Source organism: Salmo trutta, chromosome 17 (genome assembly GCF_901001165.1).
Source record: "Salmo trutta chromosome 17, fSalTru1.1, whole genome shotgun sequence".
Lineage (NCBI taxonomy): Eukaryota > Metazoa > Chordata > Actinopteri > Salmoniformes > Salmonidae > Salmo > Salmo trutta.
The window spans coordinates 10,267,330-10,339,418 of record NC_042973.1 but is presented as its reverse complement, the minus strand read 5'-3'; the positions used below and the strand labels follow the sequence as shown (position 1 = coordinate 10,339,418).

Below are 72,089 nucleotides of genomic sequence, written 5' to 3'. Positions count from 1 at the left end.
AGATGAACGTGGTACCTTCAGGCATTTGGAAAATGCTACCAAGAATGAACCAGACTTATGGAGGTCTACAATCTTTTTTCTGAGGTCTTGGCTGATTTCTTTTGATTTTCCCATGACGTCAAGCAAAGATTCACTGAGTTTGAAGGTAGGCCTTGAAATACATCCACAGGTACACCTCCAATTGACTCAAATTATGTCAATTTGCCTATCAGAAGCTTCTAAAGCCATGACATCATTTTCTGGAATTTTCCAAGCTGTTTAAAGGCACAGTCAACTTAGTGTATGTAAACTTCTGACCCACTGGACTTGTGATACAGTGAATTATAAGTGAAATAATCTCTGTAAACAATTCTGGGAAAAATTGCACAAAGTAGATGCACAAAGTAGATGTCCTAACCAACTTGCCAAAACTATAGTTTTGTTAACAAGAAATTTGTGGAGTGGTTGAAAAAGTAGTTTTAATGACTCCAACCTAAGGGTATGTATATTTCCAACTTCAACTGTACATGTTGGTTTCCATGTTACACCTGCAATGTTAAACATCACAACAGGCTTGAAGTAACCTACTTGAACTTGAATATGGAACCCAGAAATTCAAGTACTGGAATAGATTTACCTTGAAAATTATACTTTCTCAATTCGGTGCTTAAAAAGTCCTTGTAATTATTGTAGCCAATTTATGTTATCCTATGTAACGGTTGTCGTCGGATTTAGACCAAATGCAGCGGGGAAATGTGCACTCATCTTCTTTATTATAATCGGACAAGAAGGAGAACCAAAATAAACACGTACACAAAGAAAACACAACGACTATTCACAGGCTGGTAAGGCACAAGACTATACACAGAACAATCTCCCACAAAGCACTCAAACACATACCTATATATAGGACTCTCAATCAGAGGCAACTAGAAAACACCTGCCTCCAATTGAGAGTCCAACCCCAATTAACAAAACATAGAAATACAAAAGACTAGACAGAACATAGAAATACACTAACATATAACAGTATCCAAACCCCCCCCCCCCCCCCCCCCGGAATACATAAATCAAATACCTTACTAAACAAACCACCACCCCGAACCACATAAATCAAATACCCTCTGCCACGTCCTGACCAAACTACAATAACAAATAACCCCTATTACTGGTCAGGACGTGACAGTACCCCCCCCCCCCCCCCCAAAAAAAAACAAAATTACACCAAAACAAACATAAATCCCTTAAACTAAAGGGAGGGAAGGGAGGGTGGCTGCCGTCAACGACGGCACCTGTGCAACACCCCCCCTCCCCTACCCACCTATACTGGAGGTGGCTCAGGTTCTGGTCTACTGCCCTCCAGACTATAGGCAGACTCGCTTGGTTCCGGGCCGTAGGCAGACTCACTCGGTTCCGGTTCGCAGGCAGACTCACTCGGTTCCGGATCGCAGGCAGACTCACTCGGTTCCGGATCGCAGGCAGACTCACTCGGTTCCGGACTGTAGACCCATTCACCCCTCTCCGAACTGTGGGCCGTCTCACTCGGTTCTGCACAGTGGGCCATCTCCCTTGGTTCCGAACTGTAGGCCGTCTCACTCGGTTCCGGGCTTAACACTCTTACCGGATACTCATGACGGTGTACTGTTGTTGGATACTCTGGACGGGGCACTGTTGCCGAATACTTTGGACAGGGCACTGTTTCCGGACTCTCTGGACGGGGCACTGTTTCCGGACACTCTGGACAGGGTACTGTTTCCGGACACTCTGGACAGGGCACTGTTTCCGGGCACTCGAGGCTGGGCTGACGCACTGGAAGCCTGATGCGTGGGACTGGTAGTGGAGGTACCAGCCTGGGGACACGCATCTCAGGGCTAGTGCGGGAAGCAGGATCCGGCCGAGTGGAACTGGTATTACGCACTGGAAGCCTGATGTGTGGTGCTGGTACTGGATGTGCCAGTTTGGGAACACGCACCTCATGGCTAGTGCGGGGAGCAGGAACGGGCTGAGTTGGACTGGGCTGACGTATTGGAGGCCTGGTGCGTGGTACTGGTACTGGATATACCGGGCCGTGGAGAAGCACTGGTGGTCTCAATCGCACCTCCTGCACAACCCGTCCTGGCTGGATGGAACTAGTAGCCCTGTACGAGCAGAGTGCTGGTACAGGGCGAACTGGGCTGTGCAGGGGCCTGATGGTTGCTGTGCGTAGAGTGGGCGTAGGGTAGCCTGGACCTAGGAGGCGCACCGGTGACCAGATGCGCTGCGCAGGCATCCTCCTACCAGGCTGGATGCCCACTCTAGCACGGCATCTGCTAGAGGCTGGGATCACTCGCACCGGACTGTGCGTGCGTATGGGCGAGATCGTGCGCACTTCCGCATACCTCGGCGCGCTCCACTCCAAACGCTTCCCATAAAAAGCACGTGGAGCTGGCTTAGCCAAACTACCCGTGTGCCCCCCCCAAAAAAATTATTGGGGGTGCCTCTCTGGCTTAAACGCCAGTTGTGTTCCCCTGTAGCGTTCCCAGTCTTCGCTCCACTTTCTCCATGGACCTTCTCCGGCCATAATCTCCTCCCACGTCCAGTTTTCCCGATAGTCCATATTATTCTCCCGTTGCTCCTTACCCCGCTGCTTGGTCCTTGGTTGGTGGGAGATTCTGTAACGGTTGTCGTCGGATTTAGACCAAAATGCAGCGGGGAAATGTGCACTCATCTTCTTTATTATAATCGGACAAGAAGGAGAACCAAAATAAACACGTACACAAAGAAAACACAACGACTATTCACAGGCTGGTAAGGCACAAGACTATACACAGAACAATCTCCCACAAAGCACTCAACAAACACATACCTATATATAGGACTCTCAATCAGAGGCAACTAGAAAACACCTGCCTCCAATTGAGAGTCCAACCCCAATTAACAAAACATAGAAATACAAAAGACTAGACAGAACATAGAAATACACTAACATATAACAGTGGTGTTGCATCTCTGGTCTAAAAAAATGTATCCCATTTCCCCAGGGCAGTGATTGGGGACATTGCCCTGTGTTCTATTGGACAAACTCAGGTATGTTTATCCTATTTCATTTGCTTCCTTTTATGAAACGTTTTTCAACAGAATCGGCAGAATGAATAGTACCTGTGGCACTCCAGGAACAGGGTTGCTTACACCTGCATTATAGTGAGTCCACCAGATCAGAGGCAGTAGGGAAGACCAGGGACGTTCTCTGTTTAGTGAGTCCACCAGATCAGAGGCAGTAGGGATGACCAGGGACATTCTCTGTTTATTGAGTCCACCAGATCAGAGGCAGTAGGGATGACCAGGGACGTTCTCTGTTTAGTGAGTCCACCAGATCAGAGGCAGTAGGGATGACCAGGGACGTTCTCTGTTTAGTGAGTCCACCAGATCAGAGGCAGTAGGGATGACCAGGGACGTTCTCTGTTTAGTGAGACCCAATATTCGTTTATCCTATATTATTTTGCAAAGCACTAGCCAGGTGATGGCAGTATTTACACACTTATCAAGCTCAGTCTCTTGTCTACAATACAAAACAGCACTTATGATTAATGGCAGTCTGTACAAAATGTGCACAAAATTATTTAACACATTTGAAATTGGTATGAAAGAAGAGGTTAGGAAATATACCTTAATTTGGAGGTAAAGGTAGTGTATATCTACAGATCCCTTATGAAAAAAAACATGAATTTCACGTGATCACATGTGAAGTGTTCCAAAAACACGTTTTCACATGATTTCACATGTGAAATTTCATGTGAAATCATGTGATTTCCCACATGTGAAATCATGTGGGTTTTCTGTAAGGGATGGCACACAGTATTGCTTACCTAAATAGTCTGTAGTTTAACATTATCTGCCTGTTTCAACAAGCCCTGCTCCACCAGCTCCTTATACAGAGATTCAATATTCCTATAGGATGTAAATATTTAAATATTTAAGAATGGTTGTGTTGTTTCATTCAAATTCTAAAGCCCCTGTCATGTACATTCCATGGGTAAAAGTGAATGGTACATAGCTAAAAGGGAGTAGGGGTGAACAGGATGTTTTGAAAGAGTATGCTCCCAATATGCTCCACACCATCCCCAGGCTATGCCAGTGATGTATAATCTGGACAAAGCAGTCTCATTCACCTAGCGAGTGTGATAAGCCTATGATGGCAACTGCCCCCAGGTCACTGTCCTTGGCCCTCTTTTTCCTCTCCTCATCCCGCTGGATCTCCCTCATGAACTTGGCCCTCCAACACCTGGATGATCTTTATGGCTTGCTCCCGGTTCAGGGCCCACACTCCTACAGGCTGGGGGCCCAATACAACATGGGGTACAAAAGGTGGTCCTGTGTGGCTCAGTAGGTAAGCATGGATCTAGCACTGCCAGAGTCATGGGTTCGATTCCTGCTGGGGTCACAAACTTTAATGTATGCACTCCCTGTACTGTGAGTCGCTTTAGATAAAAGCTATGTACTGTAGGAGACTAATCATGTTCTAGTCTTCTTATCAACTATCATTGAACAAAAAGCCAAACATTTGGGGGCATAAACTCACAGGTGTGAACATCTTAACCATTAGGCGACCTTAACCGTTAGGGGTTAAGGTCACTGCAATATATTCCTATGTTTACAGATTACTTTCCATTGTCATGTAATTTACACCCGTGACCTAACTGTGACTTAAAGAGCCTATACATTTATCAATGCAAATAATAATATCAATGCACCTAATGCAATGCACCTAGTGCAATTCATATTGCACTAGGTGCAGTCTCTGTGTTATGTCTGTGCCATATTTGATTAAAACGCTATCTATCATTCTATTATCACTTTACACTGTAAATAATAGGTTGCAGTGCTTGCATGACAGAATAGCATTTTAGGGCGATTTTGCAACCACAGGCTTTTTTGTGTCCCAGGAGTAGATTTTTAACAAATAATTCTAATTTAGATTTTTATGTTGAGGCGAAAATAAACCTTTTCTTTTTTTTCATTTTTCAAGTAAGTTTTTTTGTTCATTTTCTAAAGCATTTTATTTCTGATTTCACTGTTTTGCATTGGCAAAGCAGTTGTCCCACACCCTGACTTTTGATCTTCTGCAATATATTTCCACAAGAAACATTTTGATAATTTGAAAATAGTTAATAGACCTGGTTAGAAAAAAAGGGCAAAAAATGGAAGCCATATACCTCTTTACTCTGCATGAGCACTAAATAGATTTTTATGAAATACAGTTGTCCCACAGGTTTGCATCATTACCATCACACTGAATAAAATGATCACTTATAGTATTTTTTCAACAATTTACACATTAAGTCACACAAAACTGGAAATTGACAGTGGAGAACAAGGATATGACATAGAGATCTCTTTTTCAAATGTGCCCTGTATAATACAACACAAATATACACATTACACACAAAATATATATATATACAGTACCAGTCAAAGGTTTGGACACACCTACTCATTCAAGGGTTTTTCTTAATTTTTACTATATTCTAAATTGTAGAATAATAGTGAAGACATCAAAACTATGAAATAACACATATGGAATCATGTCATAACCAAAAGAAGTACACTGCTCAAAAAAATAAAGGGAACACTTAAACAACACAATGTAACTCCAAGTCAATCACACTTCTGTGAAATCAAACTGTCCACTTAGGAAGCAACACTGATTGACAATAAATTTCACATGCTGTTGTGCAAATGGAATAGACAACAGGTGGAAATTATAGGCAATAAGCAAGACACCCCAAATAAAGGAGTGGTTCAGCAGGTGGTGACCACAGACCAGTTCTCAGTTCCTATGCTTCCTGGCTGATGTTTTGGTCACTTTTGAATGCTCGCAGTGTTTTCACTCTAGTGGTAGCATGAGACGGAGTCTACAACCCACACAAGTGGCTCAGGTAGTGCAGCTCATCCAGGATAGCACATCAATGCGAGCTGTGGGAAGAAGGTTTGCTGTGTCTGTCAGCGTGGTGTCCAGAGCATGGAGGCGTTACCAGGAGACAGGCCAGTACATCAGGAGATGTGGAGGAGGCCGTAGGAGGGCAACAACCCAGCAGCAGGACCGCTACCTCCGCCTTTGTGCAAGGAGGAGCAGGAGGAGCACTGCCAGAGCCCTGCAAAATGACCTCCAGCAGGCCACAAATGTGCATGTGTCTGCTGAAACGGTCAGAAACAGACTCCATGAGGGTGGTATGAGGGCCCGACGTCCACAGGTGGGGGTTGTGCTTACAGCCCAACACCGTGCAGGACGTTTGGCATTTGCCAGAGAACACCAAGATTGGCAAATTCGCCACTGGCGCTCTGTGCTCTTCACAGATGAAAGCAGGTTCACACTGAGCACGTGACAGACGTGACAGAGTCTGGAGACGCCGTGGAGAACGTTCTGCTGCCTGCAACATCCTCCAGCATGACCGGTTTGGCGGTGGGTCAGTCATGGTGTGGGGTGGCATTTCTTTGGGGGGCCGCACAGCCCTCCATGTGCTCGCCAGAGGTAGCCTGACTGCCATTAGGTACCGAGATGAGATCCTCAGACCCCTTGTGAGACCATATGCTGGTGCGGTTGGCCCTGGGTTCCTCCTAATGCAAGACAATGCTAGACCTCATGTGGCTGGAGTGTGTCAGCAGTTCCTGCAAGAGGAAGGCATTGATGCTATGGACTGGCCCGCCCGTTCCCCAGACCTGAATCCAATTGAGCACATCTGGGACATCATGTCTCGCTCCATCCACCAATGCCACGTTGCACCACAGACTGTCCAGGAGTTGGCGGATGCTTTAGTCCAGGTCTGGGAGGAGATCCCTCAGGAGACCATCCGCCACCTCATCAGGAGCATGCCCAGGCTTTGTAGGGAGGTCATACAGGCACGTGGAGGCCACACACACTACTGAGCCTCATTTTGACTTGTTTTAAGGACATTACATCAAAGTTGGATCAGCCTGTAGTGTGGTTTTCCACTTTAATTTTGAGTGTGACTCCAAATCCAGACCTCCATGGGTTGATAAATTGTATTTCCATTGATTATTTTTGTGTGATTTTGTTGTCAGCACATTCAACTATGTAAAGAAAAAAGTATTTAATAAGATTATTTCTTTCATTCAGATCTAGGATGTGTTGTTTAAGTGTTCCCTTTATTTTTTTGAGCAGTGTATTAATCAAATCAAAATATATTTTATATTTGAGATTCTTCAAAGTAGCCACCCTTTGTCTTGATGACAGCTTTGCACACTCTTGGCATTCTCTCAACCACCTTCACCTACTGTTTTCCAACAGTATTGATGAAGTTCCCACATGTTGACAGCATTTCCTTCACTCTGAGGTCCAACTCATCCCAAACCATCTTAGTTGGGTTGAGGTCGGGTGATTGTGGAGGCCAGGTCATCTGATGCAGCACTCCATCACTCTCCTTCTTGGTCAAATAACCTTTATACAGCCTGGAGGTGTGTTGGGTCATTGCCCTGTTGAAAAACAAATGATAGTCCCACTAAGCTCAAACCAGATGGGATAGCGTATCGCTGCAGAATGCTGTGGTAGCCATGCTGATTAAGTGTGCCTTGGATTCAAAATAAATCACAGACAGTGCCACTAGCAAAGCACCCCCACACCATCACACCTCCTCCTCCATGCTTCACGGTGGGAACCACACATGCGGAGATCATCCATTCACCTACTCTGCGTCTCACATAGACATGGCGGTTGGAACCAAAAATCTGAAATTTGGACTCATCAGACCAAAGAACAGATTTCCACTGGTCGAATGTCCATTTCTCGTGTTTCTTGGCGCAAGCAAGTCTCTTCTTCTTACTGATGTCCTTTAGTAGTGGTTTCTTTGCAGCAATTCGACAATGAAGGCCTGATACATGCAGTCTCCTCTGAACAGCTGATGTTGAGATGTGTATGTTACTTGAACTCTGTGAAGCATTTATCTGGGCTGCAATTTCTGAGGCTGGTAACTCTAATGAACTTATCCTCCGCAGCAGAGGGAACTCTGTGTCTTCCTTTCCTGTGGCGTTCATCATCCAAGCCACTTTCAACATAGCGCTTGATGGTTTTTGCGACTGCACTTGAAGAAACTTTAAAAGTTCTTTACATTTTCCGGATTTACTGACCTTCATGTCTTAAAGTAATGATGTACTATCATCTTTGCTTATTTTAGCTGTTCTTGCCATAATATGGACTTGGTCTTTTACCAAATAGGACTATCTTCTGTACACCACCCCTACCTTTTGCAATTATGTTAGCACAGCTGAAAACTGTTGTTCTGATTAAAGAAGCAATAAAACTGTCCTTCTTTAAACTAGTTGAGTATCTGGAGCATCAGCATTTGTGGGTTCGATTACAGGCTCAAAATGGCTAGAAACAAAGAACTTTGTTCTGAAACAGTTACTTTGCTTATGTTGCTTCCGGAGGCAGTTTGGAATTCGGTAGTGAGTGTTGTAACCAAGGACAAACTCTTAAACTCCACTTCACAATAACAACACTAGCAGCTAACCAGGTCAGCTTCATCGGGGAGGAAATTTGACAAACAGACTTGAAATTAAATGTTTTCCTCATCAATCTACACACAATAACCCATAATGACAAATCGAAAACAGGTTTGTACAATTTTTTTGCAAATGCATTAAAAATTTAAAAAACTGAAATATCTTATTTAGATAAGTATGTAGACCCTTTGCTATAATATTTGAAAGTGAGTTCAGGTGCATCCTGTTTCCATTGATTATCCTTGAGATGTTTCTACAACTTGATTGGAGTCCACTTGTGGTAAATTCAATTGACTGGACATGATTTGGAAAGGCACACACCTGTCTAAATAAGGTCCCACAGTTGACAGTGCATGTCAGAGCAAAAACCAAGCCATGAGGTTGAAAGAATTGTCCGTAGAGCTCAAAGACAGGATTGTGTCGAGGCACAGATCTGGGGAAGGGTACCAAAAAATGTCTGCTTTATTGAAAGTCCCCTAGAACACAGTGGCCTCCATCATTCTTAAATGGAAGAAGTTTGGAACCACCAAGACTCTTCCAAGAGCTGGCCACCTGGCCAAACTGTGCAATTGGGGGAGAAGGGCCTTGGTCAGGGAGGTGACCTGATGGTCACTCTGACAGAGCTCCAGAGTTCCTCTGTGGAGAATGGGAGAACCTTCCAGAAGGACAACCATCTCCGCAGCATTCCACCAATCAGGCCTTTATGCTAGAGTGGCCAGACGGAAGCCACTCCTCAGTAAAAAACACATGACAGCCTGCTTGGAGTTTGCCAGTAGGCACCTAAAGGACTATCAGACCATGAGAAACAAGATTCTCTGGTCTGATGAAACCAAGATTGAACTCTTTGGGTTGAATGCCAAGCGTCATGTCTGGAGGAATCCTGGCACCATCCCTACGGTGAAGCATGGTGGTGGCAGCATCATGCTGTGGGGATGTTTTTAAGGGCTGGGACTGGGAGACTCGTCAGGATCGAGGGAAAGATGAACAGAGCAAAGTACAGAAAGATCCTTGATGAAAACCTGCTGCAGAGCGCTCAGGACAGACTGGGGCAAATGTTCACCTTCCAACAGGACAACGACCCTAAGCACACAGCCAAGACAGCCAAGACAACCAAGACTGGCTTCAGGACAAGTCTCTGAATGTCCTTTAGTGGCCCAGCCAGAGCCCGGACTTGAATCCGATCGAACATCCTCTGGAGAGACCTAAAAATAGCTGTGCAGCAACGCTCCCCATCCAACCTGACAGAGCTTGAGAGGATCTGTAGAGGGAAGAACTCCCCAAATACAGGTGTGCCAAGCTTGTAGCGTCATACCCGAGAAGACTCTAAGGCTGTAATCGCTGCCAAAGGTGCTTCAACAAAGTACTGAGTAATGGGGAAATGTAAATGTGTAACACCCTGGCCATAGAGAGGGGTTTTTGTTCTTTATTTTGGTTAGGCCAGGGTGTTACATTGGGTGGGCGTTCTATGTTCCTTTTTCTATGTTTTTGTATTTCTTTGTTTTGGGCCGTGTGTGGCTCCCAATCAGGCACAGCTGAAGTTCGTTGTTGCTGATTGGGAGTCACACATAAGGAGCATGTTTTTCCTTTGGGTTTTGTGGGTAATTGTTTCTGTTCAGTGTGTTTCCTGACAGGACTGTTTCTGGTCGTTTTTGTTTCGTTTTTGTAAAGTGTTCTCTTTTTTATTTAAAATTCTAATGATGAACACATCCTCTGCTGCAGCTTGGTCTAATTCTGACGACGGCCGTTACAAAATGTCATTTTTAAGATTTTTATTTGTTTCCAATTTGCTATAATTTCCAAAAAAAGGGTTTTGCTTTGTCATTATGGGGTTGATGAGGGGAAAACGATTTAATCAATTTTAGAATAAGGCTGTAACATAACAAAATATGAAAAGAGTCAAGGGGTCTGAATACTTTCCGAATGCACTGTAGGTTACACTATATTTAGATACTTCAAATACTGTCTGAGACACTTGTAGAAAAAAATAAGACTGCCTGAGATACCTTTGCTATTTGTCTCCGTACTCAATAAATGCTGAAACACTATTTGTGATGGTGTTCTTTGTTTGAATGTATATGGAGGAAATATACAATATGGAAAACATGTCTCACACTCAGTCATACTTAGTAGAATAATGAATGGATTGGCAAGATTTTGGCACTGTCAACTTTGAGAAGGTTAGTAGGAAAATGCATCATTTAAACCACGTAAATATTCTCACATTCACTGAACATTTAGTATTTGAAACTTAAACATTCATTTCCCAACTGATTTTTCTATAATTCTACAGGCTCTTTATCATTCTCCATATCTTATATTCCAATGCATCCAACATTATGCATGTATACCATGCCATGCTCACCATGCCCACCATGCCTCCCATGCCCACCATGTCCCCCATGCTCAACATGCCCACCATGGTCACCATGTCCCCCATGCCCCCCATGCCCACCATGCCCACCACGCCCCAATGCCCACCATGCCCACCATGCTCACCATGCCCCCATGCCCACCATGCCAACCATGCCCACCATGCCCGCCATGCCCACCAGGCTTCTAGTTGTGCACGGGTCAGCTGTTCACCTGCACCCGCCCACAATTGCTAATAACCCATCTGCAACCACATGACTATATGTAATAAAGTGAAAATCTGAGGCCCGCACCCGACCCTGACCCGCTACCATTTTTTTGACAGGGGGGTGCTGAACCATTATTTTGACAGGGGGGAGCAGAACCATTATTTTGACAGGGGGGTGTAGAACCATTGTTTGACAGGGGAGTGCAGAACCATTGTTTGACAGGGGGGTGCAGAACCATTTCTTTGACAGGGGGGTGCAAAACCATTGTTTTGACAGGGGGGGTGCAGAACCATTTTTTGACAGGGGGGTGCAGAACCATTGTTTTGACATGGGGGTGCAGAACCATTGTTTTGACAGGGGGTGCAGAACCATTGTTTTGACAGGGGGGGTGCAGAACCATTAATTTGACAGGGGGTGCAGAACCATTGCTTTGACAGGGGGGTGCAGAACCATTTTTTGACATGGGGGTGCAGAACCATTGTTTTGACAGGGGGGTGCAGAACCATTGTTTTGACATGGGGGTGCAGAACCATTGTTTTGACAGGGGGTGCAGAACCATTGTTTTGACATGGGGGTGCAGAACCATTGTTTTGACAGGGGGGTGCAGAACCATTGCTTTGACAGGGGGGTGCAGAACCATTGATTTGACAGGGGGGTGCAGAACCATTGTTTTGACAGGGGTGCAGGATTTTTTTGTTGCCTGATTTAGATATTTTTCTGCTCATAATTTAGGACATTTTGGTATAGGCTATTTGTTAGTCAACTTGTCTAGAATTAGATACATGCAGCTTCTCTTCTGTCATTATATGTTGCCCTAGAATAAATAAATCCTTGCTCACCAGAATGTTATATATTGATAGAATGAATGCTTCAATCTAGTTGGCATCTGTAAAGTTTTCTCTGTCTGGAGCAAAGACGTTTAGGACTAAACGCAATAATATTTTTTTTTTTTAAGGTTTTCTGGGCAAAATGTCCAAATGACATCAGTTTGACCGGTTGTAAGGAAACAGAAAGCTGTGAAAATGACCCAACATATTTCTGATCAGATTTTAGCTTGGCCTGGATGCATATTTTATGTGGTTGAAATAGGCTACTATCAGCTTTTATGAAGCTGATAAAGGCAGCACCTCGACAGACGCTATCTAACTGCACATTCGCATTCTCTGAAGATGTCAAAATCAATTAATTGCATTTCTCCACTCCTGTTCCCAAGTCAAGATTTAGCCTACATTTGGTGTAAGCCTATCATTTTACTGCAATAAATGCTTAATTCTGCAGGAGTTCTGTATTTCCAGTCCTGTGAAATCCATAGATTAGGGCCTAATGAATTTATTTAAATTCAGACTGTGGGAGTGAGTCCTCGCCAGCAGCCGAATTCATTGACTACTTCCTCAATCCCATCTCACAAAGGCGCCCTAGCTACCTTAAGGACACATACCATTTCATAGACACACTTCACAACATCCCAGAATAGGTATGCACATGCACATGCACACCTATTCATTATAGATATAGATTCTCTCTACACCAACATAGATATCTTGTCAGGTTTAGCAGCAGTGGAATCTGCACTCCAGAGATATCCAGATCCAGATAGACCAGACTCACACCTCCTTCAGCTTCTAGAACTTGGCTTAAGAAACAATTATTTCACATTTAATAATAAACACTACCTATAGATTCATGGGATGGCGATGGGTAAAAAGTTTGCCCCAACCTATGCTAATATTGATTTGGCAGACTGGGAGTTGACAGCCTTGGCTAAATGCCCATTGTGTCCCATGTTTTATAGACGATACATGGATGATATCTTCGGAGTGCGGGAACCTAATCTGATACATTTCACAACATTCACTGAAATACTCAATAACCATCATCCTACCATAACAGTTAAATATGTCATCCACCCACATACAATCAACTTCTTGGACACAACAATACTTTTTACAGATACTGACACACACATAGTCTCCTTACAAACAAAAATATATTTCAAGGACACAGACACACTACTTCAGTCCAGTTATCACCCAAAACATACATTCACTGGCATTGTCAATCACAACTCATTCGATTCCATAGACTATGTACACAACAGAAAGACTTTCATTCAGTCACACAGACCCTATTAAGTGCACTGGGGAAGAGGGGATACTCAAAGCGGTCATTGAGGTACATAAAGGCAAACACACTGGCAGGCCTCACCCAGTACAGATTGCGTGATCCCCCTAACCTTAACCCTAACCTTAACCCCAACCCTAACCCCAACCTTAACCCCAACCCAAAACCTAACCTTAACCCCAAACCTAACCTTAACCCCAACCCTAACCTTAACCCCAACCTTAAACCCAACCCCAAACCTAACCTTAACCCCAACCCCAACCGTAACCCCAACCCCAACCTTAACCCCAACCCTAACATTAATCCTAACCCCAACCCTAACCTTAACCCTAACCTTAACCCCAACCCCAAACCCAACCCTAACCTGGAGGCAGCTCTGCGGAGTGGTCCCTAGCTGGCACAGCCACAGTCCTAAAATCTGATTTTAAACCTAAACCTAACCTTAACCCTAATTTGACTGATTTCCTTATATGAATATTAGAAATTGTTGCATGTTGAGTTTATATTTTTGTTCAGTATAATTGGATAAATTAGAAGAAAAAAAAGAGTTGAGATGCAGCCACTCGCATGTAGTTCACTATTTCTCAAATCAATATGGACAGCACCCGGTGCTGAAAGTTGAGTTGGCAAATTTACTAAAAAAGAGAGCTTTGTTGGAGCCCTAAGAAATAAATAGGCTTACCTGTTTGTCAGATGCAATTATGTTATCCATATATTTGTCGGTATAGCTATTTCCTCCAATACTGTCACCATACACTCCTTATTTCTTGACAATTTTCCCTCCAGCAGGTGACGTTGTTTTGTTGTTTCGCCCACCAAGAAAGGAGTTTTTGTATGGAGTTCGATGAGTGTCGAAATTGGCCAACTAAAAAATGTATGACTTATTTGCTACGTGCGGTTTATTTGATCAAATAGTAGTTTTGTCATGGTTAAGTTGTTGGGGTGTATTGATATAAGCGGGACACGTGACATCAAGGCAAGTTTGAGAAAAAACACTTTATATCGGCATTGTCTCGAGATGGCCTTGCATATTCATGTCATTAAGCTAGTAGCACAGCATCTCTCTTCATTGAATACCGGCGGCTGATGTCAACAACCCTCATCGAATATTAAAAAAGGGATTACAATAATGAGATGTATCCACTAGGGCTGACGCCATTTAGTCGACTGGTCGATTGTTTGGTCAATAGGCTGTTGGTCAACCGAGATTTCTTTAGTCAAGCAGTAGCAACAAAATAATATATATATGTATTTTTTTTCACCTTTATTTTTTTATCATGGTGTACAAGACACCTGTCTGATTCGCGCCTGTCTGAGTGGACTGATCTATTGTGGAGGCCGTGCGATGGCCCAGTCCATCACTCCAAGACGTGCTACTGAAATTCTGTATGTTTATATTATGTAAGAACATATGCCCTTTCTCCCGCGTTGGATATTGGTCGCTGTCCGAGGTTCTGAAACACATACGTGCGCTGTTGAATTGGTGACTTTTCCAAGACCATGTTGCTATGTGCACAATAGCAAAGTTAACCAGCATATTGGTGTTGAGAACAATTGCAGCGGAGGCACCAGTGGAGTTAGGAGACGAGAGAACAGCCCTGTTCTAAGAAAAGTGAGAAGAGAGGAAACCACAACTTAATTAGGTCCATAATGTCTCAGCCTCCAGTATTTATGCTGCAGTAGTTTATGTGTTGGGGGGCTAGGGTCAGTCTGTTATATCTGGAGTATTTCTCCTGTCTTATCCGGTGTCCTGTGTGAATTTAAGTATGCTCTCTCTAATTCTCTTTTTCTCTCTTTCTCTCTCTCGGAGGACCTGAGCCCTAGGACCATGCCTCAGGACTACCTGACATGATGACTCCTTGCTGTCCCCAGTCCACCTGGCCGTGCTGCTGCTCCAGTTTCAACTGTTCTGCCTGCAGCTATGGAACCCTGACCTGTTCACCGGACGTGCTACCTGTCCCAGACCTGCTGTTTTCAACTCTCTAGAGACAGCAGGAGCGGTAGAGATACTCTCAATGACCGGCTATGAAAAGCCAACTGACATTTACTCTTGAGGTGCTGACTTGGTACACCCTCGACAACTGTGAATATTATTATTTGACCATGCTGGTCATTTATGAACATTTGAACATCTTGGCCATGTTCTGTTATAATCTCCACCCGGCACAGCCATAAGAGGACTGGCCACCCCTCATAGCCTGGTTCCTCTCTAGGTTTCTTCCTAGGTTCCTGCCTTTCTAGGGAGTTTTTCCTAGCCACCGTGCTTCTACACCTGCATTGCTTGCTGTTTGGGGTTTTAGGCTGGGTTTCTGTACAGCACTTTGAGATATCAGCTGATGTAAGAAGGGCTATATAAATACATTTGATTTGATAATCAACAGCCTAACTGTTATATGTGCCTGGCTTTATAAATCATCCATATATATCTACAGAAATAAGACAGATCCTGCTTCTGTTGCCTGTTTTAGTGTTTGTTTAATAGTCTACTGATTCCGTGAGCACCAAGCCTCATGCAACCACGTCAGATAAACAAAATTATTTCACAAATATGTCTGTTTTTAATCTTTGCTGTGTTGTAATAAAGGCTTTACACTTTTTTCCAGTTAGACCAGCCTCTCTGGTACGCTTATAATTTATTTAGTGTTTACACTGTTCTAAAATGTAAAAAAATATATATTTATTGTCACGACTCCCGCCGAAGTCGGCCCCTCTCCTTGTTCGGGCGGCGTTCGGCGGTCGACAACTAGTTCTCAAGGGATGGTCCTGTCAGTGTTCAGGGAGGTGTTTAGGTGTTTCCTTAGGTGCCACTACGGTGGAAAGTCCAAACCAGGTTTCCACCATGCACATTCCTCCCGAATATGCCGATTTGGCAATCGCCTTCTGTAAAAGGAAGCAATTACCACCCCATCGACCGGGGGATTGTGCGATAAATCTCCTGGAGGGTGCTGCACTTCCCAGGAGTCATGTGTATCCTCTGTCACAGGAGGAGACGGCGGCTATGGAAACATATGTCGCTGAATCTCTGGGACAGGGATACATTCGGCCCTCCATTTCACCTGTCTCCTCAAGCTTCTTTTTTGTGAAGAAGAACGATGGAGGTTTACGCCCGTGCATTGACTATCGAGGTTTGAACCAGATTACTGTTAAATACAGTTACCCGCTGCCTCTGATCACCAGTATGACAGAGTCATTGCTCGGGGCGTGCTTCTTCACAAAATTGGACCTCAGGAGCGCGTACAACCTGGTGCGTATCAGGGGAGGGGATGAGTGGAAGACGGCATTTAGCACTACTTCTGGGCACTATGAGTACCTCGTCCGTCTTCCAATCATTTGTGGATGAGATCTTCAGGGACCTGCACGGGCGGGGTGTAGTGGTGTATATAGATGATATTCTCATATACTCCACCACCCGCGCTGAGCATGTGTCCCTTGTGCGTACGGTGCTTGGTCGACTGTTGGAGCATGACCTTTACGTCAAGGCAGAGAAATGTCTGTTCTTTCAACAGTCCGTCTCCTTCCTTGGGTACCGTTTGTCCGCGTCAGAGGTGGAGATAGAGACTGACCGCATTTCAGCCGTGCGTAATTGGCCGACTCCAACAACGGTAAACGAGGTGCAGCGGTTTTTAGGGTTTGCCAACTACTACCGGAGGTTTATCCGGGGCTGTGGCCAGGTGGCGGCTCCCATTACCTCCTTACTGAAGGGGGGACCAGTGCGATTGCGGTGGTCGGCTGAGGCGGACAGAGCTTTTGGTAACCTGAATGCTCTGTTTACCACGGCTCCAGTGCTGGCGCATCCTGATCCCTCCTTAGCGTTCATAGTTGAGGTGGATGCATCCGAGGCTGGAATAGGGGCTGTGCTATCTGAGCGCTCGGGTAAACCACCAAAACTCCACCCCTGTGCTTTCTTTTCGAAGAACCTCAGCCCGGCGGAGCGAAACTATGACGTGGGGGATAGGGAGTTGTTAGCTGTTGTCGGGGCTCTGAAAGCGTGGAGACATTGGCTTGAGGGGGCTAGACACCCTTTCCTCATTTGGACTGACCACCGAAATCTGGAGTATATTCGGGCAGCGAGGAGACTGAACCCTCGCCAGGCTAGGTGGGCTATGTTTTTCACACGCTTTTCTTTCACTTTCCTATAAACCAGGTTCCCAGAACGTCAAGGCAGACGCACTGTCCCGGCTGTATGATACAGAGGAGCGGTCCACAGAGCCCACTCCCATAATTCCAGCCTCATGCCTGGTGGCACCGGTGGTATGGGAGGTGGACGCGGACATCGAACAGGCGTCACATGCAGAACCCACTCCCTCCCAGTGTCCCGTTGGGCGCGTGTACATGCCGTTTGATGTTCGCGATCGTTTGATCTGTTGGGCCCACACATCACCCTCCTCTGGTCATCCTGGTATAGGTCGGACGGTGCGCTGCCTTACGGGGAAGTACTGGTGGCCCACGTTAGCCAAGGACGTGAGGGTTTATGTCTCCTCCTGTTCGGTATGCGCACAGTGCAAGGCACCTAGACATCTGCCCAGAGGGAAATTACAACCCCTTCCCGTTCCGCAACGACCGTGGTCACACCTATCGGTGGATTTCGTGACGGATCTTCCCCCGTCACGGGGTAACACCACGATCCTGGTCGTTGTGGATCGGTTTTCTAAGTCCTGCTGTCTCCTTCCTTTGCCCGGTCTCCCTACGGCTCTACAGACTGCGGAGGCCCCATGTATTCCGGCACTACGGGGTGCCTGAGGATATAGTCTCTGATCGGGGTCCCCAATTTACGTCTAGAGTCTGGAGGGCGTTTATGGAACGCCTGGGGATCTCGGTCAGCCTTACCTCAGGGTTCCACGGGCAAGTGGAAAGAGTCAACCAAGAGGTGGGTAGGTTTCTGCGGTCCTATTGCCAGGACCGGCCGGGAGAGTGGGCATCATTTATCCCTTGGGCGGAGATGGCCCAAAATTCCCTACGCCACTCTTCCACTAACCTTACCCCTTTTCAGTGTGTGCTAGGGTATCAGCCGGTCCTGGCACCATGGCATCAGAGCCAGATCGAGGCTCCTGCGGTGGATGAATGGTTTCGGCACTCGGAGGAGACATGGAACGCTGCCCATGTACGTCTTCAACGAGCCATCAGGCGGCAAAAGGCGAGTGCCGACAGCCACCGCAGTGAGGCCCCGGTTTATGCACCGGGGGATCGGGTCTGGCTCTCGACCCGAAACCTGCCCCTTCACCTGCCCTGCCGGAAGCTGGGTCCGCGGTTTGTGGGGCCATTTAAAGTCCTCAGGAGATTGAACAAGGTTTGTTATAGGTTACAACTTCCCCCTGATTATTAACCCCTCGTTCCATGTGTCTCTCCTCAGGCCGGTGGTGACTGGTCCGCTCCAGCAGTCTGAGGTACGGGAGGTTCCTCCGCCCCCTCTGGACATCGAGGGTGCCCCGGCATATACTGTTCGAGCCATTATGGACTCCAGACGTCGGGCGAGGGGCCTTCAGTACCTCGTGGAGTGGGAGGGGTATGGCCCGGAGGAGCGAAGCTGGGTACCGGCGGAAGACATCCTGGATCCGTCGTTAATCCAGGATTTTCACCGCTTCCGTCCAGATCGCCCTGCTCCCCGTCCTCCGGGTCGTCCCCGAGGCCGGTGTCGGCGCGCTGCTGGAGCCGCGCGTCAGGAGGGGGGTACTGTCACGACTCCCGCCGAAGTCGGCCCCTCTCCTTGTTCGGGCGGCGGTCGACGTCACCGGCTTACTAGTTGCCACCGATCGATGTTTCACTGTTCGTTTGGTTTTGTCTTTATTGTGTACACCTGTTTTTCATTTCGCTAATCATGTTCATTATTTAACCTCTGCATTTCCTGTGTGTCTTGTCGGTGATTGTTTGTCTGTTTTGTGTAGTTGGAGGTGTTTCTCCAAACAATGTATTTTTCTATGAGAAGATTTATTGATATTTTTAGTAAACACGTTTGTTTACCTTTATCCCTGTGTCCTGCGCTTGACTCCTCCACTTCTCTAAGAAAACCATTACATTTATAATAATAATAATAACCCTCCTTTTCCTTGATCTCCTTCTTATTGTTATTATTACTATTATTATTATGACCATCATTATAATAATAAAAGACATGTCATTATCATTAGTAGGCTTAATATAGTATCCTTGTATAACCACCATTATAATAATAAGTCATGTCATTATCATTAGTAGGGTTAGTATAGCAGCCTTATATATCCACCATTATAATAATAAGTCATGTCATTATCATTAGTAGGGTTAGTATAGTATCCTTGTATAACCACCATCGAGCTGTAGGCCTAAGAGCACATCCTGTTTAGTCTTAATACCGTAACTTACTGAGGCCTATTTTTCAATACTTACATAGGCTACTGTATCAATCTATAATGTATATGTTCATGTCATCACACAGCATACGAGTCTTTCGTGATTTGAAATGCAATCAATCATTTTTTTTTTTACAAATCACATAACAAAGCGACCAAATTATTGCAACTGTTTTTAGTCTTTGCTGTAATGAAGGCTTTACAAAAAAAAACTAAAAAGTGCTACAACAGACTCTCTGGTATGCTTATAACATATTTAGTCTTGTTAAAATTGTTCCAAATGTCAAAAAAATTATATTGTTATCTAACTGCACCTGTTTGACACACATAATATGCACCCAGCACTTGCTCATTAAATTGTTTTTCTTGATCTCCAGTATTTTCCACTAGTCAAATTTATTCCACACATCCAACTTCCCCTTTACCTTCTGAGCAACCAGTAAACATTGCCCCATTTTGAGTTTTTTTGTTACATCCTCTGCATTCGTTTTGCTGTCACATTTGTTATGGTGTTCAGAGTTTTAAAGAGAGCAAGGGTTGAGGGAATAGGGAATGTTTTTCCTAAACAAATTAGGGATTTCGGTAATATAACTTTCCGATAACATAACTTCAGTAACACAGACAGCACGATACACAGTGTTGATGTTCTGTGGTGGTCGCTGCAGCAGGGAGGAGAGAGAGACAACGGGTGCTAGTCTCACAGTCACTCATCATCTTTTTTTTAACACAGCACAGCAAGTGCCCGGCACAATCAAATCAATTGCGGTTGGAATCCCTCTAGTCATTTGTGTGTCTTAAATCAAATGCTATTGGTCACATACACATGTTTAGCAGATGTTATTGCGGGTGTAGCGAAATGCTTGTGTTTCTAGCTCTAACAGTGCAGTAATGTCTAACAATTCACAACAAACGCATAATGCACACAAACCTAAAAGTAAAAGAACGGAATTAAGGAATATATAAATATTAGGATAAGCAATGTCGTAGTGGCATAGACTAAATTTCATCAAGCGGTTTGATTAAAGCATCAGACAAGCTCAGTGCATATAGTTGATTTGATTAAAACAAATAGGATGTGTCTATATATGGAAAAATACATGTTTAAAAAATGTGACCAATCGATTGGTTGAAAGAACAGACAACACTTGGTCGACCAAGATTTTTTTTAGTTGGGGACAGTAGTATCCACCAATCCAAAGAAAGGATAGGCGGGAAATAGACAGCCCGCCATGCTGCTATGTGGACAACGACTCCCATCGTGAGGGCGGAGAGACATGTATCTTGTCAGTATATCCATAATCTTCGGTTACATGTACGCGCTGACTGCTGACGTATCACTACGTTGTATCGAGCATGGTGTGACGCAAATGCGCCTCAACCAATAAAAACGTGTGGTGGCGTGGCCAGCCTGAACCGACCCCGCCCACAGCCAACCCTGCCTCGTTCTGTGTGCTGCTGTGACGGGTACTTGGGATTTTGATCACTCAGGTATCATATGAACACACAAGACATGGCAAAATCTGTAGAATTGCAGGAAATTTGCTTTAAAAATGCAAAATGTTCTGTCAGACAACAAGAGGGGTGACAAAATGAAGGAAATTAGAAGGGGGGGAAGGATTTCGGCAAGGCCATTTTGTTGCCCCCCCCCCCCCTTCTATCTTGGGACTGCAAGGCCTGGCACACTTCATAATCATGTTGGTAGCTCATGTTGACCAGTAGTGTGTGCCACAGAAAGTATTTGACTAGCCACAAAATTAAGGAAATTAGAAGGGTGGGGGGATTTCTGCAGGAAAGAAAATGGCCTTGCCGACCCCCCCCCCCCCCCCTTTCTAATTTCCTTAATTTTGTGGCTAGAGTCAAATACTTTCTATAGAACAAACTTCACGTCAGGATAGGCAAACGAAATAAATAATTAATGTATGTGTGTTATATTAAACATAGAAGAGGGAGTAAAATGTAGGCAAGCAATAAACATTTCAAAACAACTACTAGTCGAATAAGACATAGGAGAGATGACGAATTTTGAAAAATATATTTATTTATAGACTAATACAGTTGAAACAAATAGCCAAACCGAAACCTTCAGACATTACTAGTGCCTCCCGGGCGATCAAACCACCATAACAATACATGAAACGCAGGCTAACGTGATCATTGACAGCTGCCTTGAAGGACACAAATAAAAAAAATGCTTTCTGCTACTAAGATCACTGAAATGTAGGCTAAACTGACAACGGGGTGATGAGCCGAAATCTCAACTAGCAAGCAAGTCGCACACGAAGGGGGGAATTCTGGCAGGGGGAGATTTTCGGCCGGATCCGGTAACTCTCCTGTCATGACAAATCATGTTCATTTTTTACAATGTAAAGATTCTAATACACGTTATCAAAGTTCATGCGAGTTGCCTCTTAGTTATTTATCCTGCCCCACAAAAAAAGCGTAATGTGAAAAAGTAGATTTTCAGCCCGCGCCTAATATTCTAAGAGTTGATTTGGGTTGGGCCGGTCCGGGTTTATGGTTTGTGAAACATCATAACCTACATTTGAGACTAACGCGTGGCCGTGGCTGTGGCTGTGTGAGAAGCGCGCCAGTAATATGTATCACATCACTTTCTGTGATCTCTTTCCCGAGCCTGAAACTCTCATCTTTCCAACGTTGTACTTCATGTATTTCACAATATAATCATAGCCACGCGAAGTGTTCTGAACGAACTGCAGCACCCCTGATAAATGTAAATACATTTTCCAAAGTTATAGAATTACTGCTCTGTTCAGAAATAAATGAAATCATATCCTATTACACCATGGGAAGACCTATAATCCAGCGACAGAGCTGTGGATTGTAGCCTAATAACAAGAAATAGCCTACAGTCGGGAACATGCGGTAAATTTGTCAGTGAAAAAACAGCATGCAGACAAAACAGGCCTTTCGCAATATTTCAAATACAATCAAGGAAAAAACAGATTGGAAAGCAAATGGCTCCTGCTGAAAAGAGAAGACTCAATGCTGTAGGCTACCAACATATTTGATCAACTTCCAAATATTGTTTTACGATTGTTTTATAGGCTTTTGGCACGAGCGCATCAGGTGAGCTGCGCATCGTTGGGTCCGTCATTGAAACGGGAAAGCCTTTTAGTAGCATACAATATGTCTCCACACACCTAGGCCTAGGCTATTGATGGATTCAAGACAAGGTCGTTTTTATTGATCTCAGATTCTCAATTTGTCAGTGTCAAAGTAGCCTGCCATTTCATCATTTGTGCGGTATAACAAAATATTCTGCCAAAGTCTCCAGTGATTTAAAAAAAAAAAAAAAAAAATGTATTTTTATTTTAAGAACAAATTATTATTTACAATGACGGCCTATCCCGGTCAAAACTGGGGCAATTGTGCGTCGCCCTATGGGTCTCCCAATACACCGCCGGATGTGATAGAACCTCGATTCGAACCAGGCGACTCTAGTGACGCCTCTTGCATTGAGATGCAGTGCCTTAGACCGCTGCACCACTTGGTCTAAGGCGATGAATTGCATGAAATGCGTTTATAAAAAGCCAAACATTTCCCGGACCCCAGGCTACTAAAAATGTTCCCCATGTGTGCAACTTCTATAAGTGCCTCTTCTCTACTGCTCTATGCCACTTCGCAAATGTGATGATATGCATGCAATGCTTTATTATAAAGGTGATCTTTCTAATGAGTTCTGGTACCTTAGAACTCCCAGGTCACCCCACTCTCGTGCTCACCTTTTGTTCCATTATCTCCCGATTTACAAAAGAAGCACTGATAACTGCACGTCATGACACGCATGTGTACAAAATATCTTTCAATAAATGTTTGAGCTGTCTCCTGACATGTGTAGGCCCATGCTATAACTCATAAGATCAACACACAGCCTATAGTCTAGGCTAGCCTACTTGCCTGTATCAAAACTGTCTCTTGTCTATTTGAACTACAATTGTCCTAGAGTGACAACCAAACCACGTAATTGTATGTGATAAACAATCCATACCCGAAAATATATTCTATTTTGAACTCTCTCAAATGCTGGAATCAGTCCGAGGGCTGTTATTGAAAGCGCATTCTCTGCCGGGCTTAGGCGGTCACAAGACCTGGACATCCATGTTCAAAAGCATCCGCACGGCAATTAGCCGACACAGGTCAGTTTCTAGCCCGTCGGCCACTGAGAAACACCCCTGCCTTCAACAGGTCTCGCAACTTTGGAAACTTAGTTCACATACAGCTGCGCGCATTGGATAACCTCCCTTTCCCCAAATGGAAACCTCAGCATTACTCTCTCCTATCCAAATTCGACATTGTAACATTGTTTTTCCTAAACAGGTATAAGGAGTAAAGTGGTGTTCTTAGCCCACATTCAGTGATGGTTTTAGACGTAACGGATGGTTGATGTTGCAAGGAGGGGCACATGCCAAACGGAGCGAACAGCAGTGGAAGAAATTAAACCAAAGATGTCAACAGTTGCCTACCACCCACTCGAAATCGATTGTATTACCTTCAAGAAGCTCGCTGAACGTATAAAACGGGACGCATGATATCAAGACTCAGAAGACTTGCTGCAGACAACGGAATCTTCTCCCAAAACGCGAAACAACTGACAACGTCTAGAGAGATTTGATACAGACAACTCGCGTCCACTTTTTAGGACATAAGCCTCCTTTAATACATTAAAGTAAGTTGTAGGTTTTTTCCCAAGTAAATTTTAGATGATATGTGTATGTCCATGTTATTGTCATCTGCTTTGTAGGGATAAAACGTAGCCTACTGTCATCAACACTTGAAAGTTACTATTTATCAAAGCAAATGTTCTCATACCTGATTGAAATGAAGTCAAGACATCTTGTTTTATTGCTGTGTTATATTAGATAAATATATCAGCATTGCTGTAGCATTGTATTGTGGTATGTTAAACATAATGTTACCAATTGTTTTGTTGGCAACATTTTCATTCCCTCTAAATTTGATCATTTTAAGTAAAAATATCTTACTCAGAGTTGCATTTGTTACCCAGTTTCGTGTCAATTAGATTGTTTGTTCACTTGTGTTCTTCATTTAATGAGCTACTTCACACTGTTCCCGCCACAATTCATTTGATACCCATATTTCTGGGGGTGATAGAAAGTCACTTTGCACATACATAATTTGCTTCTTTCCAACACTGTGTCTAACTTGATTTGTGTTTGCTTGTTTGCCTAGCTAGAATAGCCATGCAGGCAGTGAGAAAATGCCACATACTGTCCAGTTTATTCCTTCTGCTGATCAGCTCGGGCCAGTGCATGGACAGCAAGGAGGTGAGGCAGAAAGAGAGAAGGATCCTGCTGGACCATATCTTACAGGTTAACGGAGACAGCCAATGGGGGGACAAGCCTTCAGTCTCCAGTCGCTATAACAGTGGTCTCTTCCCCGCAGCCCAAGACATGAACTTCTCCTCTGGAGAAAAGCCTTTATATGTTCCTAGGCTGGATAACAGTAGACCCATAGGTAAGCTGATAAGATTTATTTTTAGGCCATGATGAAACTGTAATCCCTATTTTACAAGGGCTTGACCAGGGCTTGACAGCTGCCGTTGGTCTGTATCAATATCTTTACTACTATAGCCTTTTAATCATGCTTACATGTCCATTTCCATGTAAGAAATGTCACACTTTGTGATTTGAGGAGGTGAGAGATGCCAAGATGTTTGTTAAAAAAGCTACAAATGATTACTATGTTATAAACAAAACAAAAAATCTGAGTATAAATGCAATCGATGCAAGTACGCTTCACTGTTTGGGGGTGAGATAATATCAGCAACAATTGGGGTAATGAACTGTATTTCAATCACTGGTGTGATAGTGTGTAAAGTGGGGATCTATATTCCAATTCCAGTACACAATTGGCACCCTGAAAAAGCCACAATGAACCCTCTCACGTGACTAGTGAGGTATCATTGCGTCGTGAAAATATTATCAATGGCTGATGTGGACCATCACCAACTAAGATGCCAAGGGTGCGGAGCATCATTAGTATACTAAACTTGTGAATGATTCATTCAATTCAGGATACATTGCTGAACGATCTGCCTTCTCTAGCACCTTGACCAGCCAATGGCGAGCGTCACAGGAACGCATCACAGGTGACGTGAGACCCAGGACACTCACGTGGCACACAGTATAGTCAGCCTTGAACACGTAGCTATTTCTACCAAATCAAATCAAAGTTTATTTGTCACGTGCGCCGAATACAACAGGTGTAGACCTTACAGTGAAATGCTTACTTACAGGCTCTAACCAATAGTGCAAAAAAGGTATTAGGTGAACAATAGGTAAGTAAAGAAATAAAAACAACAGTAAAAAGACAGTGAAAAATAACAGTAGCGAGGCTATAAAAGTAGCGAGGCTACATACAGACACCGGTTAGTCAGGCTGATTGAGGTAGTATGTACATGTAGATATGGTTAAAGTGACTATGCATATAAGATAAACAGAGAGTAGCAGCAGTGTAAAGAGGGGTTGGGGGGGCACACAATGCAAATAGTCCGGGTAACCATTTGATTACCTGTTCAGGAGTCTTATGGCTTGGTGGTAAAAACTGTTGAGAAGCCTTTTTGTCCTAGACTTGGCACTCCGGTACTGCTTGCCATGTGGTAGTAGAGAGAACAGTCTATGACTGGGGTGGCTGGGGTCTTTGACAATTTTTAGGGCCTTCCTCTGACACCGCCTGATGTAGAGATCCTGGATGGCAGGCAGCTTAGCCCCAGTGATGTACTGGGCCGTACGCACTACCCTCTGTAGTGCCTTGCAGTCGGAATCTGAGCAATTGCAGTACCAGGCAGTGATGCAACCGGTCAAGATGCTCTCGATGTTGCAGCTGTAGAACCTTTTGAGGATCTCAGGACCCATGCCAAATCTTTCTAGTTTCCTGAGGGGGAATAGGCTTTGTCATGCCGTCTTCACGACTGTCTTGGTGTGCTTGGACCATGTAAGTTTGTTGATTCTCTGAGCAATGGTACACGTTCCCTCAGACTGTCCATATTAACATCCAAAATATTGGTTTTAAAGATGTTCCAACATTCCGGTCAAACTTTGGGTCAAGGTTCAGTCAGAGGCTTTATTTGTAATGATGTTGTCCAGGCAGTGTTTCAGACCCACTGTGTAACAGGCAGAGAACCATACAGGCTGCTGGCCAGGCGGAATGTACCTTTTGAGGAAGTCAAATGCTGCACATTAGTAAGCAGTGCATGCACCATTCCTTAAGACCCACAGTCACATAGAAAAAAAAACAAATACCTCCTGTACACAGTTTCCATTATCTTTACCAAAGCGTAAACTATCGGTATCTCTCTTTTCTTACCACCTACAATCTGAGTTGTTATGAGATGTGTGTGTATTACCATCTTTTTTTATGTACCTGTCCCTACCTGATAAACAGAAGCAGGAGAGTGAAACTCCAAAAAATAGACTGACAGAAATATTCAACGTTTATCGTGAGCAAGGCCAAATGATTTAGCCTTCCCTGTAGCTCAGTTGGTAGAGCATGGTGTTTGCAAGCCAGGGTTGTGGGTTCAATTCCCACGGGGGGCCAGCACAGAAAAAAATGTATGAAATTGTATGCCTTCGCTACTGTAAGTCACTCTGGATAAGAGCGTCTGCTAAATGACTAAAATGTAAATATAAATGTAATGATTTATCGTCAGGATCATGGGGTACTGTATATCTGAAGTCTTCAAAGTGATCATGCTACAAACTGAAAAACACTCCAAACAAACTGTATGTTGCATTAGTCAGTCCCTTTGGTGCCTCCATCAAACAGTATTGTTCCCCTATATCAGTGGATAGTCAGCAGTTGTGTAGTGGTAAAGAATAGGTGGGTAAATTGTGATTGTCGGTTGCGGTAAAAAAGTAACACTTCCTATTCTTTCAATGCATTTTTCCGCAAAAGGTGGGTAAACTGTTGGGCCCCCCAAAAACGACGGGTAAACTGTGTTTGCTTGCGTTTACCCTCCACTACCACCACTGGTCTTATGACCAATGTACAGACTCCAGCGGCCAAAACAATATTTCTGGATTTGGGGTAATCCAGCCTGCTGGTGTTAGCATTTACCTGCCGTTTTCACACTTACATAACTCACGTCTGATCTAGGCTGGAGCCAGGTTAAGGATTCAGGACCCTTATTCCCCTTAGATAAGACCCATAGCCTGTTCATCTCTTTATACTGGAGTGATGAGTCGTTGTTTTCCTTAATGCCCAGTGGTATGTCTGAACATCAAACACATTGCCTTGGCTTACTCTAGTCTATTGAACCGATCATCTTTCACAATTTCTGCATCAGAGAGCGCTGCTCATTCCTCGGTCCGTTCTGGTAAAATAAGCACCACAGCTAGCTGCACGGAATTATTCTCATGACATTGATAAGTATTATAAATGCTGGGAAATAATCTCCTTACGCCGTTTGCCTGAAAGCCGCGTCTGACACCTGTGTGCTTTGCATGTTTGGAGAGTGGATGGGCTTGGCTGAGCTACAGAATGTGAACAAGGAGCCTATAAGCCTGTTGGCTTGTCCTCAGTTGTGAGACAATCTGTGAATTTTTATATAAAAAACATTTATCACATACTTAAGAACTCATCGTCGTTTCCTCCCATCAGCTCTGTTCCAAGAAAAAAAACATGTATAGGCCTATTCTCTGATAGCGCTTTCTTTACTGCATTGGCACAGGTGAGGCGGGTGTTTGTTGGTATCTACATTCTCTAGGTAACTTCATTTACACACATTTACCTATTTCCAAAGGGTTATCTTAAAGCTGAAATCCGTAAAAGGGGAAACAGTGCCAATGTTCGCCCCAGCGCCTTTGTTATTGTTTTTGTTTTGTTGATGAAATGGAGGAGAGGAGCGCAGTACCTATTCTGGTGTTCTATTGCGCGTGCCATGATGTCAGAGAGAAGAACATTGTGATTGTTGTTGAAGTAACTTGTTTGTTGTTGAAATATTGCGGGCGTGACCATTTCACCATTAAGGATTTCATCTTTAATGGTAAGAGGTTTCACTGATTGGTAACTTCTCTTTTTCATTTTTTTGTAGATAATGTCCCAAGAGATATAAACCTGAAAGACAAGTTCATAAAGCATTTCACAGGTAAGATAAATGCTATCAAAGACTATTTCATCAACATTCAATGTTTTCCCCATTTGTTTCTGGATCAATCTCACCTTACATCTGGGACCATGTGTATCAAGCCTCTCAGAGTAGGAGTGCTGATCTAGGATCAGGTCCCCTCTGTCCATGTAATCTTATTCATTGTGACTTAAGAAGCAAAACTGATCCTAAATCAGCACTTCTTCTCTGAGACACTTGATACATACAGCTCTGCACACATTATGTCAGCTATCATTATATAAAAAAAATCAATCCATGTAAAACTATTTCATTTGTCAGAGGAAGACTCTGCTCTGTGAGTTGAGTCACGCCTCTTTAATGGCTAATCAAGGAGCATTTTTATTCAACTTTCCAAAGTTCAGCCATGGTGTGACAGTTCGAAGTTATTCCTAGACAAGAACCAAATCCCTAAAACTATGTCATTGCCTGGGATGGACCTCAAAGTTGTGCTGGAGAAAGTTGCCAATAAATTAATTTATGAGGGTAGTAGGGGAGAGAAGTGGAGAACATTACTCTGGCAGAAACAGGCGGGGTAAAGTTGAAGGCAACGTAAGGTTAAGCTGATTTTTTGTAGCAGGACCTCTGAACAGACTTCAGTAATTGGTTTGAAAATCTGTTATCCAGAAGCTCGCTAAAGGCCCAGAAGTACTTAGTTGTGATCATTAAAGCGGCAATCAGCAATTAAAACAATAATAAAGCGAACTCCGCACCACTGTTTTGCTAAAAAGCTGAGGAATGGGTCTGGAGAAATGTAACCACTGTCAAATTCATAGACCGAGCTATGGATGCAAGAACTGACCATCCATCATAACAACATTCTAGTTTTAACCATGTTTTGAGGCTGTATAGAGTTTGTTTACATTTACTTTGTTTACATGGAGTGTGACATTTTAACTAAGTTCATGAGGCATTTATAAGTTATATTCTTCAAGAATCAATGGGTAAATATCATTAATTTATAAGTAAAACAAATGGATGTACTGTACCTACTGCAGATTTCCCCTTTCATTCTAAGTCTGAGTCCTTTTGTGATGTCATATCATGAATTAGTATGGACCAGTAGAACAATGATTAATGAGACTGAGAGTAGCTAGGTTTAGGTTTATTTGAACATTTATATACACTGATTGTGCAAAACAATAACAACACCTTCCTAATATTGAGTTGCATCCCCCTTTTGCCCTCAGAACAGCCTTAATTCGTCAGGGCATGGACTCTACAAGGTGTTGAAAGCATTCCACAGGGATGCTGGTCCATGTTGAGTCCAATGCTTCCCACAGTTGTGTCAAGTTGGCTGAATGTCCTTTGGGTGGTGGACCATTCTTGATACACATGGGAAACTGCTGAGTGTGAAAAACCCATCAGCGGATCAAAGCTACTTAAAATATGTTGTTTTGCCCATTCACCCTCTGAATGGCACTCATACACAATCCATGTCTCAATTGTCTCAAGGCTTAAAAATCCTTCTTTAACCTGTCTCCTCCCCTTCATCTACATTGATTGAAGTGGATTTAACAAGTGACATCAATAAGGGATCAGAGCTTTCACCTGAATTCAGCTGGTCAGTCTATGTCATGGAAAGAGCAAGTGTTGTTAATGTTTTATATACTCTGTGTATATTTATATCTTGGTATATATTCAGTACGATGTCATACAATATAAAACCGAAGTAAAATATATGATCAGCCTAACTATATGGACATTGCATTATCAATAAGTCATAGGTAAGTCATTAAACAACAAATTGGCATACCACAAAATCTATAAATATACATTTCAATGTCTTTGGTAATAGAGTGTCGTTTGCATAGTTAGTCATATGCATAGCTGGAGCTCTGTCATAGTTGGAGCTCTGCCTTGGTTGGAGCTCTGCCTTGGTTGGAGCTCTGCCAGAGCTGGAGCTCTGCCTTGGTTGGAGCTCTGCCTTGGTTGGAGCTCTGCCTTGGTTGGAGCTCTGCCATAGCTGGAGCTCTGCCTTGGTTGGAGCTCTGCCTTGGTTGGAGCTCTGCCTTAGTAAAGAGTATCTTGACAGCAAGATCATGTTTTGCACCCGTGTCCGAAAATATTGTTGCTCTTTTGACGTTGTTGCTAATGTCAAGTGGGATCCACTTCAGTTATGTTATGGAGATGTTCAAAAGAAGGAAAGGAAATGGAACACATTAACATTTGTTTTCGGTTTCCTGATAAGAGCTTTTCTTTTAAGCAGGACCAGTCAAGTTCTCATCAGAATGTAGAACACATTTTCATAGACTCTATCACAACACAAGGGATTGTTCAAGACCAGCATGTATGTATACATTTTTTATGTCATAATACTGTGTTCATCTATATTTGTGATCAGTAATCTTGGTTTCTGATCGTCATTTACACCACTTTATTCATTAGCTAACCACTAATTTACAACTGTGGTCCCTGACTACATGATGGCAATGATGTTCCTTCCACTGCCAATATTATTCTGTGGGAAATGTATTTACTGCCAACATTTTGCCCACAACGACTTTCTTTGCCACGGGTCTTACTCTAAGTAAATTAATAACCACAGACAGAAAGCAGACAATTATCAAGGGCATCTAATACATCATGTGCCATTAAATGATGTAAACATTAGTTTAGCAGATGTAACGAACAATCGTATTGTCGTAGTTTTTATTGGAAAAGGAACCGATGACATCCTACAGTAGGTAGGGAATGCCCTCAGTATGTCCTCAGACGGTATGTCAGTTTCTCAGATGGCTGCCTGAACTGAGGTGTCTAAGCAGCAGCCCTGCCTCCATTGTGGACCAGTGAATTAGAGCATGGACTTTCTCAGTCTTCTTTTTCGTGTTGTCAATAAAGAGAAACACAACCACAACAGCCTTGCACATTGCTGAAACTCAGTTTAGTGAAACTCTTTAAATCAGGCCTCCCTGTTCCCCTGGCCTCTAGGGTTGTACTCAGTCCCCTGTTCCCCTGGCCTCTAGGGTTGTACTCAGTCCCCTGTTCCCCTGGCCTCTAGGGTTGTACTCAGTCCCCTGTTCCCTTGGCCTCTAGGCTAGTACTCAGTCCCCTGTTCTCTTGGCCTCTAGGGTTGTACTCAGTCCCCTGTTCCCTTGGCCTCTAGGGTTGTACTCAGTCCCCTGTTCTCCTGGCCTCTAGGGTTGTACTCAGTCCCCTGTTTCCCTGGACTCTAGGGTTGTACTCAGTCCCCTGTTCTCTTGGCCTCCACGGTTGTACTCAGTCCCCTGTTCTCTTGGCCTCCAAGGTTGTACTCAGTCCCCTGTTCTCTTGGCCTCCAAGGTTGTACTCAGTCCCCTGTTCTCTTGGCCTCTAGGGTTGTACTCAGTCCCCTGTTCCCCTGGCCTCTAGGGTTGTACTCAGTCCCCTGTTCTCTTGGCCTCTAGGGTTGTACTCAGTCCCCTGTTCTCTTGGCCTCTAGGGTGGTACTCAGTCCCCTGTTCTCTTGGCCTCTAGGGTTGTACTCAGTCCCCTGTTCCCCTGGCCTCTAGGGTGGTACTCAGTCCCCTGTTCTCTTGGCCTCTAGGGTTGTATTCAGTCCCCTGTCCTCTTGGCCTCTAGGGTGGTACTCAGTCCCCTGTTCCCCTGGCCTCTAGGGTGGTACTCAGTCCCCTGTTCCCCTGGCCTCTAGGGTGGTACTCAGTCCCCTGTTCCCCTGGCCTCCAGGGTTGTACTCAGTCCCCTGTTCTCTTGGCCTCCAGGGTTGTACTCAGTCCCCTGTTCTCTTGGCCTCTAGGGTTGTACTCAGTCCCCTGTTCTCTTGGCCTCTAGGGTGGTACTCAGTCCCCTGTTCCCCTGGCCTCTAGGGTTGTACTCAGTCCCCTGTTCCCTTGGCCTCTAGGGTTGTACTCAGTCCCCTGTTCTCTTGGCCTCTAGGGTTGTACTCAGTCCCCTGTTCTCTTGGCCTCCAGGGTTGTACTCAGTCCCCTGTTCTCTTGGCCTCTAGGGTTGTACTCAGTCCCCTGTTCTCTTGGCCTCTAGGGTTGTACTCAGTCCCCTGTTCTCCTGGCCTCTAGGGTTGTACTCAGTCCCCTGTTTCCCTGGACTCTAGGGTTGTACTCAGTCCCCTGTTCTCTTGGCCTCCAGGGTTGTACTCAGTCCCCTGTTTCCCTGGACTCCAGGGTTGTACTCAGTCCCCTGTTCTCTTGGCCTCCAAGGTTGTACTCAGTCCCCTGTTCTCCTGGCCTCTAGGGTTGTACTCAGTCCCCTGTTCTCTTGGCCTCCAGGTTATACTCAGTCCCCTGTTCTCTTGACCTCCAGGGTTGTACTCAGTCCCCTGTTCTCTTGGCCTCCAGGGTTGTACTCAGTCCCCTGTTCTCTTGGCCTCTAGGGTTGTACTCAGTCCCCTGTTCTCTTGGCCTCTAGGGTTGTACTCAGTCCCCTGTTCTCCTGGCCTCTAGGGTGGTACTCAGTCCCCTGTTCTCTTGGCCTCTAGGGTTGTACTCAGTCCCCTGTTCTCTTGGCCTCCAGGTTATACTCAGTCCCCTGTTCTCTTGACCTCCAGGGTTGTACTCAGTCCCCTGTTCTCTTGGCCTCCAGGGTTGTACTCAGTCCCCTGTTCTCTTGGCCTCTAGGGTTGTACTCAGTCCCCTGTTCTCTTGGCCTCTAGGGTTGTACTCAGTCCCCTGTTCTCCTGGCCTCTAGGGTTGTACTCAGTCCCCTGTTCTCTTGGCCTCCAGGGTTGTACTCAGTCCCCTGTTCTCTTGGCCTCCAGGGTTGTACTCAGTCCCCTGTTCTCTTGACCTCCAGGGTTGTACTCAGTCCCCTGTTCTCTTGGCCTCCAGGGTTGTACTCAGTCCCCTGTTCTCTTGGCCTCTAGGGTGGTACTCAGTCCCCTGTTCCCCTGGCCTCTAGGGTTGTACTCAGTCCCCTGTTCTCTTGGCCTCTAGGGTGGTACTCAGTCCCCTGTTCCCCTGGCCTCTAGGGTTGTACTCAGTCCCCTGTTCTCTTGGCCTCTAGGGTGGTACTCAGTCCCCTGTTCCCCTGGCCTCTAGGGTTGTACTCAGTCCCCTGTTCTCTTGGCCTCTAGGGTTGTACTCAGTCCCCTGTTCTCCTGGCCTCCAGGTTGATACTCAGGCACCTGTGGATCCTGGGCAAGACAATACAATGTGTACACAACACAATGAAATGTTTACTTGCTGGTTTCTGGCAAAAATAAGAATAGAACAAAAAAAATGTCATAACAAAAATGAAAACAGAAGCTCAAATGAGTAAAATTATAATACCAATGTAGCACTCAACACATCTACAGTACAATATTTACACGTTTTGTGTTTGTGTTCAGAACAGCTGAATTAACATACGGTAGAACATTTAAATGGTATTATATTCAAATAAATATAAAAGTATTGTGGCCTGGGCTGGTATAGTGATTAATGCTGATGCCTTTGGCACACATTTCTACTGCATATTGTCACGGTCGTCATATAAATAATTGGACCAATTGGCGCAGCGTGAGTAGAGTTCCACATTTTAATAATAATAGCGAAACTTCTCAAAACAACAAAGATATAACGATGTGAAATACGTAGCGAACAATAGCACACATACAAAACAAAACCCAACAACGCAGGTGGGAAAAGGAACTAACTAAGTATGATCCCAAATTAGAGGTAACGATTATCAGCTGCCTCTAATTGGGAACCATACACATACACCAACATAGAAATAAACTAACTAGAAATCCCCCTAGTCACGCCCTGACCTAAAACACCATAGAGAACCCCGAGGGCTCTCTATGGTCAGGGCATGACAGTACCCCCCCCAAAGGTGCGGACTCCGTCCTCAAAACCTGAAACTAGATGGGGAGGGTTAGGGTGGGCAACTAGTGTTGGTGGCGGCTCCGGTGTGGGACGTAGCACCCGCTCAGACCGCGGATGGGGCCATGGAGCCGGGTTGAACGCCGTGCCCGGACCGGGCACCGGTGCAGAGGAAGGCTCCGGCCATGGAGCGGGACTGGACGCCGTGCCTGGACTGGGCACCAGCGCAGAGGAAGGCTCCGGCCATGAAGCGGTACTGGACGCCGTGCCTGGACTGAGCACCGGCGCAGAGGAAGGCTCCGGCCATGGAGCGGGACTGGACGCCGTGCCTGGACGGAGAAGGCGCACTGGAGACCTGGTGTGTGGAGCCGGTTGCACCGGACTGATGACACGCTCCTCAGGGCGAGTGCAGGGAGCCGGCACAGGATGTACCAGGCTGGGGAGGCGCACTGGAGGTCTGGTGCGTGGAGCCAGCACAGGTTTCACAGGACTGATGACACGCTCTTCAGGGCGAGTGCGGGGAGCCGTCACAAGACGTACCGGGCTGGAGAGGTGCACTGGAGGCCTGGTGCGTGGAGCCGGCACAGGTTGCACCGGACTGATGACACGCTCCTCAAAACTCCTGCTCTGCAGCATACTCCTAGCCAACACCTCTCTCCGATAACCCTCCTCAAATTGCTCCATCAACTCCCAGACGGTCTCTGGCTCTCGGCTCGGCCGACCGCACCTTGTGCCCCCCTCGCAAAAAAACTTGGGGTTGCCCTTGTTGGGGTTGCGGACCCCGGCGTCGTCGCTGTCCTCCTTTACTCCTCGGCGACTCCCGCCATGGAAGGGTCAGGGCGTGACACATATGCTCTGGTTCTGATACACACTTCTACTGCATACGCTGTGGTTCTGATATACACTTCTACTGCATACGCTGTGGTTCTGATATACACTTCTACTGCGTATGCTGTGGTTCTGATATACACTTCTACTGCGTATGCTGTGGTTCTGATATACACTTCTACTGCATACGCTGTGGTTCTGATATACACTTCTACTGCGTATGCTGTGGTTCTGATATACACTTCTACTGCATACGCTGTGGTTCTGATATACACTTCTACTGCGTATGCTGTGGTTCTGATATACACTTCTACTGCATACGCTGTGGTTCTGACCCTGATATACACTTCTACTGCATATGCTGTGGTTCTGATATACACTTCTACTGCATACGCTGTGGTTCTGATATACACTTCTACTGCGTATGCTGTGGTTCTGATATACACTTCTACTGCATACGCTGTGGTTCTGATATACACTTCTACTGCATACGCTGTGGTTCTGACCCTGATATACACTTCTACTGCATACGCTGTGGTTCTGATATACACTTCTACTGCATACGCTGTGGTTCTGACCCTGATATACACTTCTACTGCATACGCTGTGGTTCTGACCCTGATACACACTTCTACTCTTCTTTCCTGTCCCTCCACTGTATCTGTCTGTACCTGTCAGGTGTTTGAGAGTAATTCATGAAATGCTCATATTTAGTATAGAAAGACAGTTAGAAAATGGGAACAAGAAACAAATAGGGATGAACTGTTTTCTTTTTCATTTTACAGACTACAAAAGATGTGCAAGATTGCTAACACGGCTAGCGATGAGTCCACTTTGCTCACAATCGTAGACATTGCATGTGAGTATGAATTATTTTAACTGTCAAAGGGGCACATAAATCAAGCTTTATGTTGATTAGTAAACTTAGTCTAACATTGTATGACTCCTTGCTCTAGAGGTAAAGCTACATAGAAATGATTTACAATATTTTATTTCTATTGTGAATATTTAACTGTAAAGATTGACAAGTGGCAATCCTGTAATATTTCCCTAGTAACTACGTATTGAAAATACATATCTAGTATTGATGGAGATTCACATGCTGTACAGCTCCACCAGATTATAGTTGGCTGTGTTTTCAACCCAGCCATCTTGATTATGTGTGATACCAATCACAGGAAGAGAGAATGATGTTGTTGGTGGGCATTCGCTATTCTAATTTGTGTCTGTGACATCTGTAAGTAATCTGAAAGGATTGAAAATAACTCATGTTCCCATAATCAGATCCATGTGTTCCCACAGTTTCTGTCCTACATGTTCTGAAATATAATGTTACTAGGCTCTTTTGTTTCGTTCCAACTCTATTCCATCAAAGACAAGATCCTAATGTAATATACAGCACCTTAACAAACGTTCATCTAAATACATTTACGCATGGTTATTTACAGTTTAGCTCATTCTTTTGGAAATCAAAAAGATGAGGACGAGTATTTGACTAGCTGAAATCCTTTTAATTCGAATGTCATGAGAAAGTTACATGTCAGCGATAAGTTAGGGCCTACATAGAGTGCATTTGGAAAGTATTCAGACCCCTTGACTTTTTCCACATTTTGTTACGTTACAGCCTTATTCTAAAGTAGATTTTTTTTAAATCCTCATTAATCTACACATAGTGCTCCATAATGACAAAGCAAAAACAGGTTTTTAGACATTTTTGCAAATGTATTAAAAATAAAAAACAAAAACCTTATTTACCTAAGTATTCAGACCCTTTGCTATAAGACTCGAAATTGAGCTCAGGTGCATCCTGTTTCCATTGATCATCCTTGAGATGTTTCTACACCTTGATTGGTAAATTAAATTGATTGGACATGATTTGGAAAGGCACAAACCTGTCTAGGTCCCACAGTTGACAGTGCGTGTCAGAGCAAAAACCAAGGTATGATGACGAAGGAATTGTCCGTAAAGCTCCGAGACCAAAACATTTCTGCAGATTAGAAGGTCCCCGAAGAACACAGAGGCCTCCATCATACTTAAATGGAAGAAGTTTGGAACCACCAAGACTCTTCCTAGAGCTGGCCGCACGGCCAAACTGAGCAATTGGTGGAGAAGGGCCTTGGTTAGGGAGGTGACCAAGAACCCGATGGTCACTCTGACAGAGCTCCAGAGTTCCTCTATGGAGATGGGAGAACCTTCCAGAAGGACAACCATCTCTGCAGCACTCCACCCACCAATAAGGCCTTTATGGTAGAGTGGCCAGACGGAAGCCACTCCTCAGTAAAAGGCACATGACAGCCCGCTTAGAGTTTGCCAAAAGGCAACTAAAGGACTATCAGATCATGCGAAACAAGATTCTCTGGTTTGATGAAACCAAGATTGAACTCTTTGGCCTGAATGCCAGCGTCACGTCTGGAGGAAACCTGGCACCAACCCTACGGTGAGCATGGTGCTGACAGCATCATGCTGTGGGGATGTTTTTCAGCGGCAGGGACTGGGGGACTAGTCAGGATCGAGGGAAAGATGAACGGAAAAAAGTACAAATAGATCCTTGATGAAAACCTGCTCCAGAGCGCTCAGAACCTTGACCTCAGGCGAAGGTTCACCTTCCAACAGGACAACGACCCTAAGTACACAGCCAAGACAACACAGGAGTGGCTTCAGCACAAGTCTCTGAATGTCCTTGAGTGGCCCAGCCAGAGCCCGGACTTGAACCCGATTAAACATCTCTGGAAAGACCTGAGAATAGCTGTGCAGCGACGCTCCCCATCCAACCTGACAGAGCTTGAGAGGATCTGCAGAGAAGAATGGGAGAAACTACCCAAATACAGGTGTGCCAAGCTTATAGCATCATACCTAAGAAGACTCAAGGCTGTAATCACTGCCCAAGGTGCTTCAACAAAGTACTGAGTAAAGGGTCTGAATACTTATGTAAATGTGATATTTCGGTAGTTTTTTTTTTATACATTTGCAAAAATGTCTTAAAAACTGTTTTTTCTTTGTCATTGTGGTGTATTGTGTGTAGATTGATGAGGGGGAAAAATGATTAAATCAATTTTAAAATAGGCGGTAACGTAACAAAATGTGTAAAAAGTCACGGGGTCTGAATATTTTCCAAATGCACTGTAAGGGCAATGAGCATTCTGCTGTATGTAGAAAGTAAAACCTTTAAACGTCAGCAAGCCTTGCAACAGCTTAAGAATGTGAGAAAAAAACGAAGACAGTTTGGAAGTGCAACCAAGTGTGTTAACAAGTTGTGGGGTCACACGATGTTAGATGCTCACCGCTTGGTCAGACAATGAAACAGGAAGAACCTGATTGTCTTGATCCAGCTAATTTTGGATACCGTCATCAGTGTTAAGTTGATAACCCTTTGTTACACCTGTCTATTACCTCCACCTGATGAGGCTGACGACAGCACAGCAGAGATGATGATTTCTGGGCCTATTTGTGTTCAGGCTCACTTAGAACTAACTCCATGTCAGTTGATGGCATCTATGGGCCTTTAGATGGTCCAACATGAATGAAGCCTTACGCGAATAGCCCATTACAAGCACAGCGTTAGTTGGAGTGTAATTGGAATTCATTCGATTGGAAAATTGAGGGGTCTGGCACATTGACAGTTTTTCAGTTTCTCCAGTCATTATTCTTTTTTTACTCTGACAATGTGCTCTATCCGGAACCATAAAGAGAGGTCTCGCTGCTGCCACTGGAGGGAAGGGACTAAAGAATGACCTAAAAGGGCCTATTAGCTGAATCATTGATTCATTCATTCGGCTCATTAGAAAATAACTCATGAAGTGCCCTTCCTTAGTCCCTAAGGAAATACGGAAGGGCAGCTCAAACCTAATTTTAGACAGGAGATTCTGTGGCCTATTTTTCAAACTAACAACGTAAGGAATTCAAAATTACATTTGAAAAATACACACAGTGTTTTTGACAATAACATTATGGTAATGTTTGAATTGTGTTAATGTTTTAATTTTGCTGTGTGTTTCAGGCTCAAAATTTTGAAAGAGGGATATATGTTTTTCCCAGGAAGTGCCTTCAATTCACAGCAGTCACATTAAGAACATATTATTGTAATTGTTTATAGTATTTTTATTTGTGTTGTTGATACTGTATGTATATGAAAATGCTGGCAGCCTTTATTGGTTTTATGAAATAGATTTTCTTTTTATCTTCATTATTCATGTATTTTTAAGAACCTTAATTTAATATTGAATACACCAATTTATTGAAATGATATGTATATGATTAATCACAATAATTCAGAAATATACAATTCTTTTCTTAAAGTTATCACCTAATGAAGATATTTTTTCTCATCATGTCTGAATTAGTCTCACTTAATATTATTTGCTTTGTCAATATTACATTCTGAGACGGTCCTACCATGGTCGTTGAGATATTTATTTCACTGTCATTGTCTCCATTGTATTTAATTTGGCACTTGAATGATTCCAGTCAATGAAAACATGTTGAATGATGACGAATGTAATACTGCACTGCAGTACTTAACAATAAAAAATATTGAAGCACAGAATATTTGCAATTATTATGGAAGAGCGTGTTGAGGGAAACATCTCTGAGCTTCTGGTGTTGGGACAGTCAATAGGGAAGCCGTAAGCAGGAATATGTCCCAAATAGCACACTATTCCCAAAGTAGTGCACTACATAGTAAATAAGGTGCCATTTGGGACGTAAACTATAAGCCCATAGACGCACACAACTGTTGGGTAGACCACGGGGATATTAGAAGAGGAATTATTTAACTCTGACAACTCAGTCAGGACACCTCATAACCCCTACAATTTACAAAACAACACACGTTTTAGCAACAACACAAAATGCTAAATCCTCTCCTCAATGTGTTCGCAAAGGCAAAACTGATTTCCCCAATTTCATGTATCATGTACTTGGTTTCAAAATCGCTGGCAAACTTTTCTGTTAGTCCCTTGAGAACCCAAACTCATTGCAATCTTAGACTGTTGATCAACAGAAAGTGAAGCAATCAAACTCGATAGGACCAAATGGACCTGTTCTGTTTCATAGCCTGAAGCAAAACAATTGATTACATGAACAACAAGCGTTAAATATTGTTAACATATTTTACTTTGAATTGGTGAAGTCCATAGTGCATCCACTGACGTTGTATGCACTAAGATGTATCCACTAAGTTGTCTTAATAATTTTAGTGCATGACTGATTTGTTTTCTTGGTCTTTAGGCCAGGATGCAGCTGGCCTTTTCTTGAAGATGCCTTTCACTTTGAGCTGCATGCATCTGGTATTAAACCTCCAGTGACACGAACATCCGACAGTTACAAAAACTTGACATTCACTGAACAAACTTTTACTTTTGGACTCAAATTTGTTCATCGTTATGATGGCTCAGAAGTCCCTAAAGTCAGTTATCACAGAATGATGAAACACCCCTGCCTTCAGGTGCATTGTGGAACAAATGATGATCGCTGTTATAACAAGCTTCCGCAGTTGCTGCTCAGTGCTCAGACATTACAAGAACATTACAAAGAACATTAGTGTTTATTTTCTAGAGTTATCCAGGATATGCAGCCTCTCTAGGTCCAATTGTCATTTAAGAATCTTGTACAAGAAAGGCAAGCAATAACAAATAAAAGGGATAGAGACTAGCAATTGAAGAAAAAACAAACTGAGGCTAAAAAGAAAATAGAATCGTAAAACAATTTGAATATAAATAAATCTGGAAATGTAAGGGACATTACACTCCAAAACAAATTTTACCTCATACTGGCAGTCATTTTATAAATATTTATAGCAAAAATGTTCTTACAAAAAAAACTGCACAAAACGTCTTCTATATAAATTCCAGTTGCTATCGTCTTGTACAGGCATATGCCTGGGAAACAGTGGATTGTTCATTGATTTGATTTTGGAGAGTGATAAAAAACAGATACATTGAACCCCTCACACATAAGGAAAGACTGGAATGACTGAATCTTCAACACTTACTAGGCCAAAGATTACAACACTACAGTTCTCACGCCAGCATGTCTCTATTGTACGAAAGGCTGTGAAGTATTTAAGATGATCATATAAATAGATATAAAGTTCTTCATATAAGGGCTGTAGTGCCACCCACCGGCGCAGAGCATGCTGGGCAATCTCAAGCTCAGACAAGGCTAGAGTCAGGTCAATAGAAAGTTCCAGCTCCTGTGATTTCCTTCAGTTAGCTTTTGTTGTGTTAGCCAAGGCCAGTGTGCATCCTTGCTGATATTTGCCATACCACAAAGTGCCTTAGCCCATCCATTCTACACACACTGTGCTGTGCTGTTTCGTGCCCATATTGTGAATCGTCAGCGTCATTAAACCACCTCGACCTTACCAGCACACGGAAGAAAACACAAAGTTAAAATCTAGCCTAAAGAATACACAGTCCACCGAGTCCTCAGTTACACTATAGACTGTTTAAAATGATCTGTAACATCAGCTGAAGAAATCCCATTTTAACCAAAACAAATCACTAGGCTCTCCTATGAGCAATCTCCCCTTATTTCATCAGATATTAGATATCCAACCTCTCCATCAATGACAGATGTGAAAAGAAGCCGTTCTACCACTTCATCGTGGTTCCACAACAAAGAATGTGTTCTATATCATCATGCGATATATCCCATGTTTCATCACTGTTATACCCCAATCTGAAAAGTGGCCTCCACTTCTACAGCTTTGAAAGTGGAGTACAATGCAACACCTGCAACTTACATCTTTAAGATGTTCACTTTTAATGAATGTGATACTTTTAGGACTGCATTTCATATGAACACATTTCTTATTGCTCTCCGGTGGCATGGTTAGTGAAATATTTCCATGTCCATGGCTTATAAAGCTCCGTCATACCACTGCCTTTCACAAACCATGCCACCCATCACACCATCAATAGGCTTACAAACTCTTTGGAATGAAGGAGACAAAAACAAACTACGGAAATTATGCTTCAACACAAATTATCATCAATGATCTTTATATGTTTAGATCGTCAATGGCACTATCGATCATTATGATCTTTATATGGCTCATCATCACTGTATCATGATCACCCGGGACAATTAACACCGGAGCAGTCTGGTGTTTGTGCCAACACTATAAAAGGATTAGGGTGCTATAAATAAGGGGTCGGCCCTTACAGAGGTACACGGTGGGGGATCCCTTTCTCAGCAGGTGGGTGGGTAGGGACACCAGATCCTAATCCAAGGAGGATATCACTTATCTGGAGACAAACAGCTCAGATTAAGGGAAGAGACAGAAGATGCACTGGGGATGGAGTGTGGGAAGGCCATAACACAATTATACGCAATTATACTGAATCCCCCAGAGCCTTCTCTGAGACGCACCGAGATAAATAGAGGCAAAGCCAGGTCATTTCCCCTCTGTCTGAAGTGCCAGAAGCAGCGGTCAGCTGAGAAACAGTGGTGGTGTTCCAAATGGTGCCCTATTCCTCATGGTCCGTGGGCAAAACAAGTGCACTATATAGGGAATAGGGTGCCATTTGGGAGGCAATCACAGAGGGGAGCAAGCAGGGCCCAATATGTTTATGACGCTGCCTTGGAGTCTTTCTGATTCTATTTGCGATGGCTTTCCATTCATTTGGTCTGTATTGGGCCCTAACTAATGGTATTGTCAGTAATGCTATAAAGCTGTAGAATAGTAAAATAACACCTCAGTCTCCGTGTAGGGACTAATAAAGTCCTCTTCCTCTTGGTTACCATTTTCTGTATGAACACTATGGCAATGACGCAAAGAACACACTACCACACCATCTTTTCTGTAAGAGTTTATGTACGTATAACCCAAAACGTAGCTCCATGTGACTTATGTTACAAATTATTATTTATTGCAGCAAAAGTAAACACTTTAATCCAATTAAATAATACTTAAGGCTTTGTGTAAACGAACTACCTTTATTTATAGCTAATGCTCTATCTCTGAAGACGGCTGCACACATTTCTTTCTTATTTGAGATGCCCACACGCGTTTCTATCATAGGGGACCCCTTGATTCCTTTTGTGTGGTTTTATGATTAATTCATGGCTCTCATATCTCATTTTGTAAATGCACACATCCCTACATGGTGATGACTAATGCGTCAAGCATTATCAGTAGAACCTGCATCAAATGTCTTGAAGTAAAAGAGATGTAAACCTCACAGCAGGTCTTTCTTTTTTATCTAAAGGAGAGTTGAATACCACTCTACGTCTAGTATTGTTATGCTTTTTATGGATGAAACCCTGGACTCCGGTGGGGAAGCATATATACGTCCTGGTCGGGAGTTTGAACCACTTGACCACGACTCTGCACACAGGAAGTAGGTCTTTCTATATACCAGCTGCATGTGAACAGAAAGGTAAAAGGTTTACATTGGGTGGCAGGTAGCCTAGCTGTTAGGAACGTTGGGCTAGTAACTAGGTGAAAAATCTACCGATGTGCCCTTGAACAAGGCCCTTAACCCTCATTGCTCCAGGGTCACCTTCAAAAATGGCTGATCTCTGAACCCACTCTACGAGGGTGTCTCAGGGGAAGTGGAATATGTAAAAAATAAATAAAATAAAAAACATTTCCAATTAGTACCCACCCAATTATTATTTTAGAAAGCTAAGATCAAATACTATAGACTTTAACTGACAAAGACATTCCTTCCTGTTCCACCCAATTCCATTGTCATGAGTGTTTTGGACCGGTTTTGACCCCTCCACTCAAAATGGCTACTCTGATAACACACTGGTTTGCTGGGTTCTTAATGGACAAGACCCCAGGGATGCTGCAGCATTTTTCACAGTAAATGAAGGCGACGCCGCTCTCTGTCTCGGGGCCAGTTGCAGTGTCTTTGATTCCTGTTGCTTGAGGTGCTGGCAAAGGCCTCTATCTTGTCACCACCTCCCTGCCTTCATCACACCACAGCACTGTGTTCAGTGTGTTCTAATGTCTCATCGATGATGCAGTGGGACATATGTCATTATCACAAAACAACATATTAACAAGGAACTTTTGAACTGTAGCCATTTTGAGCCCTAAAAGAAGTGCAATGGATGATGATGATGATGTGACACAATAAAAAAGTATGTTATTTAAAGAGAAATGGATACATTTGAAGACAAATTACTATATACATTGACTGCTTAGCGATCAATAACTGCGTTACAACAAATAAAGGTAACACTTTAAGATTCCTCAACATAAAGCATTTATAATGGATTAGTAATAGTTTATTCATCATTTATTCATCATTACTCCCACATTTGTAAACATTAGTAGCCTAGATATTCACACATTTAAACAACTTTAAAAGTATTTAATAATGATTCATAAGATCATTCATAAGATCTTTAATATAGGTCCTTATAAACCATTTACTGATCATGGGTTAAGTATTTGTGTGGCCTCATCTAAAGTGTGGGCTATTTATACTTTATAAATGTTTTGAGCGACCTGTAGTAATTTTCTCACAAAAAGATGGACATGCCATTGGTAGACATTCCAGCAGTACCTGATGCTCCTTAAGGTCTCAAAAACATGTCAATGGTTAAACAATAAGCACACACAGAGGATGTTAAAGGAAGTATATTGAACATTTTATTCCTAAACAGTCACACGGCGGTAGTGTGAGGTGTAACTTCAGACACACTCTATGCTGAGTAAAATAATGTGTTTAGTCCAAAAATGCTAACATAAGTGTTTATTGTAAGTGACTTTTCTACCAAAACCAAAATGTGGATTGCAGTCACTCCTTAGAGCTGTCTAATCTCGCTAACCGAGGACTAAAATCTTGCGTCATTTGGTCATTTCTAGGTCCGAACATTTTAGAAATTCCGGTTTGCGAAGTCTCCACCCCCCTTCCTCTAATTTCACCACACCACGAAGCAGTCGAAGCACAATACCCCATAATGACAAAGCGAAAACAGGTTTTTAGACATTTTTGCAACTTATTAAAAATAAAAAACAGAAATATCTTATTTACATAAGTATTCAGACCCTTTGCTATGACTCGAAATTGGGCTCAGGTGCATCCAGTTTCCATTGATCATCCTTGAGATTGTTCTACAACTTGGTTGGAGTCCACCTGTGGTAAATTCAATTGATTGGACATGATTTGGAAAGGCACACACCTGTAATGTCCCACAGTTGACAGTGCATGTCAAAAACCAAGCCATGAGGTCGATGGAATTGTTCGTAGAGCTCCAAGACAGGATTGTGTCGAGGCACACATGTGAGAAAGGGTACCAATACATTTCTGCAGCATTTATTGTTTATTTAACCTTTATCTATACAGGGTTTTCTCATTAAGATAAAATCTCATTTTCAAGAGAGACCTGGTCCAACAACAGCAGGGGAAACAAAGTTTCAGACAAAACAACTTACATACAGTAACACAACATTGAACAAAACTATAGACACACATACAGTACAACAATTACATATTACGTAAAAAAAACACGAATGTCACAACTAAAAAACATCTGTCCTAAAGACAATTACACTCGTCTATGATATTTACAACGATCAAGTGTTTAAACTCCACCAACGTGACTAGATCATAAAATGTTTAAATGTTCAAGAGAGAATTCCACGGAGGACCACGGAGCTGGGTAACTAAAACTATTTCTACCATGACCTGTTCTAATTCTTGGTACTGTTAGAAGCAAATGAGAATGGGACCGTAATTGATATTTATTTACTGACCTGATTAAAAAAGAACAGAGATAAAGTGGCATTTTACCCAGTATGGCCTTACATATCAGTGTATACCAGTGTTTAAGCCTACAGCATGCAAGGTCAATGACGACCAGCCAACAGCACTGTAGAGATCACAATGACGTTTTTGATTGGTAATGAACCTGAGAGCCGCATGATATACAGAATCAAGAGCTCTCATGGTAGTGGTTGAGAACTGCATAAAAATATATACAGTTGAAATGGGAAGTTTACATACACTTAGGTTGGAGTCATTAAAACTTGTTTTTCAACCACTCCACAAATGTCTTGTTAACAAACAATAGTTTTGGCAAGTTGGTTAGGCAGATTATTTCACTTATAATTCACTGTATCACAATTCCAGTGGGTTAGAAGTTTACATACACTAAGTTGACAGTGCCTTCAAACAGCTTGGAAAATTCAAGAAAATTATGAAATGGCTTTAGAAGTTCTGATAGGCTAATTGACATAATTTGAGTCAATTGGAGGTGTACCTGTGGATGTATTTCAAGGCCTACCTTCAAACTCAGTGTCTCTTTGCTTGACATCATGGGAAAATCAAAAGAAATCAGCCAAGACCTGTCACATCCTGACCAGTAATAGGGGTTATTTGTTATTATAGTTTGGTCAGGATGTGGCAGGGGGTGTTTGTTTCATGTGGTTTCGGCTATGTATTTAGGTAGAGGGGTGTTTGGTTTATGTAGTCCGGGGTTTGTTAGTCTATGTTCTATGTTAGTATTTTTCTATGTTCTATCTAGTCTATTGTATTTCTATGTTTAGTTAATTGGGGTTGGACCTTCAATTGGAGGCAGCTGGTTATTGTTGACTCTGATTGAGGGTCCTATATTAGGAGTTTGTTTTTCATGGGTTTTTGTGGGAGATTGTTCTTGTTTAGCTGTTTGCCTGACAAGACTGTCTAGTTCGTTTGTGTTTTGTATACGTTATATGTGTTTTCCTTTGTCACCAAATAAAAAGAAGATGAGTGTACATTTTCCCGCTGCGTCTTGGTCTCTACCCTACGACACCCGTGACAAGACCTCAGAAACATTGTAGTAGACCTCCACAAGTTGGGTTCATCCTTGGGGGCAATAGCCAATCGCCTGAAGGTACCACGTTCATCTTTATAAACAATAGTACGCAAGTATAAACACCATGGGACCATGCAGCCATCATACCGCTCAGGATGGAGACGCGTTCTGTCTCCTAGAGATTAACGTACTTTGGTGCGAAAAGTGCAAATCAATCCCAGTACAACAGCAAAGGACCTTGTGAAGATGCTGGAGGAAACAAGTACAAAAGTATCTATATCCACAGTAAAACGAGTCCTATATCGACATAACCTGAAAGGCCGCTCAGCAAGGAAGAAGCCACTGCTCCAAAACCACCAAAAAAAAGCCAGACTACGGTTTGCAACTGCACATGGGGACAAAGATCGTACTTTTTGGAGAAATGTCCTCTGGTCTGATGAAACAAAAATAGAAATGTTGGGCCATAATGACCATTGTTATGTTTGGAGGAAAAAGGAGGATGCTTGCAAGCCAAAGAACACCATCCCAACTGTGAAGCACGGGGGTGGCAGCATCATGTTGTGGGGGTGCTTTGCTGCAGGAGGGACTGGTGCACTTCACAAAATAGATGGCATCATGAGGTAGGACAATTATGTGGATACATTTAAGCAACATCTCAAGACACCAGTTAGGAAGATAAAGCTTGGTCAAAAATGGGTCTTCTAAATGGACAGTGACCCCAAGCATACTTCCAAAGTTCTGGCAAAATGGCTTAAGGACAAAAAAGTCAAGGTATTGGAGTGGCCATCACAAAGCCCTGACCTCAATCAAATAGAACATTTGTGGTCAGAACTGAAAAAGCGTGTGCGAGCAAGGAGGTATACAAACCTGACTCAGTTACACCAGCTCTGTCAGGAGGAATGGGCCACGGTGTCAAATGCCTTCGACAAATCAATAAAGACAGACACACAATGTAACCTCTTGTCAAGAGCACAGTAGATGTCATTTAAAACCTTCCATGTTGCTGAAACAGTGCTGTGGCCAGACCTAAAACCTGATATCATTCCACTTAAGATGTTGTTTTCTTGGAGGTAGGACTTCAGCTGCCTAATAACTAAGGACTCCAGTACCTTAGATAGTACAGACAGTGTTGATATGGGTGGATAGTTGTCAAGTAGCAAAGGATCTCCACCTTCCAGGAGAGGCTGTACAGAGCAGATTTCTATAACTTGGGGATTTCCTTAATGTCAAACATGAGGTTACAACACGCAGGCCTCCTTACTGTCCCTAGAATTTCTAAGCAAACAGCTGGAGGCAGGACTTTCTCCTATAGAGCTCCATTTTTATGGAATGGTCTGCCTATCCATGTGAGAGACGCAGACTCGGTCTCGATCTTTAAGTCTTTATTGAAAACTCATCTCTTCAGTAGGTCCTATGATTGAGTGTAGTCTGGCCCAGGGGTGTGAAGGTGAACGGAAAGGCACTGGAGCGACGAACCGCCCTTGCTATCTCTGCCTGGCCGGTTCCCCTCTCTCCACTGGGATTCTCTGCCTCTAACCCTATTACGGGGGCAGAGTCACAGGCTTACTGGTGCTCTTCCATGCCGTCCCTAGGAGGGGTGATTCACTTGAGTGGGTTGAGTCACTGACGTGATCTTCCTGTCCGGGTTGGTGCCCCCCTCAGCTTTGTGCTGAGGGGGGCTTCGGATGACTCCTTGCTGTCCCCAGTCCACATGGTCATGCTGCTGCTCCAGTTTCAACTGTTCTGCCTGCGGCTATGGAGCCCTGACCTGTTCACTGGACGTGCTACCTCGTCTCGGACTTGCTGTTTTGGACTCTCTCTCTCTACCGCACCTGCTGTCTAACTCTAATGATCGGCTATGAAAAGCCAACTGACATTTACTCCTGAGGTGCTGACCTGTTGCACCTTCTACAGCCACTGTGATTATTATTATCTGACCCTGCTGGTCATCTATGAATGTTTGAACATCTTGGCCATGCTCTGTTATAATCTTCACCCGGCACAGCCAGAAGAGGACTGGCCACCCCTCAGAGCCTGATTCCTCTCTAGGTTTCTTCCTAGGGTCTGGCCTTTCTAGGGAGTTTTTCCTAGCCACCGTGCTTCTACATCTGCATTGCTTCCTGTTTGGGGTTTTAGGCTGGGTTTCTGTACAGCATTTTGTTATATCGGCTGATGTAAAAAGGGCTTTATGAATACATTTGATTGATTGATTTCAACGGCTGGGACTGGGAGACTAGTCAGGATCGAGGAAAAGATGAAAGGAGCAAATACAGAGATCCTGGATGACAACCTTCTCCAGAGCGCTCAGGACCTCAGACTGGGGCGAAGGTTCACCTTCCAACAAGACAACAACCCTAAGCACACAGCCAAGACAACGCAGGAGTGGCTACGGTACAAGTCTATGAATGTCCTTGAGTGACCCAGCCAGAGCCCGGACTTGAACCCGATCGAACATCTCTGGAGAGACCTGGAAATAGCTGTGCAGCAACGCTCCCCATCCAACCTGAGAGAGCTTGAGAGGATGTGCTGAGAAGAATGGAAGAAACTCCCCAAATGCAGGTGTGCCAAGCCTGTAGCGTCATACCCAAGAAGACTTGAGGCCGTAATCGCTGACAAAGGTGCTTCAGCAAAGTACTGAGTAAAGGGTCTGAATACTTATGTAAATGTGATATTTCTGGGTTTTTTATTTTATAAATTTGCAAAAAATTCTAAAAACCTGTTTTTGCTTTGTCATTATGGGGTAATGTGTGTGGATTGGTGATGGGGGGAAAAACGATGTAATCCATTTTAGAATAAGGCTGTAATGTAACGAAATGTGGGAAAAGTCAAGAGGACTGAAAACTTTCCAAATGCACTCAATAGGGAATGCAAATCCTTAAACAATTCAAATCCACTAGAGAACAACTGTCCGGTCCGACCAGCTGTTGTGTGTAGTCTACATCTCCATGTTTTATGATCAGTTCATATTCGCCAGGTTGACAACTCCAGCAGAACATTCACATTACAGCTCTTCCTCAAGCCTTGTAACAGTTGTTTCACAACAGTTTTTGCGAATAGAATGTTCAATATATTTCCTTTTAATAACATTCTGCGTTGTGTGCTTATTCTTTAACCATTGATATGTTCTAGGGGCCATTTTGAGACCTTAAGGAGCATCAGGTTTATAAGATTAAATCAAATCAAATTTTATTTGTCACATTCTCTGAGTATAACAGGTACTTTCACCTTACTGTGAAATGCTTACTTACAAGTCCTTAACCAACAATTCAGTTTTAAGAAAATGCCTAAAAATGCAAATATTCTGGGTAGCCATTTGATTAGCTGTTCAGGAGTCTTATGGCTTGGGGGTAGAAGCTGTTAAGAAGCCTCTTGGACCTAGACTTGGCGCTCTGGTACCGCTTGCCATGCTGTAGCAGAGAGAACAGTCTTTGACTAGGGTGGCTGGAGTCGTCAACAATGGTTAGGGCCTTCCTCTGACACCGCCTGGTATAGAGGTCCTGGATGGCAGGAAGTTTGGCCCCGGTGATGTACTGCGCCGTACGCACTACCCTCTGTAGTGCCTTCCGGTCGGAGGCCGAGCAGTTGCCATGCCAGGCAGTGATGCAACCCGTCAGGATGCTCTCGATGGTGCAGCTGTAAAACCATTTGAGGATCTGAGGACCCATGCCAAATCTTTTCAGTATCCTGAGGGGGAATAGGTTTTGTCGTGCCCTCTTCACAACTGTCAACAACTGTTTGTTGATGTGGACGCCAAGGAACTTGAAGATCTCAACCTGCTCCACTATAACCCCGTCGATGAGAATGGGGGCGTGCTCGGTCATCCTTTTCCTGTAGTCCACAATCATCTCTTTTGTCTTGAACACGTTGAGGGAGAGGTTGTTGTCCTGGCACCACACGGTCAGGTCTCTGACCTCCTCCCTATAGGCTGTCTCATTGTTGAACCTATATTAGTAATGATTAATACATTATGAATAAACTATTTACTAATCCCATTATAAATGCTTTATTACGTGGAGTTACAATAAAGGGCTGCCCAAATAAATGTTCATTTACTGTGTGAAAATACATTTGAAGGGATTTGGGAAAAGCAACCATGTAGGCTAAGGTGAAAGTATTTTTACAAAAATGCCCAAAATACCAAGTCATCACTCTCACATTGGCAATTCAATAACACTATGGCTATGACCCTAAGTTGAGGATAAATCCAATCTAGCCAAAACAATGAAATAAAATGTTTGGCCTCGGCTAGAGGCTCATGCTCAAATAGTATGCAACGTTATCATGAGTGGGTGGAGATGTTTCTGCAATCACTCAAGCTTCAAATACATAGCAACAGATGGCCAGTGGTGAAACTGATTGGGGAAGCTGCGATTTACTTCCATTCAATCAGATTGGAATAAAACCGGACTCAACCTTTATGTATTGTTCTTGCGAAATGGAGAAAGAAATACAACATTCATAAACATTGTTGTATTTGGTTGTGGTGCATTCGGAAAGTATTCAGACCCCTTTACTTTTTCTACATTTTGTTACATTAGTCTTATTCTAAAATCGATTAAATCGTTTTTTCCCCTCATCAATATACACACATAGCCCATAATGACAAATTTATTTTAAAAATGTAACTGAAATATTACATTTACACAAGTATTCATATACTCAGTACTTTGTTGAAGCACATTTGGCAGCAATTACAGCCTTGAGTCTTCTTCTGTATGATGCTACAAGCTTGGGGGAGTTTCTCCTATTCTTCTCTGCAGATGCTCTCAAGCTCTGTTGATCATTCCCTCAATCCTGACTCCAAGTCCCTGCTGCTGAAAAACTTCCCAACAGCATGATGCCACCATGCTTCACCGTAGGGATGGTGCCAGGTTTCCTCCAGATGTGACGGTTGGCATTCAGGCCAAGGAGTTCAATCTTGGTTTCATCAGACCAGAGAATCTTGTTTCTCATGGTCTGAGAGTCTTTTAGTTGCCTTTTGGCCAACTCTAACCGGGCTGTCATGTGCCTTTTACTGAGAAGTGGCTTCGGCCTGGCCACTCTACTATAAAGGCCTGATTGGTGGAGTGTGCAGAGATGTTTGAAGGTTCTCCCATCTCCACAGAGGATCTCTGGAGCTCTGTCAGAGTCACCATCTGGTTCTTGGTCACCTCCCTGACCAAGGCCCTTCTCTCCTGATTGCTCAGTTTGGCCGGGCGGCCAGCTCTAGGAAGAGTCTTGGTAGTTCCAAACTTTTTCCAATTGCATTGTGTGTAGATTGATGAGCAACATTCTTTATTTAATTCATTTTAGAATAAGGTCGTAACGTAACAAAATGTGGAAAAAAGGAAGGGGTCTGAATACTTTCCAAAGGCAGTGTGGATACACTCCAGGTGTTACACAATCTCCTGACTTGACATTTACTTCACGTAAAAAAAACACTTGAATGAATATTCTGGTGGAAAAAAATAAACTTCATAAAAACATTCATGTCTATACATCCCGCGCGCACACACACACACTCCAAAATTGCTCATCCTAATATTTCTTAATTCCATTCTTTAATTTTTAGATTTGTGTGTATTGTTGTATATTGTTAGATTATTACTGCACTGTTGGAGCTAGGAACACAAGCATTTTTCTATACCCGCAATAACATCTGCTAAATATGTGCATGCGACCAATACAATTTTATTCGATTTTGATTTGGCAACCATTAACATTTCATATATCTTCTCTCCTGTCATGGGAACCAAGAGTGAGTAATGTTGACTGCATTCAGGATCCATATACAACTCAACAGTGGCAGCAAGAGGACAATCAAGGCATTGCATGTGTCCAAGTGCAGTCATTCACAGAAGACAAAAGGCAAGATACAGGTGATCCACAACTTTTAAATTAATAAAACAAATGAGTTTACAACACTGACCATTCAAATAAAACATCTACAGTAAAAAATGTTTTACATTAAAAAATACACACGTCCATTTCACAAATAACATCAAATGGTTAGATATGTAGTATATACGTCATGTAATAGAATAATGTTTGAAATATAATAATACCCTATGGATATTGTCATACATTAAAAGGTAGAGTGAGCTAAATGACGTTGCCACAAGCCGCACAGATGATATTGTGATGAGCGAGATGCAAGATGCTCTTAGCTGTTGCAGAATTAACTGCTGACTCTACCTTTAAGACTGATGGTCATGAAAGCTGCATGTCATAGGCTACGACAAATCCAAGGCACTCCTCTTTATATTGGGCATGTCCATGTAAGAAACTATGAGGTAAAGACTCGTTTTAAGGCGTAGGAATCAACATTTCCTGCACCACTTATAACAAGAACATCTTCAGGCATTCAAAAACAATTAGGCTACCTGGGGGCAGCGACTAGCCTAGTGGCCAGTAACCGAAAAGTCGCTGGTTCAAATCCCCAAGCTGACTAGGTGAAAAACCTGTCAATGTGCCCTTGAGCAAGGCACTTAACCCTACTTGATCCTGTAAGTCACTCTTGATAAGAGCGTCTGCTAAATGATTCAAATGTAAATGAACATGTACAAAACGGCCTCCATGATCGTGTCAACACATGTGGTTGTTGATGAAATACAATAATACTTATACAAATAATATACACTGCTCAAAAAAATAAAGGGAACACTTAAACAACACAATGTAACTCCAAGTCAATCACACTTCTGTGAAATCAAACTGTCCACTTAGGAAGCAACACTGATTGACAATAAATTTCACATGCTGTTGTGCAAATGGAATAGACAACAGGTGGAAATTATAGGCAATTAGCAAGACACCCCCAATAAAGGAGTGGTTCTGCAGGTGGGGACCACAGACCACTTCTCAGTTCCTATGCTTCCTGGCTGATGTTTTGGTCACTTTTGAATGCTGGCGGTGCTTTCACTCTAGTGGTAGCATGAGACGGAGTCTACAACCCACACAAGTGGCTCAGGTAGTGCAGCTCATCCAGGATGGCACATCAATGCAAGCTGTGGCAAGAAGGTTTGCTGTGTCTGTCAGCGTAGTGTCCAGAGCATGGAGGCGCTACCAGGAGACAGACCAGTACATCAGGAGATGTGGAGGAGGCCGTAGGAGGGCAACAACCCAGCAGCAGGACCGCTACCTCCGCCTTTGTGCAAGGAGGAGCAGGAGAAGCACTGCCAGAGCCCTGCAAAATGACCTCCAGCAGGCCACAAATGTGCATGTGTCTGCTCAAACGGTCAGAAACAGACTCCATGAGGGTGGTATGAGGGCCCGACGTCCACAGGTGGGGGTTGTGCTTACAGCCCAACACCGTGCAGGAAGTTTGGCATTTGCCAGAGAACACCAAGATTGGCAAATTCGCCACTGGCGCCCTGTGCTCTTCACAGATGAAAGCAGGTTCACACTGAGCACGTGACAGACGTGACAGAGTCTGGAGACGCCGTGGAGAACGTTCTGCTGCCTGCAACATCCTCCAGCATGACCGGTTTGGCGGTGGGTCAGTCATGGTGTGGGGTGGCATTTCTTTGGGGGGCCGCACAGCCCTCCATGTGCTCACCAGAGGTAGCCTGACTGCCATTAGGTACCGAGATGAGATCCTCAGACCCCTTGTGAGACCATATGCTGGTGCGGTTGGCCCTGGGTTCCTCCTAATGCAAGACAATGCTAGACCTCATGTGGCTGGAGTGTGTCAGCAGTTCCTGCAAGAGGAAGGCATTGATGCTATGGACTGGCCTGCCCGTTCCCCAGACCTGAATCCAATTGAGCACATCTGGGACATCATTTCTCGCTCCATCCACCAACGCCACGTTGCACCACAGACTGTCCAGAATTGGCGGATGCTTTAGTCCAGGTCTGGGAGGAGATCCCTCAGGAGACCATCCGCCACCTCATCAGGAGCATGCCCAGGCGTTGTAGGGAGGTCATACAGGCACGCCGAGGCCAGACACACTACTGAGCCTCATTTGACTTGTTTTAAGGACATTACATCAAAGTTGGATCAGCCTGTAGTGTGGTTTTCCACTTTAATTTTGAGTGTGACTCCAAATCCAGACCTCCATGGGTTGATAAATTGGATTTCCATTGATTATTTTTGTGTGATTTTGTTGTCAGCACATTCAACTATGTAAAGAAAAAAGTATTTAATAAGATTATTTATTTCATTCAGATCTAGGATGTGTTGTTTAAGTGTTCCCTTTATTTTTTTGAGCAGTATACTTTATACCATGGGTCTCCAACCCTGTTCCTGGAGATCGACCCGATTTCGCTCTAACCCGATTCAGGTGTGCTAGGTTAGGGTTGGAGCGAAAATCCACAGGATGGAAGCTCTCCAGGAACAGGGTTGGAGCGAAATCCACAGGATGAAAGCTCTCCAGGAACAGGGTTGGAGAACCCTGTTTTATACAATACAAATACACTGACTTTCCAAAACAGTAAAAGTGACAATATGTAACTTACATTAAAAGTGTCAATATGTAACTTTATGTGCGACCTGACCAAATTCACATAGAAAAGTGGGTTATAGATCTATCATTCAACTTGAAAACAATCAGTAGATATGTTCTATGCTTTCCATTCTTAAGTTTTATTTTTGCATTGTTTACTTCTGGTTTTGTACACCAGCTTCAAAACAGCTGAAAATACAATATTTTGGGTTATGGAAAATATCTTTCACAGTGGTTTAGATGGTACAATGATTCTCTACACTGTACCATCTTATTTTGTTACATAGATTAAAATTAGATTAAATATTAGAGTTTCATCAAACAGGAAATGGCAGAGTGATTTCTGCATAGCGCAACTTTAACAATACCTTCCTAATATTGAATTGACAGAAAAAAAACTAGAATTGTTGCATCTCGTTATGTTGTTGTCCTCCGGTGGCTAGCTAGCTAGTTAGCTAAAATTGTCCCTTTCCTAAATTAGCCATGGATGGAGATAGGGATTTGCACTTGTGGTTTTACATAAAGATGCACGCTGCCATTTCCTGGTTGTTAAAAGTCTAATAGTTCACCTAATTTCAGTTTATGTGACAAAACAAGCAAGAATAGTGTAGATAATCATTGTACCATCTAAACCGCAGTGAAATATATTTTCCATAACCAAAAATATTTTCAGCTACTTGACGCTGGCGTTCAAAACCGAAAGTAAAAGACACAAAAACCAAACTTAAGACCGGGAAGCATAAAAATTGTGCGCATAGAACAGATCTACCGCTTCTTAAGACTTGATTTCAATGAGAACGACAGCTCTATAAATCCCATTTCTATGTGAATATAGTCTGGATGCCCAAAAAGTTACATAATGCAGCTGTAATTCTCCGTACTGGCCAATGATTATAATGGTGATAATGATCCAACCATTAATTCATACATTGTGCCCCTGGCCTGAGAGGATGGAAGTTCAATATGTAGCTAGACGTAGTAGACTCATGTTAACTAGCTGGCCTGGCTCATTGTTGCCCATGAAAGGAAGTAAAGCTAGCTAGAAAGCATTTTAGCCAGGTACCCTAGGACAACAAAACTAAAAGTGTGTACTGTATGACAGAGTTATAGACCATTTCATCAACATGAAAGAGGATGATGGCATTGGCGTTTCTCTACAAGTAGGGTGAGTAAACATGTTTTTTATACTTGCACGAATGCACGCACACAAACAGAGAGAAAGCAGAACCATGGACAGCCATATCACATTTGGCTTACGTTGATTGGACCAAATCGTTTTTGGTATCTTTTAGTTGTCACTGTATTAGACCAAGCATGAGTGATTTGACTTGATGATGTTGAAATGTTGAAGTAGAAATGGTGCTGGAATAGTGGAGGCAGCTCCTGCTTTCTTTGAGACTTATGGTAACTCTGTGGTTCTAAATCAATAGTTGTTTAGTAAAAAGTCAGAAACATTAACTTGCTTGACTATGCTGTATGTCATATAACTGTTTGCTACATGAAATATGCTTTGTGGACTTCACCGGACAGAGGTTTCTCTCCAGTTTTGTGATGAAACAAAGGTGTGGTTGAATTTATTCTGCCACTATGTCTTCTTACTGTCTCGGCCTTAGGCCTATATATATCACAGTGGCAAGGCATATGAACTAACAGGTTCTAGAGCAAACAACGCAAGTATCACAACACATACAGTAGGTTATAATATGGCTTTTGGGGGGGGGGGGCTTGGCTTCCCAGTGATTTTTACCCATGCACCGCTACTGTAAGCAATTCTATTTAATCTGTCATGTATGCATGCATGACTATAATTCGCTTTGGATAAAAGTGTAATAAGAAAGCAGTATATTTTGTGTCTCCAGCCATGGGGTAGGCCCAGTGTCATCTACAGTCATCACCTTCTATCCACTAGCCAGTCAAAGTATGGGCTCGGTGTCATTCCAATTGACAATGGCATCTTTCCATCTAGGAAAACAAAACACAATAAACAGTCAGAGTGGACTATGGTAAATGCATGCAAATGTTGATATAACTTGAAGAAGTCGCTCTGGATAAGACTGTCTGCTAAATGACTAAAATGTACATACTGTACCATAAAAACATTGTACTACAAATGTTGTTCAAAGTATCACTTGCAATATAAATAGGCAGCATTATACACTGAGTGCACAAAACATTATGAACACCTGCTCTTTCCATGACATGAATCCAGGTGAAAGCTATGATCCATTACTGATGTCACTTGTTAAATCCACTTCAGGGTAGATGAAGGGGAAGAGACAGGTTAAAGAAGGATTTTTAAGACTTGAGACAATTGAGACATGGATTGTGTATGTGTGCAGAGGGTGAATGGGCCGGACAAAAGATTTAAAGTGCCTTTGAACGGCGTATGGTAGTGGGTGTCAGGCGTACCGGTTTGTGTCAAGAACTGCCACGCTGCTGGGTTTTTCACACTAAACAGTTTCCCGTGTGTATCAAGAACAGTCCACCACCCAAAGGACATCCAGCCAACGTGACACAACCGTGGAAAGCATTGGAGTCAACATGGGGTGCAACTCAATATTAGGAGAGTGTTCCTAATGTTTGGTATACTCAGTGTAAATCCTACAATGAGAACACAGTTTTATTTGTCAGGCGCATTTCAAGACACCGAAGGACACTTTACATAAAAGTACATAAAAATGTAATACTAGTGCAATTACAATCAAGCGAAGTGGTTCAAGCTAACATTATGGAAATGTTTTAGGATGGTAATATCATGGATTATCTAGCTATTTTATGACCCCTTTAGGTATATAAAAAAAAAGATAAATAAAAACATTTGATAACATATTGAATTGGGCCTTTATACTATAGCCCACAGAAATGCATTGAGTAACATTCATAAATGGCAAAAATGACAGTCCAAAAATAAGTGTCTGTCCTATATCTAGGAGATATAAAAAAGCACAGGAAGTATAGATATACTTTTTTTTACACATATTTAAACACTTTTTTGGGAGTAGGCACAAAACTAAGCTCCATACTTCTATTCATTTTTTTTAATCCAGTACTGGTTACCTTCAGACAAGTCACTAGCATAAACTGATGGGTTTTGATGGGAATGATTTTATTATATTACTTATATTTAAGCACCGGCGGCTTTAATGCATGTTTGAACAAGAAAAATGAACTGACTCACTTGGTCCGTATACAGTGTTCAAGAGGAGGAATGAGATCAGTGTCGATACCTTGGCAGCCAGCAGATATTCCTGAGGTACCTAAAGCTGGACATAAATACAAGAATACAAACTCTTCATGAGGAACATTAACTTGATATTAACTTATGATTAGCACTGAAAGTCATTCATTTTCAAGTGAAATACATACGAGTGATACGTGAGATGAATGAATAGGGCCTGATCATTTCACATCAATAACAGAGTTACCCAAATAGCTACAGTACATAAGGGATGCATCTGTGTCTAGTTCTCTAGCAGATTAAACCAACCCAGATCATCATCATCAGTGTTCCATACGTACAGACAGTTAGGCAGATTTCCTCCTGCTGATTGGCGAGGCCGTCGTAGTAGTACAGGTCAAACTCCCCGATCACACACTGGTCACTCAGCAGCTCCTGCACACCAAAGAGCACGCTGAAATGGCTCTCGCTGCACACCACCCAGATAGGGAACTTGGGAGTCTTCAGGTTGGAACCAACCTTCAAAATGTATCAAACCATACATGATCATTAGAAACAAAAGGTATCTGGAAATAGAGCGTCTTGGTTGAGTGTAGACATTGGCTGAGTCAAAAAGAGTTGACTAAAATATGCATTGTTGGTTAGTGTTTCTCTATGCTGCACATGTTACTAGCTAACTAGTTAGTTACGGTTCTAAAATAGTGCAGAAAGATTAATTAAAAAAGGCACAATCTGTAATATTTTAGGGCTGTTTCAACAGATAAGTGCATCCCAAAAAGCACCCTATTCCATTTATAGTGCTCTACCTTTAACCATGATCCATAGGCTTACGGTCAAAAGTAGTGCACTATATAGGGAATAGGATTCCATTTGGGACACATATGATGTGTCATGTAACCATGTGTTTTTACCTTGCATATATTATAATGTTCAAATAAGGACAGCAGTCCAATGTCACTGCGACCTCTTATTCCCTTGAGAAGGGTCAGGTTTCCATTGCCTGAATCCAGCTCCATATTGTTGTTGAAGACATTGGACACAGCCTGTCCACACAGCAATAAATTGACCAGCTCCTATGGAAGAATAATAATAATAATAAAACCAAAATAAATGTCAGGGTGGATTATGTTTAAATTCATACAGTATAACGTAATACACTATATACCCAGCAGTATGTGAACACCCCTTCAAATTAGTGGATTCGGCTATTTCAGCCACACACGTTGCTGACAAGTGTATAAAATACAGCACACAGCCATGCAATCTCCATAGACAAACCATGGCAGTAGAATGGCCTTACTGAAGAGCTCAGTGATTTTCAACGTGGCACCGTCATAGGATGCTACCTTTCCAACAAGTCAGATCGTAAAATTAGAGCTGCCCCGGTCAACTGTAAGTGCTGTTATTGTAAAATGTGAATGTCTAGGAGCAACAACGGCTCAACCGCGAAGTGGTAGTCCACACAAGCTCACAGGACGGGACCGCTGAGTGCTGAAGCTCGTAAAAATTGTCTGTCCTCGGATGCAACACTCACAACAAAGTTCCAAACTGCCTCTGGTAGCAAAATCAGCACAAGAACTGCTCGTCAGGAGCTTCATGAATTGGGTTTCCATAGCCGAGCAGCCGCACACAAGCCTAAGATCACCATACGTAATGCAAAGAGTTGGCTGGAATTGCGTACAGTTCGCCGCCATTGGACTCTGAAGCAGTGGAAAAGCGTACTCTGGAGTGATGAATCACGATTTGGGTGATGCCAGGAGAATGCTACGTGCCCGAATGCATGGTGCCAACTGTAAAGTTTGGTGGAGGAGAAATAATGGTCTGGGGCTGTTTTTCATGGTTCGGGCTACGCCCCTTGGTTCCAGTGAAGGGAAATCTTATTTCTCCAGCATACAATGACATTCTAGACGATTCTGTGCTTCCAACTTTGTGGCAACAGTTTGTGGAAGGCCCTTTCCTGTTTCAGCATGAGAATGCCACCATGTACAAAGCGAGGTCCATACAGAAATGGTTTGTCAAGATTGGTTTGGAAGAACTTGACTGGCCTGCACAGATCCCTGACCTCAACCTCAATCGAACACCTTTGGGATGAATTAGAACGCCGACTACGAGACAGGCCTAATCGCCCAACATCAGTGCCAGACCTCGTTAACCTCGAGGACCCCTTCGAGATAAAATCCCGTTAACGGGATTGGTTGGACAACAACCAGTGAGATAGCACGGCGCGAAATTAAAAAAATTATAATCTCAAAATTAAAATTCAAGTATTATACGGCATTTTAAAGATACTCTACTCATAAATCCAATCACATTGTCCGATTTCAAAAAGGCTTTACGGTGAAAGCAAAACATTAGATTATTTTAGGATAGCACCTTAGCAAAAAAAAAAAAAGCAATTTTCCAAGCACGGATAGCCGTCACAAAGCCAGATATACAGCTAAAATTAAGCACTAACCTTTGACAATCTTCATCAGATGACACTCCTAGGACATCATGTTAGACAATACATGCATTTTTTGTTCGATCAAGTTCATATTTATATCCAAAAACCCAATTTTTACATTGGCGCGTGACATTCAGAAAATACTGCCTCCCCATGTCTGGAGGAAACCTGGCATATTCCCTACGATGATTCATGTTGGTGGCAGCATCATGCTGTGGGGATGTTTTTCTCTGGCAGGGACTGGGAGTCTAGTCAGGATCGAGGGAAAGATGAACGGAGCAAAGTACCGAGAGATCTTTGATGAAAACCTGCTCCAGAGTGCTCAGGATCTGCAGAGAATGGGAGAAACTCCCCAAATACAGGTGTGCCAAGCTTGTAGCTTCATACCCAAGAAGACACGAGGCTGTAATCGCTGCCAAAGGTGCATTAACAAAGTACTGAGTAAAGGGTCTGAATACTTATGTAAATGTAATATTTCTTTTTTTTATTTGTAATACATTTCTAAAAACCTGTTTTTGCTTTGTCATTATGGGGTAATGTGTGTAGATTGATGAAGAAAAAAAAATATTTAATCAATTTTAGACTAAGCCTGTAACGTAACAAAATGTAGAAAAAGTAATGGGGTCTGAAAACTTTCCGAATGCACTGTACATTATTTAGGGCTGGGAATTGCCAGTGACCTCACGATACAATAATATCACAATACTTACAGTTGAAGTCGAAGTTTACATACACATAGGTTGGAGTCTTTGAAACTTGTTTTTCAACCACTCCACAAATTTCTTGTTAACAAACTATACTTTTGGCAAGTCGGTTAGGACATCTACTTTGTGCATGACACAAGTAATTTTTCCAACAATTGTTTACAGACAGATTAGTTCACTTATTATTCACTGTATCACAATAACAGTGGGTCAGAAGTTTAAATACACTAAGTTGACTGTGCCTTTAAACAGCTTGGAAAATTCCAGAAAATTATGTTATGGATTTAGGAGCTTCTGATAAGCTAATTAACATAATTTGAGTCAATTGGAGGTGTACCTGTGGATGTACTTCAAGGCCTACCTTCAAACTCAGTGCCTCTTTGCTGAACATCATCGGAAAATCATAAGAAATCAGCCAAGACCGCAGAAAAAAAATTGTAGACCTCTTCAAGTCTGGTTCATTCTTGGAAGCAATTTCCAAACGCCTGAAGGTACCACGTTCATCTGTACAAAGAATAGTACACAAGTATAAACACCATGGAACCACGCAGCCGTCATAACGCTCAGGAAGAAGATGCGTTCTGTCTCCTAGAGATGAACGTACTTTGGTGCGAAAAGTGCAAATCCATCCCAGAACAACAGCAAACGACCTTGTGAAGATGCTGGAGGTACAAATAGGTACAAAAGTAAAACGAGTCCTACATCGACATAACCTGAAAGGCCGCGCAGCAAGGAAGAAGCCACTGCTCCAAAACCACCATAAAAAAGCCAACCTGCGGTTTGCAACTGCACATGGGGACAAAGATTGTACTTTTTGGAGAAATGTCCTCTGGTCTGATGAAACAAAAATAGAACTGTTTGGCCATAATGACCATCGTTATGTTTGGAGGAAAAAGGGGGAGGCTTGCAAGCCGAAGAACACCATCCCAACCGTGAAGCACAGGGGTGGCAGCATCATGTTGTGGGGGTGCTTTGCTGCAGGAGGGACTGGTGCACTTCACAAAATAGATGGCATCATGATTATGAGCCACAATTATGTGGATATAGGTGTTGTTACACATGGTCTGCCACTGCGAGGACGATCAGCTGTCCATCCTGTCTCCCTGTAGCGCTGTCTTAGGCGTCTCACAGTACGGACATTGCAATTTATTGCCCTGGCCACATCTGCAGTCCTCATGCCTCCTTGCAGCATGCATAAGGCACGTTCACGCAGATGAGCAGGGACCCTGGGCATCTTTCTTTTGGTGTTTTTCAGAGTCAGTAGAAAGGCCTCTTTAGTGTCGTAAGTTTTCATAACTGTGACCTTAATTGCCTACCGTCTGTAAGCTGTTAGTGTCTTAACGACCGTTCCACAGGTGCATGTTCATTAATTGTTTATGGTTCATTGAACAAGCATGGGAAACAGTGTTAAACCCTTTACAATGAAGATCTGTGAAGTTATTTGGATTTTTATGAATTATCTTTGAAAGACAGGGTCCTGAAAAAGGGACGTTTCTTTTTTTGCTGAGTTTATATGTCTGCTGAGAGCCATGAGAAAACGCATTTGAGATAAAAGTGCTGATGTTGGCTCACCATTTAAAAAGAAGATGGAGAACATGAGAAATACCAGAGTTTTGGCGCAGCTCCAGCCGACTATCCCTAGCTAACGTGAACTTTTTAAAATGTATTACTAATCGATACTTGGATTAACAGTATTGATATTAAATCAAGAAAAAATAATATCGATTTTTTTCTCCATTACTAATATTATTCCCCATGAGCAAAACCACATTGTCCAAGATTAATTCAAAAGAGCTATTGGTGAATTTGAAGAGTGTCTTTCAACAGAATTGGAGAAAACATATTGATTTCTACTTGGCATAGTGCTATGTTTTTGGTGGCCTACTTAGAGTGCATCCCAATTATTATTGTTTTAAACGTAACCTTTATTTAACCAGGCAAGTCAACAAATTCTTATTTACAATGACAACCTACACTAGCCAAACCCGGACGACGCTGGGCCAATTGTGCACCATCCTATGGGACTCCCAATCACGGCCGGTTGTGATACAGCCTGGATTTGAACCAGTGGGTGTCCGTAGTGACGCCTCTAGCACTGAGATGCAGTGCCTTAGACCGCTGTGCCACTCAGGTGCCCAAATAATACCCTATTCCCTACATAGTGCACTATACAGGGGATATGGTGCCATTTGACGCTACCTGTGTGCAGTAGCCATGGGCTCCGATGAGTGTGGTGTTGGGGACATCCATATCCTCTCTAACCCTGAGGAAAAGGGGGAACAGGATCACAACAGCTACTTTATATGGCATGCATGCATTTTCTGTCTGTTCATATGTGTTGAATGTACACTACCATCGTACCGGTCAATAGATCTGGAGAGAATAGCAGAGATGGTGAGCAATATACACCCTAAGGCTCCCGACTCAAACTACAAAGAAAGAAATCACCAGTTTAGTCAAGTGTGAGAAAAAGAATCAAACAGAAATATCTAACCGAAACCCTCAAAGTAGACGAGTGCATGCTTTGGCATTTGACATGGGCACATAAGGATATTGACCATATAATACATATAGAGTAATCTCACCTGTTGAATATGCTGTTCCACAAGCAACTGAAGGTCCTTTAGATTGTCAACATCAATACATGTAATCTACAACAAAAGAGTTTTAGGAAAGACGTTTGTCCAAATTGCATCAAAGATATGAAGAACCTCATCCTCAAACCTAGTTCATAACTGATGGTCACATAATATAGATATCTGGGAACAACAATAGTGTAATTGGATTAGAGTAAATGTTTTAAAATGTTAGCATTTCTCCTAGAAAAACACACTGTCTACATACTGTACAGTAGATGGCTGAAGCTAAGCAGGGTTGGTCCTGGTCAGTCCCTGGATGGGAGACCAGATGCTGTCTAACACCCCCCTTCCTCTGGTCTAAAATAAAATATCCCAATGCCCCAGGGCAGTGATTGGGGACATTGACGTGGAGAGTGCCGTCTTTCGGATGGGACGTTAAACTGGTGTCCTTACTTTCTGTGGTCACTAAGGATCCCATTGCAGAGTAGGGGTTTTAATCCCGGTGTCCTGGCTAAATTCCCAATCTGGCCCTCATACCATTATGGCCACCTAATCATCCCCAGCTTACAATTGGCTCATTCATCCCCCCTCCTCTCCCCTGTAACTATTCCCCAGGTCGTTGCTAAAATAAGGATCATAAATAGATGACAAGAGGGTAGAGACTCTCTCTAACATTACTTTACCTTTTCTAGAACTCCTTCAGATCTATGGTGTCCTGTAGGGGTGAAATGATTTCTTCCTGATGTTCTGCAAGACAACATTGGTAACGGAAAGGTTTATAAAAGGATAACCTTGGCTTACACCTTTTAAAACAAGGGTAGTATTCATTTGTGCACACCGTACCAAAAAATGTTGCAACGGAAAACAAGGGTTTCTTATTGGACAAGTTTGGGTTGTCCCTCCGTTTTCTGCCTAGTGAATATGACCCTGTATTTTCATGTTGACATTCTCTATAAAGTGATTTTGATTCTGCTGGCTAGATCCCAACAAGGAACAGAGAGAGTTTCACTTACATGGCGATGGTGGCTTTTTTCCCCTCCCCAGCCCTCCACAGGATCTCAGCAGTGGCTAACGTGAGGCACTTTGTTCTCACAGCATCAGAGGGTCTTAATCTCCTGGTGACAAAATCCCATGTGAAGTCAATGGAAGTCATCTGAAGTCAAGACGGAATTAAATACTGAAACTTACAGAATTTTCCATGACTTAATACTCACTGATGTAAATCAAGAAAGCACTCATTGATGTGAATTAATGGTTTGTGAAGAACATTTAATTTCTCATAATAAAGACTGCGTCACAAATGGCACCCTATTCCTGATATAGTGTACTACATTTGACCAGAGCCATTTGGGCCCTGGCCTAAACTAGTGCACTAAATATGGAATAGGATGCATTTTGGGACACAGCCTGGTACATGTGGGCTATCTGACAGAGAAACATGAATGAATGCTGTGCTTACTGGTGCCCTGCGTCACTGCCGGTCCCCTCAAATAGAAGTTTCTGCAGAATACAAGCCTGGACTGAAGCCAGAACTCCACAAGGACCACCCTGGAAAGTCAATACAGTGACATTGCTAAATTACATGACCATACACCTGAACATAACCAATATTATCATGATTAGAATGATTTGTTCCAAGGGATAGAGCTCTAGAGCCTAAATGCATCCCAAATGGCACCCTATTCCCTACATAGTGCACTACTTTTGACCAGGGCCCCAGGTGTATTGGTCCTACCTTCTTCTGAACAAGCCCATATCTCAGATCAGGTGCATCAGAGAAAGTGAAACTCTGACTCCTCCATTCAGCACTGAAACAACTGGTGCTGGAGCCAAGGATGAGCTCTTTCAGGGCCTGGTAAAAACACACAGACATCACAGGACATCACAGCATTTTAACTCAAACCAGGCAAAATATCTGAGCTCCAGTAATCATGGCTGAGTCCCAAATGGCACCCTATTCCCTATACAGTGCACTACTTTTAATTCACGGAGTGCCCCATTCCAACTCATTCCACGGAGGGCCTAGTGTCGGCCCTCCTTGGAAAGAGTTTGACACATCTAAAAACCTACAATGGCAGTATGCTGGTCCATGGGTTGACTATCAGAAGTGGTTTGAGGCAAACTGGAGAAGTGGCAGGGCACTCTGGAGAGCTCACGCAACTCCTCATCATCATCAATGTCATCTGCAACAAAATACATGGTCCATGTCATCCAATACTGCAAAAGAGGTGTCATAATGATAACAATTATAGACATTGAGTGAATGTTGCATTCAGCTTGATAAAATGTAATAATTACCCAAAATCATCTCCGACATGTGCAGATCAACATTTTGATTGGTCATTGACTTTGTTCTAAAAAAAATATAGATCAATAAAATAAATATACATTAAATTAGGTTACAGTAGGTTACAGTAAGAAATTAGGTTACAGTAAGAAATCCGAAATTCCCTAGTCAGTAAAAAGGTTGAAGGAAACTAAAATCTACTTACTTGCTGGTCTTGTGCTTGTCTTTTCCTACTCTCTCAAACCCATAGCCATCTTCATCAAATCCTTTCCCCAGTGTGCTGCGCCGCGGCTGTTGGCTTTCTCTCATGGGGTCAGCAGTGGAGAGCTCTGTCAACCCTTTAACCATTCTCTGTGACTGGACAGTAGTCAACAGAGGCCCATCTCTGATGTTTTTCTGGTTTTCATCATTTGCCAGAAGAAGATTAGGGCCTCCCAACCGTCGAGTCTGACGTTTTCTATTCGATTCCTTAGAGAGAACAGAATTCACATCACCAAATAAGGGAACAAAGCGAGCTGTTCATTTGTATGTATCACAAGAGTCAGCTTAGTAAAGATCTTGTATCCATGATTATGAATATAACATCTATCATCACAATACAGGGATCTGAGCTTGTCCAATAAAAAAATACACTCATTTTCATTTTACGTTGAGAAGTGTTTTACTACAGTGTGTATGAATGAATATGACACAAGTTTCATTGAGTCAAACACTATACCTGGGGGGAACTAGCTATGGGACCTGCCATCATGCCTCGTCTGAGGCGGCTTGTTTTGTTCTTATGAGTACTCTCTGTGGTGACGACCGTGTTTTTGTCTGAAAAGGATTCCCTTTTAGCGGCGCTGTCATTGTCTAGGAAGGAGGGTACAGGCTGTCGGTCCTGTTGGCCCTCTGAGGAAAGGCTATGGCTCCAGAAACTTCTCTGGGTAGTTGTAGAGGGAGTATCTGACACTTCTAATGATGATAATGTACCATGAGGTGGACAGACAACTTCTGAAAGTGACCTGGAACAGAAATAATTCACAATACACATCAAAACAAGCCTTTTGAAAATAACCTGACATGAGTCATAGTTAGATGATTCTGATGAAAACCTTGACATGTCAGTTTGGTTGAAGATAAATCCAGTAGTGTTCTCTTCTGCCCTGCTGTGGTCATACACTGACTTTGTCACCAACTTCTGTGTAGTTGATACGGTCTGGATGACATCACTGTTGAAGCCTGGCCTGTCCTCTTTATGTCCTTCAATGTGATGTCTTACAATGACTTCCAACATTGATTTCAGGGGACAGTCTTGGGCCTATCACGAAAACATAACAAGCAGCTGTGTGTTAATATATGAACGCTGGGGCACTTTCAATGCATTCAAACTCATCTGCCTCTTCTTTGATTAGGCTACCTTGTTTCTTTTATATAGACCTTCCAAGTGAAGAATTTGTCGCAGATCGGATCTATTGTTGATGCTGGCATCTGTGCGGGGATGCTCTTCATCCATGCAGGCAATCGTTCTCTTGAGTCCCTGTAGTGTGTGCAGGTAAACAAACATTGACTTAGCCTGTACCACACTCAGGCTAGCTAGCGAAATGTAACGTTTGCTACCTGTAAGGTATAGCTAACGTAAAGTTAAAACATCCTCAAAACATCAAAGATGATATCAATACGTTGAACTGACTTCAAGTTGTTACTAATAATGCTACGTTAATGTCAAATATCTGTGTTAATGTTCTCTGTCTGAAAGAACGTCTTTACCATCACAGATTGAACGGTGGTGTTTTCTACTGTAGCTAACGTTAGTACTCAGCCAGTCTAGCCAGCTGAAAGATAGCGTTTGCATTTTATTCCAATTTCAAATGTGCACAGCACTCCACCTACCTTCCGACTGAGAAATTCCCGCACAAGCGATGCAGCAACTTCTTCTACTCGTACAACCATAACTTGTGGCATGAACGACAAATTCCCCCACAAAAAAAGTATATTTAGCCAGTTAGCTACCTAACCAGCTAGCGACAGGCTACATACAACACAGTATCACAGATAGAACAACGATAATAACTGACAGTATGGTCTGTTTCTATGGTTACAGTGCATGCGTGTTGCTGGGGTAAGAGAGGCTTCGTCATGCATCCTGCTTCCGCTTCTTCTTCTGCTTCAATGTTTTATGGCAGACTATACCTATTGGTGTATTGCTGCCACCTACTGTAACGGGGGGCGGTTCATTCATCGACAGTATTCCTTGCAATGCCTCTGCAGAAAAGTCCCTGAGTCCCAAAAAACGCTCAGCCACACTCACAATGATGCTTATTTTCTAAAATGTCCTCTCTGTTTGCTCTGTGCAGTTGATAACCAAAGTAATAAGTCCACCTTCGTGCAACATTCTCAGGATCCCTCTGTTGACAAGGAACCATCTTGTGTCTTACTTCTTCAACTTCACTCCTTTCTTCCACTCTTCTCAACGCCTCCGGATAGGAGACATGCTGGACAGCCCTCATTCTTGCCACCTCCATCTCCTTCACCTTAACAGGACACTTCAGAAATTCAGGTGCATGTTCACCACCACAATTGCAGCATTTAGGCTTAGCTGGCATATAATACTCCTACTGTCTACATACACTTGACACATGATCATTTACATTTGTCACACTGCATGGGTTTGGGCACAAAGGCTCTCACTGGGAATTTCATTTAACCCAAATACACGTGAGATGGGAGAGACGCTTAATCAAAAAACAATAAAATGGATGGAGTGGCTTCAGCACTCCATTTACCATGCAGGTCAGTCATTGTGCACCAACCGCTTGATCCAATTCTTCAGGTACAGAACCAGTCAAAAGTTTGGACACACCTACTCATTCCAATTTTTTTTGATTTTTTTACTATTTTCTAAATTGTAGAATAATAGTGAAGACATCAAGACTATTAAACAACACATATGGAATTATGTAGTAACCAAAAAAAAGTGTTAAACAAGTCAAAATGTATTTTATATTTGAGATTCTTCAAAGGAGCCACCCATTGCCTTGATGACAGCTTTGCACACTCTTGGCATTCTCTCAACCAACTTCATGAGGTAGTCACCTGGTAGTCACCTGGAACAGAACAGCCGCCATTTTCCCCATCAACGACGATCATGGCTACCTTCGGCTGCCTGCTTGCCGTCTCTGTTCAGCTATTACATTCCACCCCTTGCCACTCCTGTCATTGAAATCTTTGGCGTGGCAAGACAACTGTTTCCTAGACTAAAGTGAGGTGGGCTCTGGCTTTGTACATGATATAATGGTTAAATGCAGCAAAACTCCTGTATGTTCTGTGTCAAAAGCAGCTGGTTTATGATTTGACTACTGAAATAAAAGATCCCAGAAAAGTTTACATTTTCACAAAAAGCTTATTTCTCTCAAATCTTTGCCACAAATTAGCTTACATCATTGTTAGTGAGCATTTATCCTTTGCCAAGATAATCCATCCACCTGACAGGTGTGGCATATCAATAAGCTGATTAAACAGCATTATCATTACACAGGTGCACCTTGTGCTGGGGACAATAAAAGGCCACTCTAAAATTTTCAGTTTTGCCACACAAAACAATGCCACAGATGTCTCAAATTTTGAAGGAGCATGCAATTGGCATGCTGACTGCAGGAATGTCCACCAGAGCTGTTGCCAGAGAATTGAATTTCTCTACCACAAGCCTTCTCCAACGTTATTTTATAGAATTTGGCAGAACGTCCAATCGGCCTCACAATCGCAGACCACGTGTATGGCGTCATTTGGGCGAGCAGCTTGCTGATGTCAATGTCGTGAACAGAGTGCCCCATGGTTGCGGCGGGGTATGGTCGGATCTATTGCAAGCAATCGTGGTATGGGCACGCATAAGCTACGGACAACAAACACTGCAATTTATCGATGGCAATTTGAATGCACAGAGATAGCGTGACGAGATCCTGAGGCCCATTGTTGTGCCATTCATCCATCGCCATCACCTCAAGTTTCAGCATGATAATACATGGCCCCATGTACTCCCGGTCATGTGAAATCCATAGATAAGGGCATATGAATGTATTTAAATTGACTGATTTCCTTATATGAACTGTAATTCAGTAAAATCTTTGAAATTGTTGCATGTGCCACTCCTTTTCACGTTCCCCCGCTCCAGTGCTCGACATTACCAGTCTACTAACCACCGGTCTGGCAACCATTGTTTAGCACACCTGATCCCCATCGTTAAACACACCTGGACTTCATCATTACCTTGATTACACTCCCTTTATTTAGCCCTCAGTAGCCTCAGTCATGAGGCAGTATTGGTTTTGTTACGGTCAGTACGATTCTCCTGTTTTGTTGATCTGCCTTTTTCTTATTATTAAACTCACCTTCTGCACCTGCTTCCTGACTCCCAGCGTATACGTTACAGAATACTGCCTCCCTATATGGAAGCAGCAGAAGAGAAAGACATCTCCCAGACGGTCGGCGAACTGGGACGCTTACTCCACCAACACCATGATCAGCTGGCGCAACTGGATTTCCTCCATGTCCTCCAACGCCTCGACACCACCCGAGAGGATTCACCTCCAACTAGCGGAGGGCCTCCTCACAGCGAGCCAGCCCCCCAGCCTACGAAGCAGTCCGCCCAGGGAAGCAATGCCCGACTGTCCCTCCCGGAAAAGTATGATGCGACTCCATCCAATGCCGTGGCTTCCTACTCCAGTGCTCCTTCTATTTCACCCATCAGATGGGAGCCCCCAGCACCGAGAGGTCCAAGGTTACCACGGTCCTTTCCCTGCTGACTGGGTGGGCGTTAGTCATCTGGGAGAGAGGAGAGGAAGAGCTGGGTTCCTATGAGAGGTTCATAGCTCTGTTCAGGGCGGTCTTCAGAGAGGGGGGTGGGAGACTATTCCAACTCCAGCATGGTGCCCTGACCCCTTCGGAGTATACCCTCATCTTCCGGAATTTGGCAGCCTCCAGCGGATGGAAGGAGCTGGTGCTCCGCACCCTATTCTGAAGAGGAATGCGCGAGGAGGTCCAGATGGAGTTGGCATGCCGGGACGGCGACCTTTCCTTGGACGCGCTCGTCGCGATGGCCATCCGTCTGGACAACCTTCTTTGGGAGTGCTGGCGCACCACTCGCCTCTCGCCCTCCTCCTTTGGGTGTCCTAAAGCAGAGCCTGAACCCATTTAGTTAGGGGCCACACACCTCTCTGTGGCAGAGCGGAGTCGTCGTCGGAGACAGCTGGGGCTTTGTTCCTGTTGCGGCCTGAAGGGGCACCAGCTTCAGCAGTGTCTGGTGCATCCTAACCCGGGGTCCACAGGAGCAGAGGGAAGGCTCTGTGATCGTCTGTCTCCCGGGGTAGGCATGATTATTCCATCATCACTTTCCGCCAAACCATTCCTGGTTTCCATTTCACTGGCTGGCTGTCCCTCATGTGTTGTCTCTATAGCCGCAGTGAATTTCATCGACCAGGCCACCTCCCTGAAAATCATCTCGTACCCGCTC

General features: G+C 43.3%; 2 protein-coding genes across 4 annotated transcripts; one reads left to right on the top strand and one right to left on the bottom strand.

Moving 5' to 3' along the window:
- The first annotated feature begins 23,748 nt into the window (after positions 1–23,748).
- Positions 23,749–39,776, top strand: alkal1 (ALK and LTK ligand 1). 2 transcript variants are annotated; one of them, XR_003867324.1, is made up of 5 exons: positions 23,749–24,188; positions 24,713–24,997; positions 28,575–28,628; positions 36,019–36,092; positions 39,231–39,250. XR_003867324.1 is itself a non-coding variant. In XM_029695598.1 (4 exons), the coding sequence occupies exons 2-4, from the start codon at positions 24,724–24,726 to the stop codon at positions 39,242–39,244; spliced, it is 342 nt and encodes a 113-aa protein (XP_029551458.1). In that variant the 5' UTR covers positions 23,749–24,188; positions 24,713–24,723; the 3' UTR covers positions 39,245–39,776. The 2 variants fall into 2 exon arrangements, 1 of the variants encoding a protein (XP_029551458.1); XM_029695598.1 differs by lacking the exon at positions 36,019–36,092 and having other exon boundaries at positions 39,231–39,776.
- Positions 39,777–57,170: 17,394 nt separating this feature from the next.
- Positions 57,171–68,688, bottom strand: mindy4 (MINDY lysine 48 deubiquitinase 4). Of its 2 annotated transcripts, none has more exons than XM_029695595.1 (18): positions 68,474–68,688; positions 68,001–68,120; positions 67,696–67,901; positions 67,320–67,605; positions 66,807–67,069; positions 66,613–66,668; positions 66,385–66,497; positions 66,050–66,166; positions 65,774–65,862; positions 65,328–65,429; positions 64,998–65,061; positions 64,321–64,386; positions 64,097–64,164; positions 63,935–63,998; positions 59,500–59,661; positions 58,930–59,107; positions 58,589–58,673; positions 57,171–57,372 (listed from the first exon to the last, which is right to left on the bottom strand). In XM_029695595.1, the coding sequence occupies exons 1-18, from the start codon at positions 68,543–68,545 to the stop codon at positions 57,324–57,326; spliced, it is 2,160 nt and encodes a 719-aa protein (XP_029551455.1). In that variant the 5' UTR covers positions 68,546–68,688; the 3' UTR covers positions 57,171–57,323. The 2 variants fall into 2 exon arrangements, with proteins under 2 accessions (XP_029551455.1, XP_029551456.1); XM_029695596.1 differs by having other exon boundaries at positions 67,768–67,901.
- Between the last annotated feature and the right edge of the window lie 3,401 nt (positions 68,689–72,089).

Coding starts and splice junctions, on each gene's coding strand:
- alkal1 (XM_029695598.1), top strand. CDS start 24,724: ATGCAGGCAGTGAGAAAATGCCACATACTGTCCAGTTTATTCCTTCTG. Junction 24,998..28,574: donor GGATAACAGTAGACCCATAG/GTAAGCTGATAA, acceptor ATTTTTTTGTAG/ATAATGTCCCAAGAGATATA.
- mindy4 (XM_029695595.1), bottom strand. CDS start 68,545: ATGCCACAAGTTATGGTTGTACGAGTAGAAGAAGTTGCTGCATCGCTT. Junction 67,070..67,319: donor CCATAGCTAGTTCCCCCCAG/GTATAGTGTTTG, acceptor GTTCTCTCTAAG/GAATCGAATAGAAAACGTCA. Junction 58,674..58,929: donor GGAAATCTGCCTAACTGTCT/GTACGTATGGAA, acceptor ATTTATGTCCAG/CTTTAGGTACCTCAGGAATA.